Source organism: Neoarius graeffei, chromosome 26 (assembly GCF_027579695.1).
Source record: "Neoarius graeffei isolate fNeoGra1 chromosome 26, fNeoGra1.pri, whole genome shotgun sequence".
NCBI lineage: Eukaryota > Metazoa > Chordata > Actinopteri > Siluriformes > Ariidae > Neoarius > Neoarius graeffei.
This window is the reverse complement of record NC_083594.1, coordinates 3,183,465-3,255,553: the sequence shown is the minus strand read 5'-3', so window position 1 is coordinate 3,255,553 and position 72,089 is coordinate 3,183,465. Positions and strand designations below refer to the sequence as shown.

General features: G+C 42.0%; 2 protein-coding genes and 1 pseudogene across 2 annotated transcripts in view; 2 read left to right on the top strand and 1 right to left on the bottom strand.

Moving 5' to 3' along the window:
- The window catches only part of errfi1a (ERBB receptor feedback inhibitor 1a), a 9,174-nt gene extending 4,172 nt beyond the window's left edge, over positions 1-5,002 (top strand). The window contains exons 2-5 of the mRNA XM_060909932.1: positions 206-411; positions 583-662; positions 760-1,881; positions 2,262-5,002. Of these exons, the coding sequence (XP_060765915.1) occupies positions 260-411; positions 583-662; positions 760-1,880 (1,353 nt within the window). The 5' untranslated portion in view covers positions 206-259 and the 3' untranslated portion in view covers position 1,881; positions 2,262-5,002. The remainder of the gene's footprint in view (positions 1-205; positions 412-582; positions 663-759; positions 1,882-2,261) is intronic.
- Positions 5,003-19,838: 14,836 nt separating this feature from the next.
- On the bottom strand, positions 19,839-58,569 carry LOC132873923 (mucin-3B-like). The gene is made up of 24 exons (XM_060909746.1): positions 57,275-58,569; positions 55,274-56,908; positions 53,276-54,907; positions 51,278-52,909; positions 49,283-50,911; positions 47,282-48,916; positions 43,955-46,915; positions 41,288-43,588; positions 39,290-40,921; positions 37,292-38,923; positions 35,294-36,925; positions 33,296-34,927; positions 31,298-32,929; positions 30,305-30,931; positions 27,292-29,602; positions 26,603-26,928; positions 25,542-26,353; positions 25,264-25,385; positions 25,120-25,184; positions 22,164-22,366; positions 21,873-22,038; positions 21,585-21,752; positions 19,991-20,076; positions 19,839-19,903 (listed from the first exon to the last, which is right to left on the bottom strand). The coding sequence occupies exons 1-24, from the start codon at positions 58,567-58,569 to the stop codon at positions 19,839-19,841; spliced, it is 27,831 nt and encodes a 9,276-aa protein (XP_060765729.1).
- Positions 58,570-65,991: 7,422 nt separating this feature from the next.
- LOC132873922 (uncharacterized protein K02A2.6-like) lies at positions 65,992-70,014 on the top strand (annotated as a pseudogene).
- The last annotated feature ends 2,075 nt before the right edge of the window (positions 70,015-72,089 follow it).

Here is a 72,089-nt window from a genome sequence, read left to right as displayed (position 1 = left end):
CATTATTTTTTTCTTAAGAATTTGTTGGAATCCTCTACAATTCACAAAAGATCTCCAATAACAGGAAATGAAAAGGATCCATTAGCCGATCCTTTCAAACTGTACTGATTTAGATCTGAGTTAAAAGCTTAATTCTCTGAGGTGGCCTCTTAAAGATTCATCTCCAAAATGAGTCACGCTCTTTCTTCCATGGCTGTGTTTTCAGGAACAGCGTAGCAGCTTGGTGGCTCACGACTTTAGTGAGTGTTTCCTGGCTTGAATGCGACTCGATTGCAGCTGGAGCATGTCCATTGCAGGCTTGACTGCCCAGGAGATTTATTTACCCCCGCAAAGCCTCTTCCTGCATAGCAGTCAATGCCATAGCATGTCCAGAGCCAAGCCCTCCTGGAAATATGACCATGATCTTGACAAGTGAGTGTTACAATTGGCCATTGACATGTTGCTATTGTAAGGTGAGAACCTTGAAGATGGATTAGTTTTGTTTGGCTCTGAACTTTCTCTGATAACCTCAGAGAAACAACAATGGTTGTTTCAAACAACTGGGTGAAAAAGTGAAATGTCCTTCCATTTTTCACCTTTCAGCTTCTACTTCAGTGTCGATGCCCCTGTAAATTGTCATGTCGAATCCAGGCAGCAGGTGCCATCGTTCTTAACCGGAGACAGTAAGCCAAACTTCTCTACCTGTGCAATTCAAGTATAAAGACAGACAGGGTTTTTTTTAATGTTCTTACCTGCTGTTTTCTTTTTTTCTTTGTACAGAACACAGAGTCCATTCCTATTCCCTGCAGAGTCCTGGAGCCCAACCGTTGCCTCCCCGACCCACACAGCTGTGCATCTCCTCCACGTTTGTCCCTAACACCACCAGCCCTGTTGAAGATGACCAGGTGGTCCCTGGCTTGCAACGTCTCTCTGTATCTGACCATATCTCCCCTCCTCAGACACCTAGCCGGGCAGCGAAACCTCTTCCCCCAATTCCTTCCTCTGTGGACTTCTCCCCTGACCAGACTGTGGACAATGATGTTGAGTTCTTTACTGGAGATGACAGTTGTTGTTTGGTATCCGATTCTAGTCCGAAACCTTCTCACTTCCGGTATGGTATGCAAAGCCGACGGAGTTTTAGGGACAGTGGACAAATCAATTATGCCTATTTTGAAGGGCCAGTACCCCATCAAAGGAAGCAACAGCAGCAGTCAAAGAAAAAGCACGAACATGAGTCTCAGGAAAGCCTTCTTCCACAGCAAAGGGAACCGGATCAGCATCAGCAGAAAGCGACACGGCTGCAGCAGCAGGATCGGACCCAACCCAAGCTACGACGCTCCCACTCAGGTCCTGCAGGCTCCTACAATAAACCAGCCATCCTGCGGCTGTCCTATCATCACCAGAACACCCAAGACCTGGACAAACCTGAAGTCCCTCCTCGTGTCCCTATTCCCCCCAGGCCCATCAAGACAGGCGACTACCGTCGCTGGTCAGCAGAGGTCACCTCTGGGACATGCAGCGATGATGACCGACCTCCTAAAGTACCCCCTAGAGAACCTTTGTCCAGCAACATGCCCTGTGCACTGAGCCCCAAGAGCCTCCCTATTTACCTCAACGGGATCATGCCGCCTACCCAGAGCTTTGCCCCGGACCCCAAATATGTGAGCCGAGGTCTGCAGAGGCAGAACAGCGAGGGTTCCCCGTGCATTTTACCCATCATGGAAAACGGCAGGAAGGCCAGCTCTACGCACTACTTCCTGCTCCCGCAGCGTCCTGCCTATCTCGACAAACACGAAAAGTACTTTGTGGACAGTGCTGCAAGTCAAAGGACTGAGGTGTTGCGCTCCAGTCCGGACTGGTCATGTGACAGCAAGAAGAAAACGCACTCAGATCTTGTTTAAGGTGAAGTTTATAGGACTTCGTTGTGTGAGAACCAAGAGGACTCTTCCACTGTTCCTAAGCAGTTGTTATCGTTGTTATAGATTTACTCTAGCTTTTGGAAAAAAAAAAGAAAAAGTAGGGTAAGTTCCAAACAACATGCAGTTACTGATAATGATGATGTTGTTGGAGGCACAACGATGGTAAAAGTGCTGCTGCGAAGGCATTGGTTATACAATAACATCCCAGAATGATTATTTTTTTTTATACATGTTAGTAGCTCATGGCTCTTTATGTGAAACCCAAGTGTTTAAAATGCAGATTATGGTGCAGTCGGTTGGTATGAGCTGGTCTGGTACCTCATTTTATTCAGTGTTTTTTTTTCTTCTTTCTTTATCTTACAGACTATGTTGCTAGTAGTCAGGTATTGCTTTGAAGATTGCTGCTTCTGTGGTCGGCGGCAAGCCGCAGAGCGTCGCAGGTGAAACTGTGGAGGGACGTTGAGTCAGTAGAGCATCTGTTCAGTTCGTGTTGAACATTAAATATGAAGTACACTGAGGCCGAGTTATTTTATGGCCGGATTGAAGGATATTCCATATGAAACCTGACTGTTCCTTTGGGAATAAATAGGCATGAAGTTGGAAATGTATGCCGTTTAGACTTCTGGATCACTATTGCTCTTAGCTGTTGTATGAAAACGTGTGTGTGTGTGTGTGTGTGTGTGTGTGTGTGTGTGTGCATACAGATGGCCTGTCTTTGCGGCTTACCTTCTGTCAATTTTGATTGTAAAATCTACAGTGTGTATGTTACATAGGAAAGGCTTAAATGTAGCATTTGTCTTAATCATTGTGCATGGACAATATTTGCAATTTCGCAGTGCTTCACATTCAGGAAAAGCAGCCACCCCTTTTTTTTTTTTTTTGTCTGAAAACAGGCATCACACAAACTTTTAAAGGTAGACTGGCTTTCAGATTTTTCAAGTGTAGGTCATTAAAAGAATTTTCCTGACACCCAATTATTTTTGTTTAGTGGACCGAAAGCTACTGAATTTGAATCACAGACTTCCAATTTTATTACGTTTTTTAAAAATGGAACAATTAATGAGTTTAGATCCACATTGTCCGCTGTTTTTTTCCTGCTTCACCATGACCCAATTCAAGATACTATGCCATACATCACGTGGTGGGCTTTCCCCGTTCACGCAAGGCATTGTGGGATACAAATTTGAAACAGGAGAGAAAAATGGAGGACGTGAGTGTGCGAATGAAACGTGAAAGACCGACTACAGTAACGGAAAGAAAGCGAGAAGAAGAAAAGACGTTATGCTATATACGAAGGAAAGGAAACGCAGGACCAAACTAATAAATATGGGCGCTCAGCGAGCACCTCGGTGTGATCAGCTGTTCGTTTAGCGACAGAATGATGGAACTGTCAGTGCACGCTCAAAGGGAAACCTGTAGATGGCAGTAATGCAACACTGTGGATGCCAGCTGCTGTAAAACCCAAAAGAAGAAGGTAAACCTGCGCATGCGCACACGGACTTCCTCTGTCTGCTTGACTGCGCAAAGCGAGCGATTTCATGCATATTATTTGCTTCAATCCCCTTAAATTAAATAACTTCCCAGCCACAGAATGGCCTGATATTTTGTGAGATATTACAGAAATAAACATATTTCAGAGGGAACTAAATTTCACCGATTTTATGAAATCGAAAGGCCGTCTAGCTTTAATGTTGCTGATTAACTGCAGTTGCTGCTGCGAGTTTCTTTGATAGAATATGCAAACACTATTAGATCTGATGGTTCCTTGTAAACGCAGGCTGGCAGTGATAACATACAAACCTGGCTTGTATAAACAGGAGCTCCTCCCTCGTGTTCCTGTTTTTAAATTGCAAAACTACCTCTAATGTGACTTTTGAAACTTTGGGGGGCAATTAAAATCTGATCTGTTGCTCATTACAGAGTGATTATTTTTGAGTAAAAGACAAAATCTAACCTCTAAACTTCACCCCATTTAAAATGAATAAATAAATTAAAAAGTTCCAGGTGTAGAATTTCCCATGAACGAAATGAGTTTGTCTCTTTCTGAAACTCAGTCCTGCGTATTTACGTATTGCACAAAAAAAATCTGGCTGTTTTTTAAACCCGGTCTTGCTGTCTCGCCGTTGTCTTTGAATAGCTCCAAAACAAGCTTTGAGTCAGAGTTGTGAATAGACCTATCCTACCTCCCAGACTGGGAATTAAAAATTATTCTCTTCATTATTGATATCCCACTGATATCTTATTATTGATATCCCTCTTGGAACGATAATGAATTCTGCACAGACACTGTAGACAAACTCGGCTTTTGCTATCTGAAGCCGTTTCCTCTTCAGTGTACTTCCAAGAAAAGCATTAGCAGTTACCTTCCTGATTACACAGTGACCACGCATAAACCTTGTCTCCAATTAGGAACCTTTCCAAAAGCTGGATTTTAAACCTGTGTACTTGGCTCTGTCCACGTCTAGTACAATTGGCCATCTCAAAAGAAAAAAAAAAAGACAGACTTTCCTGTTCCGTGTACTTGCATACCTATCAGGCATGATTGCTGTGGGTGTGTGCCTCGGAGACTTTGGCTGCTGGCAGCGGGTAAATGAGATTTTATTGTTATATCATTATATGATGGTTATACACCATTGTGATTACTCAGAAAATGTAGCAGGTGCATCATGGTTACCTTGAAAATAATGATTTAAAAAAAAAAACAAGCTCTGAGGTCAATCATCTACACAGAGATCGGAACGATATAACTGATGCCACTTTTTTGAAATTTTGTATTGTCTCTTGTTTGGTTTTTTTTTTTTAAACAAAATTCATTTATCAGAAAATGTTTACATTGTACTATTTAATCTTTGACCTGTTTCCTGTGTCTTATCTAAAAGAAATGAAGGCAAGTTCAAGAAGAAATGATTGATGTTCTCTGCTGTCATGTGAAACAAGTGAAAAAATATGCACAGAGAGAGAGAGAGAGAGAGAGCGAGAGAGCAGTACAGTATATTGTGATGTGTAAAAGTATTTAACACAGTCCTCCTAGCTACACTGAATAGTGCTGTGTGTAGTATAGCTCCTAAAGGGGAAAAAAGAGAATAAACACTTTTATTTATGAACTGTGTTTGGTCTTAAATCCTTAAGTCCTGTTGTATCTCACTTTGCGAAAGATGGCTGGAACAAAAAGATATTGCTGTTTTGCCTGTTTTATCGCCCACGCCCTCGTGCTCTGCCTCATTACTATTGGCCTTGTTCCAGGCAGGAGGAAGGTGAATTACAGCGTCGCCAAACTGCTGATCTCAAATCAGCTTTTTATTTTCTTACGTACTGATTTAGGATCTGATTACAGATAGGGATGTTAAGGACATACAGTGTTACAGGACAACTTGAGCCAAAAGTGTCACACACATACACTGCATTAGGTTAATTCCCTGCATTACTTCCTGTCATATTTCTCCCATTCAAGGATTTTTTTTCATGAATGAGCCGAATACGCAGTCAACAAGGTTTTGAGGATATAATGAACGTTAATTACACTTTATGCAGTGTGAGATAAGAACATCTGCTTTTATTGTATAATGACTTTATAATTTTGCAACGTTGTTTCCATTAGTGGAAAAAAACAGATGGTGGTTAATTTTCCAAAACATTATTTCAAACGGAAACTGACTGATATTGACTGTTACCATGGCAAATTTTATTATTACTATTCATAATATGATAATTTTCAAATGTTACCATGACTACTAAAAATCAGGTCTCGTATTTTAAACATTACCAAACCATACACTTCAGTGTTAATACAAGTAATGCGAATAACAATGTTATATTAACTAACAAATTAATGTTTATTATATATTAATAAGCCAACAAACCCACACGCGCATGAAACAATATTTATTCTGCTTATGAGTAATAAGTCCTCAGTGACCATCAGATAATGCTTTAATCAGTGTGTTTGTGGAGGAGAATTTGACAAATGAGGAGGTGAGTGCCAATATGTATAGACAAGTTCAACACGGTTAACATGTAGTACCAGTCAAAAGTTTGTACACCCCTACTCAACTCATTCATAGGAGTTTTTGTATTGTGACTATTCTCTACAATACCAAAGACATCAAAGCTATGCAATAACATGTTGACCACATCTGGAATTATGTAGTAAACAAAAACTTGTTTGATATTTTAGATTCTTCAGCGTATCCAGTGTTTCCCTTGATGATGCTTTGCACACTATTTGCCATTATCTTAACCAGCTTCATGAGGAAGTCACCTGGAATGCTTTTCAATTAATAGGTGTGCCTCGTAAAAAGGTAATTAGTGGACGAGTTTCTTGCCTTCTTAATGTGTTTGAGATCAAACAGTAAATAATAATAAATACAAATAATAAAATAGCCCTATTCCACAGCTATAGCAATCCATATTATTCTATCCACCTTCACTGGATATGAGCAATTGTGCACTCTGATTGGCTACTTTACTACTAGGATATCAGCTCATATACCGTGAGTAGAGAAAAACAAAATGGTGGAGCGTGTTGCTGAACCAACCAAGGACGAAATAAAAACTCTACTCGAAAACAAAACCCCAAAAATTATCAAGTACTTAAAAGTAACAGAAATAGCTCAAAGAATATAGTCCCCCCCCCCCCCCCCCCCCCCCCCCCCCCCGTATCTCATGTTCCACACTCTAGCCCAGTCGGTGGCGGTAATGCACCTTTAAGTTCGTTTGCCAACTGTCAAAAAAACCTAAAGAAGAAGAACTGCCCCCCCCCCAAATAAAATAAATAAATTAATTAAAAAGCAACAAAATATGGAATGAAAGTATTTGATGGTAAGAACATATCTTTTTTTATTTTTCAAGAATTATTATTATTGCATTTTTCACAAATTGCTCCTGTCATTTCACCGGTTTGTTTACATTCTAAGCGGAAATTATTTTGTCAGGCGTTTCATATAAAGTTTTTATTTATCGGATTTGCTAAAAATAAAAATGCTCTGTTTCTCAAAATCCAGTGAATGTGGATAGAATAAAACAGTTATTCCACTCAGTCTCGTCGTACATGGATTATAGACAACTCGGTGCTATGCGCCTCGTCGTCTATCAGCTCATGTACGACTCGATTTCATGGAATAACTGTTCAATATATCAAGAACCACTCAACTAAGTAAAGAGAAACAACATCCGTCATTACTTTAAGACAGGAAGTGACTTACAATTAATATCAATAAAGAAAAAACACTGAATTAGAAGGTGTGTCCAAACTTTAGACCTGTCCTGTAATTCATGTTAATTTGTGTGGAATATTTTGAATTTTGAATGGACGCATTAACTTTGTCCATTTCACTTACAATGCTGATGGTTTGTTAATGTTACCTGATGCAGCAAATAAGTAGCAAATAATGTCTGAAAGTTTTATTTCTCTTAGACTGCAATAATTTGTCAACAATTACAAATTTATTTGCAAAAAAACATATCAAATGATCTGTTTATAGTTACATGTAATGTAGTGGATCATCCATATCACAAGATTGTTCTTGTTCTCTCAGGTTATAGCAGCTATACATATCTCATCTCATCTCATTATCTGTAGCCGCTTTATCCTGTTCTACAGGGTCGCAGGCAAGCTGGAGCCTATCCCAGCTGACTACGGGCGAAAGGCGGGGTTCACCCTGGACAAGTCGCCAGGTCATCACAGGGCTGACACATAGACACAGACAACCATTCACACTCACATTCACACCTACGCTCAATTTAGAGTCACCAGTTAACCTAACCTGCATGTCTTTGGACTGTGGGGGAAACCGGAGCACCCGGAGGAAACCCACGCGGACACGGGGAGAACATGCAAACTCCGCACAGAAAGGCCCTCGCCGGCCACGGGGCTCGAACCCGGACCTTCTTGCTGTGAGGCGACAGCGCTAACCACTACACCACCGTGCCGCCCCAGCTATACATATATTCCTGCAATTTCTTAGTAAATTAGACAAAATAAATAAATAAATCCACAGCTTGACATGTGACTCCTGAAGATGTTATAAAATAAAGCTACAGCTTTAACACTGACTCACAAAGCATTGAGACTGGAGACTCCTTTTACTGATGTCCAATTGTATGTGAATTTGTACAATTGTGTATGTTGTTGCTCAAAGCATTGAGTCCTCTTCTTCTTCTTCTGGCTGTTCCCATTAGGGCTCACCACAGCGGATGATGTCCATCCATCTCCTCTTGTCCTCTGTATCTTCTTCTGTCCCACCAACCGTCCTCATGTTCTCCTTCACCACATCCATAAATCTCATCTTTGGTCTTCCTCTTTTCCTTCTACCTGGCAAGATGTCTGTGAAGATTCTCAATCATCCAGGTCATAGTAAACTGTGGGTGGTAGAAATGGGCAACTGGACTTGCTTGAAGATTCTTGAAAACGTTTCACCTCTCGTCCAGAACTGAGGAAGCCTTTTGGATGAGAGGTGAAACGTTTTCAAGAATCTTCAAGCAAGTCCAGTTGCCCATTTCTACCACCCACATTCTACCTGGCAACTCCATCTCCAGTGTTCTTCTCCCAGTATACCCCATACGTATCTCTCCTCTGTACGTGTCCAAACCGTCTCAATCACGCCTCTCTCACTTTGTTTCCAAGCCGTCCTACATGTCCTGTCCCTCTAATATACTCGTTTCTAATCCTGTCCAACTTCATCACGCCCAATGAATATCTCAACATCTTCGACTCCGCTAGCTCTGGCTCAGCCTCCTGTCTTTTTGTCTCCAAACTGTGCAACATTGCTGCTCTTACAAAGCATTGAGTCCAAGAAACTTAAATCTTTTCTTAAATCAACATCTTCCAGAAAACTTCAGCATTTGAACATTATACATATTTCTTTGTAAACATAACACAGAAATGCAACCATTAAACTGCATTGCATTAATGGCATTAAGCAGACACGCTTATCCAGAGCGACATACAACATACCCAGGGCAGCCGGGGGAGCAGTTGGGGGTTAGGTGCCTTGCTCAAGGGTACTTCAGTCATTCCTGTTGGTCCAGGGAATCAAACCAGTAACCTTTTGGTCCCAAAGCTGCTTCTCTAACCCATCTTTTAATCTGTTTATTATTAAACTTAGAGTATGTCTATTGTCCTCAGACCCAACAATGTTAGCTTGGAAACACCGGGACTTGAGCTCACAACCTCCTGTAACTTTCAGTAGGCCAAAGCTTGAGCTACTGAGCCACCACTGACGATGACCCAAATTACAAAACCCTCAGAAAAATTCTCAGAGTGTACTTGTGACAAATAATCAGACCGCCCTCGTGAGATGGTTACGAAATCGACATTTGAAGTTATGAAATCTCACATGAAGGTGGTTTACTGTTGCTGTGTGTAATATGGCTGTCAGTGTGACACTGTGTTCGGAGTCACACACCTCGCTGCAGCTCTTTCGTCTTTCTATGGTTCATTAACCTCACCAGTTCCACAGGCACAATGACCCAAATTCATACCCAGTCCCGCTTTAGGCGTTAGTGAGCACTCTGCTGGTGGTAGACCACAATTTATTACAGTTTAATCATTTAGCCAATTATTCGACCATGAAGCGACTCTTCCCTCTGAAACGTACTGAATATTATTGAACAATGCCCAAAGGCAAGAGCATTAATATTGTAATGTTTGACTGTAACTTACTATGACGGATCAGAGATGCGTAAAGGGTATTTCACTGCACGAATAAACAGATAGACAGATGACAAATTAAAGGAAAAAACAAAACAAAACACCAGTGTGGTTTGGCTCCACTTGTCCCCTTATTATGAGGCATCAGTACAAATCCATCCCAAGTTCTACAGACTGATTATTATCTTTATACTGATTTATAATGATGGGTGTGGTCACTTCCAGGATGACCCCGCCCCCATCGATAGGGTGCAAAGGCTCACTGTATGGTTTTGATGAGAGTGAAAATGATGTAAAACATCATGAAATGCTCTAGTCTTCACACTCACTGGGTCTCAACCCAATAAAAAACAATGGGAGATTTTAGAGGGATGCGTTCCACAGCCTTGTCCACCTCCATCATCAAAAACATCAGCTGAGAGAACGTCTTATGGAAGAACGGTGTTCATCACTCCAGTGCAGTTCCAGAGACTAGAGCAATGAAGCAATGAAGATGCATTTAATTTATTTCTTAAAGGATGTGTCACGTGGTCATGGGTGTGATTCACCAGTGAAGCATACCAGCAATCAACTGCCTGGATACATAAACAGCACAGGACTTATCAGTTTATTTATCAGTTATTTTAAGTTTGTTGTCCATGCAATAACAAGCAAACACCAGCCAGGAGGTTATCCTGTGTATTTATGATTGTAATTATATAGTGTGGATAAATCTACAACCCCGATTTCAAAAAAGTTGGGATAAAAGTACAAATTGTAAATAAAAACGGAATGCAATGATGTGGAAGTTTCAAAATTCCATATTTTATTCAGAATAGAACATAGATGACATATCAAATGTTTAAACTGAGAAAATGTATCATTTAAAGAGAAAAATTAGGTGATTTTAAATTTCATGACAACAACACATCTCAAAAAAGTTGGGACAAGGCCATGTTTCCCACTGTGAGACATCCCCTTTTCTCTTTACAACAGTCTGTAAACGTCTGGGGACTGAGGAGACAAGTTGCTCAAGTTTAGGGATAGGAATGTTAACCCATTCTTGTCTAATGTAGGATTCTAGTTGCTCAACTGTCTTAGGTCTTTTTTGTCGTATCTTCCGTTTTATGATGCACCAAATGTTTTCTATGGGTGAAAGATCTGGACTGCAGGCTGGCCAGTTCAGTACCCGGACCCTTCTTCTACGCAGCCATGATGCTGTAATTGATGCAGTGTGTGGTTTGGCATTGTCATGTTGGAAAATGCAAGGTCTTCCCTGAAAGAGACGTCGTCTGGATGGGAGCATATGTTGCTCTAGAACCTGGCTATACCTTTCAGCATTGATGGTGTCTTTCCAGATGTGTAAGCTGCCCATGCCACACACACTAATGCAACCCCATACCATCAGAGATGCAGGCTTCTGAACTGAGCGCTGATAACAACTTGGGTCGTCCTTCTCCTCTTTAGTCCGAATGACACGGCGTCCCTGATTTTCATGAAGAACTTCAAATTTTGATTCGTCTGACCACAGAACAGTTTTCCACTTTGCCACAGTCCATTTTAAATGAGCCTTGGCCCAGAGAAGACGTCTGCGCTTCTGGATCATGTTTAGATACGGCTTCTTCTTTGAACTATAGAGTTTTAGCTGGCAACGGCGGATGGCACGGTGAATTGTGTTCACAGATAATGTTCTCTGGAAATATTCCTGAGCCCATTTTGTGATTTCCAATACAGAAGCATGCCTGTATGTGATGCAGTGCCGTCTAAGGGCCCAAAGATCACAGGCACCCAGTATGGTTCTCCGGCCTTGACCCTTACGCACAGAGATTCTTCCAGATTCTCTGAATCTTTTGATGATATTATGCACTGTAGATGATGATATGTTCAAACTCTTTGCAATTTTACACTGCCGAACTCCTTCTGATATTGCTCCACTATTTGTTGGCGCAGAATTAGGGGGATTGGTGATCCTCTTCCCATCTTTACTTCTGAGAGCTGCTGCCACTCCAAGATGCTCTTTTTATACCCAGTCATGTTAATGACCTATTGCCAATTGACCTAATGAGTTGCAATTTGGTCCTCCAGCTGTTCCTTTTTTGTACCTTTAACTTTTCCAGCCTCTTATTGCCCCTGTCCCAACTTTTTTGAGATGTGTTGCTGTCATGAAATTTCAAATGAGCCAATATTTGGCATGAAATTTCAAAAAGTCTCACTTTCGACATTTGATATGTTGTCTATGTTCTATTGTGAATACAATATCAGTTTTTGAGATTTGTAAATTATTCCATTCCATTTTTATTTACAATTTGTACTTTGTCCCAACTTTTTTGGAATCGGGGTCGTATATACTGTATAAGGAATATTTCATAAACATACAGATCTGAGGACAAAGTCCAACATTTCTTGGGAGAATGTGACACTAAAGCATGTCATAAAATATTTTAAGATCAATCATGACATTAAAGACAGCTGATCATGTAAAATAATTGCTGTTGTTTTAGTTTTATTAAGGGTGCATTCATTAACCTCTACTGCCCTCTAGTGAAAACTATATCAACAGCAGGTGGTGTGAGACTTTGTTTTCCAAAAACACCAAATCCAGAAGTGTTTTATTCCCTTTTATACCCGTGTTTACATCGTTTTATCAGTTCATCTGACCATAAGGCCATCGTCCACAATTCAGTTAAATCGTATCTCCTCCATCAGTTCTCCACGGATTTCTGTTCCGATTGTTTTATTTGAAAGAACTCATCGCTCCACAAAAAACTTGGTCGTTGTTTTATCAATTTTTTTTGGTAACGAGTTACTAATTAGGCCAAATTAACGAATTTCTAGGCCTGTCATTAAAATTGTGAGAGTCTCCTTTCTCATTTGATTTAAGTTCTGATCGATGTTTTGGGTCGATCTTCCCTCAGGAAACAAAACTTGGTTGCTGTATTGTCAAATTTTTTGCTAACAAACTGCTCATTTGGTCTCCTTAATGAGTTTTGGGACTTCTCATCTCATTATCTCTAGCCGCTTTATCCTTCTACAGGGTCGCAGGCGAGCTGGAGCCTATCCCAGCTGACTACGGGCGAAAGGCGGGGTTCACCCTGGACAAGTCGCCAGGTCATCACAGGGCTGACACATAGACACAGACAACCATTCACACTCACATTCACACCTACGCTCAATTTAGAGTCACCAGTTAACCTAACCTGCATGTCTTTGGACTGTGGGGGAAACCGGAGCACCCGGAGGAAACCCACGCGGACACGGGGAGAACATGCAAACTCCGCACAGAAAGGCCCTCGCCGGCCCCGGGGCTCGAACCCGGACCTTCTTGCTGTGAGGCAACAGCGCTAACCACTACACCACCATGCTGTGTTTTGGGATTTCTCATTATAATTTTATGTCCTCTCTCATTTCTCATCAGATTCCAGTTCTGATCGATGTTTTGGGTAGATCTTCCCTCGGGGAACAAAACTTAGTTGTTTGTTTGTTGATTTTCCTGTTGTAAACACTTTGTTTGCAACTTTATTTTCAGTTAAATCATGTCTCCTCCCTCAGTTCTCAATGGATTTCAGTTCTGATTGTTTTATTTGAAAGAACTTGACCTTCTGCACAACACTCGGTCATTGTATTGTCAATTTTTTGCTAGCAAATTAGTCATTAGGTCAACTTAATTTTCTCGAATTTTCTTCTGACTAGAACCATATCTCCTCTCATTTATCATGTGAATTCAGTTCTGATCAATGTTTTGGGTCGATCTTCCCTCAGGGAGCAAAATTTAGTCCTTTGTTGATTTTCCTGTTGTAAACAGTTTGTCGTGGAGGTTGGTCCTTTCTCACATTGTTTGATGTTTTAGTAGCCATGGTTGTTTTGATGGCAGGCCAGATGAGCTACTATGGCCTTGACATTCTGGTTTGTAAAAGTCATACTTTCACGTCATACTTTTTGATGTGAAAACCAAAACTTTTTCCAGTTTTGTGGGACTTTCAGGAGAAAAAGTAAGTTCATGTCCTTCCTTCTGTTAGAGCAGCTATAAACAGCTGTTCGCTCACCTACCTCAGTTTTTCTTCCTCTCTTTAAGTTAATAAACTTCAAGTTTTATGAAGTTTACTGAAGTCACTAAAGTTCAAGTAAACTCCTCCATGCTATAAATGCCAGAAAACCCAAAGGCACAGCTTTACCTCTGACTGTTACAACACACTGACACTAAATATTCCATAAATGTTAAAATAAATGTCTCGTTACAAAAAATGTCACCATACCGATGAGTACATACTTATCTTTGTTAAATAACATATTTAAAAATGCTAACATATTAGAACAAGCACGTTTATAATATGTATAGATATAGATATAGATGTCGCTGCCTAAAAGCGAAGCTCCTGATGAGTTTATGAGCAAAATATTCACAAGAGCACAAAATCACCCTGAATAGGGTAATAATATTACAGCTCCATGAATGAACCATTGAATTGTGTCTTGTTGTGTTTTTCACCTCAATAAATCACTGTGACAGTGAGACCAATAATGATATACACATCGCAGTCACGATATATTTATTCCTTTCTTTGGTGCCAGATGCCATGCGCCAGAAACAACACCAGCACATTTATTATGGTGTGACTCTGCTGAGTGCCTGGGGGACAGCAGTGAACCAGTGCTTTCACGTTACAGCACTACTGTAGAGTTACCATCCAATCACTGGCGGCTCGTTAATAGGGGCGATTTGGGCGACGCACTCCCAAACAGGGAGGGAGATTTTTTTTTTTATCTACTCCTACTACCACGGCAACAGTAATGTCATTGTCCAATCAGGCTAAGGTCGCGCCTGGTGTAGCCACGCCCTTTTGGGGCGATTTCTGTCAGGTTCAGATTTGCCCCAAAATCTCCCATTGACACTAATGGTATGTACGTTTTTTTCGAAAATCATGCTCCCAATGCATTTTCTATTAGGTTTTATGTGCTCGCACAAGCAGCGTGCTTACGTCATACGCCTGTTGCGCCGCGCAAGTGTTGCCAGATTGGTGGGTTTTAAGTGCATTTTAGCGGGCTTTGAACATAATTTTGGGCTGGAAAATGCAACTTGCGCGGGAAATGTGTGAACATTCTATGAAGAAGATGGCGAGTGTTGAGTGCAAAAATACGATAGCGTCTCTGAAAGAAGTTCCCTTTAGTCGTCGTACCATCTCATCTCATCTCATCTCATTATCTCTAGCCGCTTTATCCCTCTACAGGGTCGCAGGCAAGCCGGAGCCTATCCCAGCTGACTACGGGCGAAAGGCGGGGTTCACCCTGGACAAGTCGCCAGGTCATCACAGGGCTGACACATAGACACAGACAACCATTCACACTCACATTCACACCTACGGTCAATTTAGAGTCACCAGTTAACCTAACCTGCATGTCTTTGGACTGTGGGGGAAACCGGAGCACCCGGAGGAAACCCACGCGGACACGGGGAGAACATGCAAACTCCACACAGAAAGGCCCTCGCCGGCCCCGGGGCTCGAACCCAGGACCTTCTTGCTGTGAGGTGACAGGGCTAACCACTACACCACCGTGCCGCCCATCGTCGTACCAATGAGGAGAAAACGGCAATCAAACAGCTAGGACCTCCTAGACCGAATTTAAACATCAAGCAAGTGTCTACGAAAGGGGAGAAGACCTACTCAAGAGGTTTTAACAAGAACTGGTACCACCGGAAAACTTGGCTAGCTGGCTGTGATGTAGTCAGTGCTCTTTTTTGCTACCCTTGCGTTCTTTTCCACCCTGGAAGTAGCACAGCAGACGGTACAGTGATATCTGATATTTGAATTTACTAGGCAAAAGTTGTTTTTGTGTGTGTGTGTGTGTGTGTGTTTTACCAATGGCAGTTTAACATTGCCATGCTTGGAATATTTCAGTAGCCTCAAGTTCTCTCTGACTTGGTGTAAATTAAGCATATTTTCAGTTTTTATATATTGTACAGTATGTGTTCATGGGAGCCAGCAGCACCTTACCTTTTTTCCAACTTGTCAAGCCAAGTTGCACTGACTACAAAACCTTGTATAACCTTGTGTGTATATAGCTAAATAACTAAAGCCTTTTGTGTTCATTGACATGCTTGTAATACTTTAAATTTCCTTTTAAGGCATGGCTTTCTGGAGGAATTCTTGGGAAAAAAAACTGCAGAATTTATTTAGAATTATTATTTGTTGTTAAAATGGTGCAATTCCATATAAAAAAACACATAATTAAGCTGCACATGTTTGTTTGATGGTTATGCTTTTCTTCATCTTTTTCAAAACTTAAATAAACACTTGTTTTGGATTTATATCCTGCCACTTTAATTGCATTCTTTAGAATGAAGAAATTAGAATATGTTTATAATTAAGAATTTGTGTCTACTTATAGAATACTGGAAAAATATGAGAAAATAAATGAGTAATGCAATATTAATTGATTGTGATGCCAAATGTTTTGCTTTGAAGGCTTCACAATGAATCTTCCTTAGTTTTAGCCTGGCAAGCCAGACTAAATGTGAATATTTGCCACTCGTAGGCAAAAATATTTTTGGCCGCTAGGCGGGTGGGTCTAGTTTACTAGGCAACCTTAGTTTGCCACCTTTAACTTGTTTAGTGTTGCCACCTAGTGGAGAGAAGATATTGTCTATATTGATATCTGAATTTACCAGGCAAAAACAAGTTCGGCCAATTGATTTGCTACCTAGGTCAATTTACTTCAGTCCTGTGGACATTTACGGTCTGTGTAGACATAACGGGGGAAAATTGCCCCCCCTGAAAAAAAATTCAGGAGCCGCCACTGCATCCAATATCGCACTCCATACATCAAACAGCTCTCTGGTTACATTAGGACTAATCCCCATGCACCTGTTCCTGATTAGAGCTCAATCACAGCGTAGACATTTATGTAAGGACTCTGAATAACACACAGACTTTGTGAAAACCTTGAATTTTGTGTTGCTTTTCTAGTTTTGACCCTGTTTGTGTTTTTGGACTGTGCACTGTAAAAAATGTCCGTAGAATTAACAGGGAATTTATGTAAAATCATGACATAAAAAAACTGTAAATACAAAAACAATGAAGCAGTGTGTAATTTACATCAATATACTGTAAAACTCCTCACCAAATACCACTGTTAATTTAACAGTAAGAATATGTTGAATTGATCATATTTTTTTGTAGAATTTACAAATTGTTGTAGTTTAAACACAGACAAACTGTAATACTAAAACAGAATGTGATAGTTAAAATTACATAATTGCCCTGTTAAAAAAAATACAAAAACGGCCACTGTCGTGGCTCAGTCGACTAAGGCGCCATACCGTGAATCTGGGGACCCGGGTTCGATTCTGACCCAAGGTCATTTCCCAGTCTCTCTCTAGCTCATTTTCTGTCTCTACACTGTCCTATTCAATAAAGGTGAAAAAAGCCCCCCCCCAAAAAAATATCTGTCTAGTAGATCATTGAAACCAGCATACAAAAATCCTGTTGTTCTTACGGAAAAAAACTGGCAGCTGGAGTCACCAGAAAAAATCCGTAAAATATACAGCAAAACGGTAATTGCTTTTACGGTACAGCTTGTACATTTTACAGTTAAATCCAGCATATAAAACACTGGACTTCTGTTATATTTGCTACTTTAAACTGTAAAATGTACATGCTGTGCTGTAAAAGCAATTACCGTTTTGCTGTATATTTTACGGATTTTTTCTGGTGACTCCAGCTGCCAGTTTTTTTCCGTAAAAACAACGGGATTTTTTTTACAGTGTGAGTATTGTATTCCCTCTGATATCCTGTCTGTGCCTCACTCCACCACTGCTTGGTTTTCCACTTGGTCTTTGTCTCTGTTTTGCGTGTTTTTAATAAAACTCTTTGTGCGATTACATCCATGTATCGCCCTTACATGACAGAAACTGTTGCCTGTCCAACAAGCGAGTGGACTAATAAAACTATTTTAACTAATTTTATATGAAACTGTCCTGAATATTTTCCAGAAAACGTGTTAGTAAAGATCATAATCCCACATTATTTTAAAAAAAAAAGCAAGTTAAAAATAAGTGATGGATAAAAAAAACACCTATCTTATGGAAATAAAGATACACATTTCATTGTCCGGTGGTCAAGTGTTTATGAGACTCATTGCCTTGCACTTATGTTCAGGTTCCCTGTAGTGGTACATGTTCATTGTTCATTGTTCGTACGTATGTACGGACATCAGATGGTCAAAAGCCATCAAAAATCAGGTTGATGTATCACCATATTCTCTTAAGCTTTGACCTCTGCTATAAAAATGTGATTTGGAGCTGCACTATTGTCAGAGCTGCTACAATCAAGAATTAATCAACAACTTCTGACCAATCAGAATCCAACTGTTATAAAATGAACTCAAATTTCAGATAGCTAGGACAATTAATATTATATGGCAAGCAGTTATGATATTAAACCTTTTAAAGTGGCTGCTGTAACCCCAAATAAAATATTCTGAGCATTAAGATAATTATTTAGCTGCTTTTTTATCCACAGTTTCTCCAGGACTTGATGGAAGCAGGATAAAACCTTTAATATCAGGACTGTAATGGCTGCTTTCCAGTCAGTTTGTATGTGAGCAGTACTGATTAATACATTAAAAACACCTAAGATATGAGCTAATTAGAGCTGCAGGATTCTGCTCAAGTCTTCTGAGAGTGCTAGAAGGATAAAAAAAGGAAAAGAAAAACACATGGAGCAGCAATGGAAGCAAGTTTATATTCATAACATACATTGAAGTAACTGTCAAGTACATGCCATAATTTAATTTTATATAAACAAACAAATAAATAAATAAATAAATGTGTGTAGGCTAGTGTAATAATTTATTAGCTATAATTTATTTGTTCTGTAGAAGTTTTGCATTAAAACAGTCTAACCACAAATCTATCATCGTAGCCCTAATCACTGCATATGACAGAATATAATCATTAATTTAGAGATAAATATAATAGTCTTTGTTCACAATTAATGATATAAAAGTCAGTGAAGCTTGAAGATCTCCAGAAAGACTCGAAAAAGGTGTTCATTATGGCTCCATTTCTGTTACTGTGTCTTCAGCTAGAAGAGGTTAAACCAAAAGGAAAAGAAAGAGTATTACTCACTATATATATCTCCACATTTACTGGATATGAGCAATCATGCGCTCTGATTGGCTACTCTATTACTAGGATATCAGCTTGAAAACAAAACCCCAAGAAATTAAAAAAAGCAACAAAATATGGAATAAAAATATTTGATGGTAAGAACGTCTCATCTCATCTCATTATCTCTAGCCGCTTTATCCTTCTACAGGGTCGCAGGCAAGCTGGAGCCTATCCCAGCTGACTACGGGCGAAAGGCGGGGTTCACCCTGGACAAGTCGCCAGGTCATCACAGGGCTGACACATAGACACAGACAACCATTCACATTCACACCTACGCTCAATTTAGAGTCACCAGTTAACCTAACCTGCATGTCTTTGGACTGTGGGGGAAACCGGAGCACCCGGAGGAAACCCACGCGGACACGGGGAGAACATGCAAACTCCACACAGAAAGGCCCTCGCCGGCCACGGGGCTCGAACCCGGACCTTCTTGCTGTGAGGCGACAGCGCTAACCACTACACCACCGTGCCGCCTGATAAGAACGTATCTTTTTTTATTTTTCAAGAATTATTATTATTATAGCATTTTTCACAAATTGCTACTATGCATGTATGCAATTTGTCACATGTCCGCTAAGTGGAAATAATTTTGTCAGACGTTTTGTATAAAGATTTTATTTATCAGATTTGCAAAAAGTAAAAATAAAAATGCTCTGTTTCTCAAAATTCAGTGAATGTGGATAGAATAAAACAGTTATTCCACTCAATCTCATCGTACATGGCTTATAGGCAACTCAGTGCTATGCGCCTCGTCGGCTGTCAGCTCATGTATGACTTGATTTCTTAGAATAACTGTTAATTATTCTAATATGAGATGCAAAAACTAAATCTAGATGAAAGTGAGACATCTTTTTGGCTTATCTCATTTCAGGGCTTTCTCTCAATTGAAAGTCAACATTTTCAAGGATTTTAAAAATGTAATCAACAATACTTACTTCCCAAGGATTACTCTTACAGTTATTCAGCCTTAATCTTACTTTCTATATACTGTAATGTTACTATAACTTTTACTTGGTTAAATAAATAGCACAAAACATTGACTTATGCATCTATTATGTACGACACATAGCAAAAAAAAAAAGTGATATCATCTATAAAGTACTGTATACTTACATTCAAAGTTGTATCAGCATTCTGAAGATGTGACCTAAAGATGTGTCCCGACCTCTGCGTCTTGGAGGCTTTCATGTAAAGTATACTTCTGAAATTGACGTTCAACTGAGTAGTCAAATCAAATAACACATTTGATTATTTATAATGAACTGACAATTGAAATGAGAATGAAATAAAACAAGTTAAAATCTTGACCTTGGCCAGAGAAGTCAAAGAAGTAGTCACCAAACAAGTCCAACTTGCTCGACCCACAGCTGCTGCTGCTTGGGGACCTATAAGAACAAGGAATTATTATTAAACACACTTGTTATAATTTATTCCAAAGCGCTGATGAATTCTGGATTGTGATTGGTCAGAAGGTGGTGATTAATTTTCTAGAACAGCAGCTCTGACAGTTACACAGCTGCAAATCACAGCCCTCATTCTAGTATGCTGTCGTTTTTATAGTGACAGCTCATTCATGTGGACTTGCTCAGCTGACGTGTCACATAGACAAAATAAAAACGTGTGCAATCGAGGGTAATAATGTGGTGAAGTTTTCTGTAAAGAGAAGTTTATGTAACTTTTATGGAAGGAGTCTCCAGTGTCAGTGCTCTGTAACAGTCAGAGGTAAAGGTGACATCTTCAGGATGGAGGAGTTTACAGATTATTGGTAACAAGCTGCATTTTTTCTGTCTTTTTGATGAGAAAGTGAAGGAATGACTGTTTATAGCTGCTAGAATGGGAATGAACTTGAACTTTTATGGATTTTCATCAACATTAAATGTAATTATAAGCAGATGAAGTGTAAAGTTTAATTCTTGAATAAAGAAGACTATTTAAGTGTTGGCAAAGTGCTGTACAAGCTGAATAAATAAACACTGTGCCATTGTAGGGAAAGTATTAAACTTAACACTAACTCTTATTTATTACACTACGCTTTCACTGATTATTTTCCTATAACAATATACCTAGTCATGTTATATTCCTTACTTGTTATTCCTTAAAGCTAGACGGCCTTTCGATTTCATAAAATCGGTGAAATTTAGTTCCCTCTGAAATGTGGTCATTGTGATATGCAGGTATGTTTATTTCTGTAATATCTCACAAAATATGAGGCCATTCAGTGGCTGGGAAGTTATTTAAATTGAGGGGATTAAAGCAAATAATGTGCATGAAATCACTCGCTTTGTGCAGTCAAGCAGACAGAGGAAGTCCATGTGCACATGCGCAGGTTTACTTTTGAGCGTGCACTGACAGTTCCATCATTCTGTTGCTAAACGAACAGCTGATCACACCGAGGTGCTCGCTGAGCGCCCATATTTATTAGTTTGGTCCTGCGTTTCCTTTCCTTCGTATATAACATAACGTCTTTTCTTCTCACTTTCCGTTACTGTAGTCAGTCTTTCACATTTCATTTACACACTCACATCCTCCATTTTTCTCTCCTGTTTCAAATTAATATCCCACAATGCCTTGCGTGAACGGGGAAAGCCCACCACGTGATGCATGATGTAGTATCTTGAATTGGGTCATGGTGAAGCAGAAAAAAATAGCAGAGAATTTAGGGCCACATGGCTCTAAATTCATTAATTGTTCTATTTTTAAAAAAACTAATAACATTGGAAGTCTGTGATTCGAATTCAGTAGCTTAATTAGGTGTCGGGGGGGGGGGTCTTTGTATGACCTACATGTGAAAAATCTGAAAGGCGGTCTACCTTTAATAGTCTGTCTGTTTAAATGTGACAAAATTATACACTTTTATCAATAAGTAGTCAACATTTGTGAAACGAATACCTACCAGCATCTCTTGTGCCTCAATCGTACAACTACAATCACGATTATCACAATGATGAAAAGAAGAAGAAGAGCTCCTAAACTCCCGAAGAGCGCAGCATAAAACCCTGCACCTCTGCGGAAAAGTTCGCACTGTGATCCATGATATTCTTCAAAGGAATTCTTGTAGCATCTTATTGAGTTAGAAAGCACAGAAAAAGGTTTGTCACTTTCCTGTAAAATGGTACAAGTATGAATGGTACATTTTTAAAAGATGTGCTCAATGACAGATTGGATGTATAAAACCTCTTACAAGCACATTGGGCCGGTTTTCACGTTCACACAATCCCCATGATTGTTGCAGTAGCTGGGGTTCTTTTTGCATGGCCCCTCACACACCCAGGCACCTTCCACAATATTCAGTGTGTAGTTGGCAAAATCTGACTTACAACTCATGTACGGTTTCAGGTCTGTAATGTCTGATTTAGGGGGGAAAATTAATTAGTCTTGAAATGTTAAACCATTGAGAAACAAAATCCTTGTTTAAAGAAGCAAATGGGAATAATATTTGTCTGTTTTTGTGAAACTGGGAAGTATTACTTACTTGCTATTTCAGTTGGCTGCATTAGAACTTCTGGATCCTGAACAGAAACATTTCCAAGTGCTTCACTTAAACGGTTCAGCAAATCAGAATCATTAAACAACTTTGTTAAAGAGAGTTTGAGATCCTTGTTGAGGAACTCTATCTGTGATTGGTTGTTGGGATAGTTGTACTGTGCGATGCTTTTGACAATGATGCTTCCAGGTCTGTGGAAAAATATAATGTTTGGATTAAATAGGTCGCAACAGAGATTTGCAATAAACATAAGAAAAAAAAGGGAAGGTTGTGCAGTCTGACAGGGCAGTTTCCTTCTGAAGTAGTTGAGTATTCATGTTCTGTTTGCTTTTTTATTTGTCAAGGACTGATAGCGAAGTCATTGTGACCGTGACACTTAAAATATAAAAGGTCCCCGCTGGATCACACTCATCCTCTGGCCATTCTTATTAACCCAAGTGACTCAGGTGGCCTGGTGGTACTTCATCCAGTGATAGACACAGAGTAAATAATTCAACTTCCTTTCTAACTAATGAGGCTCTACATCCACAAGTCATCATAAACAAATACCTCAGGAAAAGGTTTGTCAACTTCGTAGAAGTCCATGGAAGGAACACTCAGCATGTGAACACAAATATTATCCTGCGGCGTTTTCAGTCACTCTTTCAGTGATAAAATGTTCAAGTTCAGTGCTGCAAAACTGTGGAACTCACTTCCTCTGGAAGTAAAACAATGCAAATCTCTCGCGGCATTCACAAATGCCGTCAGGACTGTTTTTTCCATGAAAACTATGCATCAATGTAAATAATTTGGAAATCATTTTTGTTCAATTTTATTACAGATTTTTTTCTTCCAATTACTATTGTAATTTATTTCTTTTTCGTTAAAGCGAGACAGCCTTTCGATTTCATAAAATCAGTGAAATTTAGTTCCCTCTGAAATGTGGTGATTGTGATATGTTTATTTCTGTAATATCTCACAAAATATCAGGCCATTCTGTGGCTGGGAAGTTATTTCATTTGAGGGGATTAAAGCAAATAATGTGCATGAAATCGCTCGCTTTGCACAGTCAAGCAGACAGAGGAAGTCCGTGTGCGCATGCGCAGGTCTCCCTTTGAGCGTGCACTGACAGTTCCATCATTCTGTCACTAAATGAACAGCTGATCACACCGAGGTGCTCGCTGAGCACCCATATTTATTAGTTTGGTCCTGCGTTTCCTTTCCTTCGTATAGAACATAACGTCTTTTCTTCTCGCTTTCTGTTACTGTAGTCGGTCTTTCACGTTTCATTCGCACACTCACGTCCTCCATTTTTCTCTCCTGTTTCAAATTTGTATCCCACAATGCCTGTAACAGAGTTTCCTAAGCCATTTGATTTCTGTTTGATTGTTTTGTTTTTTGCCTTTGTTTTGTTTTCCCACCTTGTGTTGCCTTTGATATCCTGTTTGCTGACCGCCCGACCTGTGTACGTTTTATGACCACGCCTCTCCCTACTAATTTGGCTCTGTTTTGAATGCCTTTTAATAAATATAATTAAACTACACTTTCATCCGTCTCCACTTCCCAATGCCAACATTGTGTATATGTTAGAGGTCAGAATCGTAGGTCAGGTGGACTTTTTCAATCTAGGTTAGAATTTTTAACCCAGTTCATAATTTGCTACTGGTATTAGGGAGATTTATTATATCTAAGGCTAGGTTTAGGGTTAGGATTTGGGAAGACTTTGTATTTTAAAGCACTTGATGACTTAATAAGACTGGACTCATTAATAAATTCAAAATATATATCGCTCCTTCCATTACAATTGTTGTTGGTCTAGTAGTTAAGGGGTTGGGTTAAGAGTCAGAAGGATTGGAGTTTGAATCCTGGTTAAGTAGGAAAAAACATTTTTTAAAAATGCTAATTAGGTAGATAGGGATAGGTAGACAGACAAGAGGAAATACTCAGTAGGTGTGCTTAGACAGAGAGGAAGTGGATGGAAGAAAGAAAGACAAAATAAATGACGGAAATCCCTTTTAGGAATCTTTAGGAAGTTATGAACTAGGTTAAAAAAAATCATCTAGATTTAAATTTTTTGACCTGTAACATATAAGTCCTAACATACATATTATCTATCCATCCATCCATTACCGCTTATCCTGTGCAGGGTCGCGGGCAAACTGAAGCCTATCCCAGCTGACTATGTGTGAGAGGCAGGGTACACCCTGGACAAGTCGCCAGGTCACTTACACACTAGACTTAGAATTATATTTGGACTTTACAGCACAATTTAAACAGTTTAAGGATTAAAAATATACAACATGAATGAAATTCTTATGTTACAGAGCTCCAAGAACAAAGCAGACAATGAAAATGGTTAAAAAGCAGCTCTAGGAAAACAAAGAACAAGCTATAACATAGGCTACAATATTTGTACATACATATATGTAGATATAATGAAGAAGGCATATATAATCTCATCTCATCTCATTATCTGTAGCCGCTTGATCCTGTTCTACAGGGTCGCAAGCAACCTGGAGCCTATCCCAGCTGACTACGGGTGAAAGGCGGGGTACACCCTGGACAAGTCGCCAGGTCATCACAGGGCGGCATATATAATAAATATGCTTTATACTACTATAACAGTGGTAGAAGCAAATGTAAACCTTAATTCTTAAGTGTTGAATGAAGTCTGTACAAGAGATAACATGTGATGCAATTAATGTCCAGTGATGGCCCTGTACCGATGTTCAATAATCTGATATTGTAGATTTAACAATAAAAATTTGCGGCACATAAATATTTAGAGCACTTTACTCAGCATCTTGAATCTGGGAAGAGCATGATGTCACAGGGAGTTTTTATTGGTGACCCACATGGGGTCATGGTCGCAAAGTGACAACATTACTATTCATATTTGGCAAGGAATTCAGTAAAAGGGAATACTGCACTATGTCTGAAGGAAATCTCCCTGAGGAGAACTTACAATAGTCTGATGATCTTTATATCTCTGAAGTTTTGTGGATCTGCTCTTCTGCAAATATCCGAAAGCTGCAATAACAATAAAGACCAGTTATAGGGAAAAATGGTCTGACTTGTGGATATTTAAAAGAGAAACTAACCTACACACCTCACGTGATAAGACAGAAATCAAGTCTTTGGATGCCTCCGAGTTCAAATCCTCAAAGTCAGGAGTGTATTTCTTCATAATTCTCAAAGAAATGTTTGACTTTCTTGTCAGTCTCTCCGCAGCTGGAATTAATGTTTATACTTGTGTTTGTTATTTGAATTCAATTATTTGATGTATTTCAATTATTGATTCACACATAAAAGATAAAAAGCCAATTAAATGAAACTAATTATCATAACTCAAAACAAACAACTATTATTAAATTAAAGTATACTTACATACTATAACAGGTCTTGTATCAGTTGCAAAACTACATGAATCACCATAAGTGGAATCGGTGCAGTTGCATTCACACAACCCAGAATTTACGTTAAAAAAACACGGTGCACCATTACACTGGCAATCTGTACAGTTTTTGACGGTGACAGCAGTGACAGTTGATAGAGAAGATAAGTGTTTTGGGGTTGACGAAGATAAAGTTGTATGGGTTGGACCTAATGTTGATGTTTTTGGGGTTGTGGAGCTGAAACTGACTGGTGGCAAAGGCGTTTCTTTTGATGTGTATACAGGACTGGGAACAACAGTTGATATGATTGATTCAGAAGTTGAAGGTAACAGATCTTTGGAAGTGAAGTGGGTGGGCTGTGTGGAAACTGAAACATTATTTGTGTTTGTAATAGGAAATGATATCGTTGAACTTCCTGTGGAGGTTGGTAGTATAGTTGTGGCACTATCTGTGCTTGATTGCAGATTTGGTTGACCTGGTGTTGTTGAAGATACAGAAGTTTGTCCAGTTATTTTACTTGATGTGTACTCTGTTGAGGTTGTTGCTGTCGGTTCAGAACTGACTGATGGATGCGTTGTTAAGGGTATGGGTGTTGAGTAGTTGAATGGCGTTGAAAGGATATCTTCAGTTGAAGAAGACACAGTGGGACTTGCTGATTCCTCTGATGTAGGCATTATTGGGCTTGTCTGGATTGTGCCTTCTGTTGCCATTGTCACTAGCGTTGTGGAGCTGAATTCTGTTGTTCCTGTTGTTGGAAATGAAGGACCTGTTCCATGTGTGGAGGATGACACTGGGGTTTGTTGACTTGTTTTCCCTGACACTTCTGCAGTTTGACTGGATTGTTCAGTCATGCCCACTGATGTGTATTCATTAGTGCTTGAAGTGGCAGTCACTGCGGAGTCCGAAATTATACTGCTTGGAGATGTGCCAGTTGTTGCCAAATGGGGAGTTGATGGTGAATGTATGCCTTCAGTAGAGGATAAAGATGGCATTTCTGTGGATAGTTCTGTGGTGAGAAGAGTTTGATTTGCACTTGTTGTGAATGATGGCGACATCGTTGTGGAATTATATTCAACTGTTGAAAATGATGCCCCGTGGTCATCTGTGGTTGGAAATGTTGACGATTGCTGGCTTGTTTGGTCTGGTGCTGGTGAAGATTCAGAAGTTTTTCCAGTTATTTTACTTGATGTGTACTCTGTTGAGGTTGTTTCAGTCGGTTCAGAACTGACTGATGGATGTGTTGTTAAGGGTATGGGTGTTGAGTACGTGAATGGTGTTGAAAGGACATCTTCAGTTGAGGAAGACAAAGTGGGATATGTTGATTCCTCTGATGTAGGCACTATTGGGCTTGTCTGGATTATGCCTTCTGTTACAATGGGCTCTACCGTTGTGGAGATGAATTCTGTTGTTCCTGTTGTTGGAAATGAAGGACCTGTTCCATGTGTTGAGGATGAGACTGGGGTTTGTTGACTTGTTTTCCCTGACACTTCTGCAGTTTGACTGGATTGTTCAGTCATGTCCACTGATGTGTATTCATTAGTGCTTGAAGTGGCAGTCACTGCCGAGTCTGAAATTATACTGCTTGGAGATGTGCCAGTTGTTGCCAAATGGGGAGTTGATGGTGAATGTATTCCTACAGTAGAGGATAAAGATGGCATTTCTGTGGATACGTGTGTGGTAAGAAGGGTTTGATTTGCACTTGTTGTGAATGATGGCGACATCGTTGTGGAATTATATTCAACTGTTAAAAATGATGCCCCGTGGTCATCTGTGGTTGGAAATGTTGACGATTGCTGGCTTGTTTGCTCTGGTGGTGGTGAAGGTTCAGAAGTTTGTCCAGTTATTTTACTTGATGTGTACTCTGTTGAGCTTCTTTCAGTCGGTTCAGAACTAATTGATGGATGCGTTGTTAAGGGTATGGGTGTTGAGTAGGTGAAAGGTGTTGAAAGGACATCTACAGTTGAGGAAGACAAAGTGGGAAATGTTGATTCCTCTGATGTAGGGGCTATTGGACTTGTCTGGATTATGCCTTCTGTTACAATGGTCTCTACCATTGTGGAGCTGAATTCTGTTGTTGCTGTAGTTGGAAATGAAGGACCTGTTCCATGTGTGGAGGATGACACTGGGGTTTGTTCACTTGTTTTCCCTGACACTTCTGCAGTTTGACTGGATTGTTCAGTCATGTCCACTGATGTGTATTCATTCGTGCTTGAAGTGGCAGTCACTGCCGAGTCCGAAATTATACTGCTTGGAGATGTGCCAGTTGTTGCCAAATGGGGAGTTGATGGTGAATGTATGCCTTCAGTAGAGGATAAAGATGGCATTTCTGTGGATATGGGTGTGGTAAGAAGGGTTTGATTTGCAGTTGTTGTGAATGATGGCGACATCGTTGTGGAATTATATTCAACTGTTGAAAATGATGCCCTGTGGTCATCTGTGGTTGGAAATGTTGACGATTGCTGGCTTGTTTGGTCTGGTGCTGGTGAAGATTCAGAAGTTTGTCCAGTTAATTTACTTGATGTGTACTCTGTTGAGGTTGATGCTGTCGGTTCAGAACTGACAAATGGATGCGTTGTTAAGGGTATGGGTGTTGAGTAGTTGAATGGCGTTGAAAGGCTATCTTCAGTTGAAGAAGACACAGTGGGACTTGCTGATTCCTCTGATGTAGGCACTATTGGGCTTGTCTGTTTTGTGCCTTCTGTTGCCATTGTCACTAGCGTTGTGGAGCTGAATTCTGTGGTTCCTGTGGTGGGAAATGAAGGACCCGTTCCATGTGTGGAGGATGACACTGGGGTTTGTTGACTTGTTTTCCCTGACACTTCTGCAGTTTGACTGGATTGTTCAGTCATGTCCACTGATGTGTATTCATTAGTGCTTGAAGTGGCAGTCACTGCCGAGTCCGAAATTATACTGCTTGGAGATGTGCCAGTTGTTGCCAAGTGGGGAGTTGATGGTGAATGTATGCCTTCAGTAGAGGATAAAGATGGCATTTCTGTGGATAGTTCTGTGGTGAGAAGAGTTTGATTTGCACTTGTTGTGAATGATGGCAACATCGTTGTGGAATTATATTCAACTGTTGAAAATGATGCCCCGTGGTCATCTGTGGTTGGAAATGTTGACGATTGCTGGCTTGTTTGGTCTGGTGCTGGTGAAGATTCAGAAGTTTGTCCAGTTATTTTACTTGATGTGTACTCTGTTGAGGTTGTTGCTGTCGGTTCAGAACTGACTGATGGATGCGTTGTTAAGGGTATGGGTGTTGAGTAGTTGAATGGCGTTGAAAGGATATCTTCAGTTGAAGAAGACACAGTGGGACTTGCTGATTCCTCTGATGTAGGCACTATTGGGCTTGTCTGGATTGTGCCTTCTGTTGCCATTGACACTAGCGTTGTGGAGCTGAATTCTGTGGTTCCTGTTGTTGGAAATGAAGGACCCGATCCATGTGTGGAGGATGACACTGGGGTTTGTTCACTTGTTTTCCCTGACACTTCTGCAGTTTGACTGGATTGTTCAGTCATGTCCACTGATGTGTATTCATTAGTGCTTGAAGTGGCAGTCACTGCTGAGTCCGAAATTATACTGCTTGGAGATGTGCCAGTTGTTGCCAAGTGGGGAGTTGATGGTGAATGTATGCCTTCAGTAGAGGATAAAGATGGCATTTCTGTGGATAGTTCTGTGGTGAGAAGAGTTTGATTTGCAGTTGTTGTGAATGATGGCGACATCGTTGTGGAATTATATTCAACTGTTGAAAATGATGCCCCGTGGTCATCTGTGGTTGGAAATGTTGACGATTGCTGGCTTGTTTGGTCTGGTGCTGGTGAAGATTCAGAAGTTTGTCCAGTTATTTTACTTGATGTGTACTCTGTTGAGGTTGTTGCTGTCGGTTCAGAACTGACTGATGGATGCGTTGTTAAGGGTATGGGTGTTGAGTAGTTGAATGGCGTTGAAAGGCTATCTTCAGTTGAAGAAGACACAGTGGGACTTGCTGATTCCTCTGATGTAGGCACTATTGGGCTTGTCTGGATTGTGCCTTCTGTTGCCATTGTCACTAGCGTTGTGGAGCTGAATTCTGTGGTTCCTGTTGTTGGAAATGAAGGACCTGTTCCATGTGTGGAGGATGACACTGGGGTTTGTTCACTTGTTTTCCCTGACACTTCTGCAGTTTGACTGGATTGTTCAGTCATGTCGACTGATGTGTATTCATTCGTGCTTGAAGTGGTAGTCACTGCCGAGTCCGAAATTATACTGCTTGGAGATGTGCCAGTTGTTGCCAAATGGGGAGTTGATGGTGAATGTATGCCTTCAGTAGAGGATAAAGATGGCATTTCTGTGGATAGTTCTGTGGTGAGAAGAGTTTGATTTGCACTTGTTGTGAATGATGGCGACATCGTTGTGGAATTATATTCAACTGTTGAAAATGATGCCCCGTGGTCATCTGTGGTTGGAAATGTTGACGATTGCTGGCTTGTTTGCTCTGGTGGTGGTGAAGGTTCAGAAGTTTGTCCAGTTATTTTACTTGATGTGTACTCTGTTGAGCTTCTTTCAGTCGGTTCAGAACTAATTGATGGATGCGTTGTTAAGGGTATGGGTGTTGAGTAGGTGAAAGGTGTTGAAAGGACATCTACAGTTGAGGAAGACAAAGTGGGAAATGTTGATTCCTCTGATGTAGGGGCTATTGGACTTGTCTGGATTATGACTTCTGTTACAATGGTCTCTCCCATTGTGGAGCTGAATTCTGTTGTTGCTGTTGTTGGAAATGAAGGACCTGTTCCATGTGTGGAGGATGACACTGGGGTTTGTTCACTTGTTTTCCCTGACACTTCTGCAGTTTGACTGGATTGTTCAGTCATGTCCACTGATGTGTATTCATTAGTGCTTGAAGTGGCAGTCACTGCCGAGTCCGAAATTATACTGCTTGGAGATGTGCCAGTTGTTGCCAAGTGGGGAGTTGATGGTGAATGTATGCCTTCAGTAGAGGATAAAGATGGCATTTCTGTGGATATGGGTGTGGTGAGAAGAGTTTGATTTGCAGTTGTTGTGAATGATGGCGACATCGTTGTGGAATTATATTCAACTGTTGAAAATGATGCCCCGTGGTCATCTGTGGTTGGAAATGTTGACGATTGCTGGCTTGTTTGGTCTGGTGCTGGTGAAGATTCAGAAGTTTGTCCAGTTATTTTACTTGATGTGTACTCTGTTGAGGTTGTTGCTGTCGGTTCAGAACTGACTGATGGATGCGTTGTTAAGGGTATGGGTGTTGAGTAGTTGAATGGCGTTGAAAGGCTATCTTCAGTTGAAGAAGACACAGTGGGACTTGCTGATTCCTCTGATGTAGGCACTATTGGGCTTGTCTGTTTTGTGCCTTCTGTTGCCATTGTCACTAGCGTTGTGGAGCTGAATTCTGTTGTTCCTGTTGTTGGAAATGAAGGACCCGTTCCATGTGTGGAGGATGACACTGGGGTTTGTTCACTTGTTTTCCCTGACACTTCTGCAGTTTGACTGGATTGTTCAGTCATGTCGACTGATGTGTATTCATTCGTGCTTGAAGTGGCAGTCACTGCCGAGTCCGAAATTATACTGCTTGGAGATGTGCCAGTTGTTGCCAAATGGGGAGTTGATGGTGAATGTATGCCTTCAGTAGAGGATAAAGATGGCATTTCTGTGGATAGTTCTGTGGTGAGAAGAGTTTGATTTGCACTTGTTGTGAATGATGGCGACATCGTTGTGGAATTATATTCAACTGTTGAAAATGATGCCCCGTGGTCATCTGTGGTTGGAAATGTTGACGATTGCTGGCTTGTTTGGTCTGGTGCTGGTGAAGATTCAGAAGTTTTTCCAGTAATTTTACTTGATGTGTACTCTGTTGAGGTTGTTGCTGTCGGTTCAGAACTGACTGATGGATGCGTTGTTAAGGGTATGGGTGTTGAGTAGTTGAATGGCGTTGAAAGGATATCTTCAGTTGAAGAAGACACAGTGGGACTTGCTGATTCCTCTGATGTAGGCACTATTGGGCTTGTCTGGATTGTGCCTTCTGTTGCCATTGTCACTAGCGTTGTGGAGCTGAATTCTGTGGTTCCTGTTGTTGGAAATGAAGGACCCGTTCCATGTGTGGAGGATGACACTGGGGTTTGTTCACTTGTTTTCCCTGACACTTCTGCAGTTTGACTGGATTGTTCAGTCATGTCCACTGATGTGTATTCATTAGTGCTTGAAGTGGCAGTCACTGCCGAGTCCGAAATTATACTGCTTGGAGATGTGCCAGTTATTGCCAAGTGGGGAGTTGATGGTGAATGTATGCCTTCAGTAGAGGATAAAGATGGCATTTCTGTGGATAGTTCTGTGGTGAGAAGAGTTTGATTTGCAGTTGTTGTGAATGATGGCGACATCGTTGTGGAATTATATTCAACTGTTGAAAATGATGCCCCGTGGTCATCTGTGGTTGGAAATGTTGACGATTGCTGGCTTGTTTGGTCTGGTGCTGGTGAAGATTCAGAAGTTTGTCCAGTTATTTTACTTGATGTGTACTCTGTTGAGGTTGTTGCTGTCGGTTCAGAACTGACTGATGGATGCGTTGTTAAGGGTATGGGTGTTGAGTAGTTGAATGGCGTTGAAAGGCTATCTTCAGTTGAAGAAGACACAGTGGGACTTGCTGATTCCTCTGATGTAGGCACTATTGGGCTTGTCTGTTTTGTTCCTTCTGTTGCCATTGTCAATAGCGTTGTGGAGCTGAATTCTGTTGTTCCTGTTGTTGGAAATGAAGGACCTGTTCCATGTGTGGAGGATGACACTGGGGTTTGTTCACTTGTTTTCCCTGACACTTCTGCAGTTTGACTGGATTGTTCAGTCATGTCAACTGATGTGTATTCATTCGTGCTTGAAGTGGCAGTCACTGCCGAGTCCGAAATTATACTGCTTGGAGATGTGCCAGTTGTTGCCAAATGGGGAGTTGATGGTGAATGTATGCCTTCAGTAGAGGATAAAGATGGCATTTCTGTGGATAGTTCTGTGGTGAGAAGAGTTTGATTTGCAGTTGTTGTGAATGATGGCGACATCGTTGTGGAATTATATTCAACTGTTGAAAATGATGCCCCGTGGTCATCTGTGGTTGGAAATGTTGACGATTGCTGGCTTGTTTGGTCTGGTGCTGGTGAAGATTCAGAAGTTTGTCCAGTTATTTTACTTGATGTGTACTCTGTTGAGGTTGTTGCTGTCGGTTCAGAACTGACTGATGGATGCGTTGTTAAGGGTATGGGTGTTGAGTAGTTGAATGGCGTTGAAAGGCTATCTTCAGTTGAAGAAGACACAGTGGGACTTGCTGATTCCTCTGATGTAGGCACTATTGGGCTTGTCTGGATTGTGCCTTCTGTTGCCATTGTCACTAGCGTTGTGGAGCTGAATTCTGTTGTTCCTGTTGTTGGAAATGAAGGACCTGTTCCATGTGTGGAAGATGACACTGGGGTTTGTTCACTTGTTTTCCCTGACACTTCTGCAGTTTGACTGGATTGTTCAGTCATGTCGACTGATGTGTATTCATTCGTGCTTGAAGTGGCAGTCACTGCCGAGTCCGAAATTATACTGCTTGGAGATGTGCCAGTTGTTGCCAAATGGGGAGTTGATGGTGAATGTATGCCTTCAGTAGAGGATAAAGATGGCATTTCTGTGGATAGTTCTGTGGTGAGAAGAGTGTGATTTGCACTTGTTGTGAGTGATGGCGACATCGTTGTGGAATTATATTCAACTGTTGAAAATGATGCCCCGTGGTCATCTGTGGTTGGAAATGTTGACGATTGCTGGCTTGTTTGCTCTGGTGGTGGTGAAGGTTCAGAAGTTTGTCCAGTTATTTTACTTGATGTGTACTCTGTTGAGCTTGTTTCAGTCGGTTCAGCACTAATTGATGGATGCGTTGTTAAGGGTATGGGTGTTGAGTAGGTGAAAGGTGTTGAAAGGACATCTACAGTTGAGGAAGACAAAGTGGGAAATGTTGATTCCTCTGATGTAGGGGCTGTTGGACTTGTCTGGATTATGCCTTCTGTTACAATGGTCTCTCCCATTGTGGAGCTGAAATCTGTTGTTGCTGTTGTTGGAAATGAAGGACCTGTTCCATGTGTGGAGGATGACACTGGGGTTTGTTCACTTGTTTTCCCTGACACTTCTGCAGTTTGACTGGATTGTTCAGTCATGTCCACTGATGTGTATTCATTAGTGCTTGAAGTGGCAGTCACTGCCGAGTCCGAAATTATACTGCTTGGAGATGTGCCAGTTGTTGCCAAGTGGGGAGTTGATGGTGAATGTATGCCTTCAGTAGAGGATAAAGATGGCATTTCTGTGGATAGTTCTGTGGTGAGAAGAGTTTGATTTGCACTTGTTGTGAATGATGGCGACATCGTTGTGGAATTATATTCAACTGTTGAAAATGATGCCCCGTGGTCATCTGTGGTTGGAAATGTTGACGATTGCTGGCTTGTTTGGTCTGGTGCTGGTGAAGATTCAGAAGTTTGTCCAGTTATTTTACTTGATGTGTACTCTGTTGAGGTTGTTGCTGTCGGTTCAGAACTGACTGATGGATGCGTTGTTAAGGGTATGGGTGTTGAGTAGTTGAATGGCGTTGAAAGGATGTCTTCAGTTGAAGAAGACACAGTGGGACTTGCTGATTCCTCTGATGTAGGCACTATTGGGCTTGTCTGTTTTGTGCCTTCTGTTGCCATTGTCACTAGCGTTGTGGAGCTGAATTCTGTTGTTCCTGTTGTTGGAAATGAAGGACCTGTTCCATGTGTGGAGGATGACACTGGGGTTTGTTCACTTGTTTTCCCTGACACTTCTGCAGTTTGACTGGATTGTTCAGTCATGTCGACTGATGTGTATTCATTCGTGCTTGAAGTGGCAGTCACTGCCGAGTCCGAAATTATACTGCTTGGAGATGTGCCAGTTGTTGCCAAATGGGGAGTTGATGGTGAATGTATGCCTTCAGTAGAGGATAAAGATGGCATTTCTGTGGATATGGGTGTGGTGAGAAGAGTTTGATTTGCAGTTGTTGTGAATGATGGCGACATCGTTGTGGAATTATATTCAACTGTTGAAAATGATGCCCCGTGGTCATCTGTGGTTGGAAATGTTGACGATTGCTGGCTTGTTTGGTCTGGTGCTGGTGAAGATTCAGAAGTTTGTCCAGTTATTTTACTTGATGTGTACTCTGTTGAGGTTGTTGCTGTCGGTTCAGAACTGACTGATGGATGCGTTGTTAAGGGTATGGGTGTTGAGTAGTTGAATGGCGTTGAAAGGATGTCTTCAGTTGAAGAAGACACAGTGGGACTTGCTGATTCCTCTGATGTAGGCACTATTGGGCTTGTCTGTTTTGTGCCTTCTGTTGCCATTGTCACTAGCGTTGTGGAGCTGAATTCTGTTGTTCCTGTTGTTGGAAATGAAGGACCTGTTCCATGTGTGGAGGATGACACTGGGGTTTGTTCACTTGTTTTCCCTGACACTTCTGCAGTTTGACTGGATTGTTCAGTCATGTCGACTGATGTGTATTCATTCGTGCTTGAAGTGGCAGTCACTGCCGAGTCCGAAATTATACTGCTTGGAGATGTGCCAGTTGTTGCCAAATGGGGAGTTGATGGTGAATGTATGCCTTCAGTAGAGGATAAAGATGGCATTTCTGTGGATATGGGTGTGGTGAGAAGAGTTTGATTTGCAGTTGTTGTGAATGATGGCGACATCGTTGTGGAATTATATTCAACTGTTGAAAATGATGCCCCGTGGTCATCTGTGGTTGGAAATGTTGACGATTGCTGGCTTGTTTGGTCTGGTGCTGGTGAAGATTCAGAAGTTTGTCCAGTTATTTTACTTGATGTGTACTCTGTTGAGGTTGTTGCTGTCGGTTCAGAACTGACTGATGGATGCGTTGTTAAGGGTATGGGTGTTGAGTAGTTGAATGGCGTTGAAAGGCTATCTTCAGTTGAAGAAGACACAGTGGGACTTGCTGATTCCTCTGATGTAGGCACTATTGGGCTTGTCTGGATTGTGCCTTCTGTTGCCATTGTCACTAGCGTTGTGGAGCTGAATTCTGTTGTTCCTGTTGTTGGAAATGAAGGACCTGTTCCATGTGTGGAGGATGACACTGGGGTTTGTTCACTTGTTTTCCCTGACACTTCTGCAGTTTCACTGGATTGTTCAGTCATGTCGACTGATGTGTATTCATTCGTGCTTGAAGTGGCAGTCACTGCCGAGTCCGAAATTATACTGCTTGGAGATGTGCCAGTTGTTGCCAAATGGGGAGTTGATGGTGAATGTATGCCTTCAGTAGAGGATAAAGATGGCATTTCTGTGGATAGTTCTGTGGTGAGAAGAGTTTGATTTGCACTTGTTGTGTATGATGGCGACATCGTTGTGGAATTATATTCAACTGTTGAAAATGATGCCCCGTGGTCATCTGTGGTTGGAAATGTTGACGATTGCTGGCTTGTTTGCTCTGGTGGTGGTGAAGGTTCAGAAGTTTGTCCAGTTATTTTACTTGATGTGTACTCTGTTGAGCTTGTTTCAGTCGGTTCAGAACTAATTGATGGATGCGTTGTTAAGGGTATGGGTGTTGAGTAGGTGAAAGGTGTTGAAAGGACATCTACAGTTGAGGAAGACAAAGTGGGAAATGTTGATTCCTCTGATGTAGGGGCTATTGGACTTGTCTGGATTATGCCTTCTGTTACAATGGTCTCTCCCATTGTGGAGCTGAATTCTGTTGTTCCTGTTGTTGGAAATGAAGGACCTGTTCCATGTGTGGAGGATGACACTGGGGTTTGTTCACTTGTTTTCCCTGACACTTCTGCAGTTTGACTGGATTGTTCAGTCATGTTGACTGATGTGTATTCATTCGTGCTTGAAGTGGCAGTCACTGCCGAGTCCGAAATTATACTGCTTGGAGATGTGCCAGTTGTTGCCAAATGGGGAGTTGATGGTGAATGTATGCCTTCAGTAGAGGATAAAGATGGCATTTCTGTGGATAGTTCTGTGGTGAGAAGAGTTTGATTTGCACTTGTTGTGAATGATGGCGACATCGTTGTGGAATTATATTCAACTGTTGAAAATGATGCCCCGTGGTCATCTGTGGTTGGAAATGTTGATGATTTCTGGCTTGTTTGGTCTGGTGCTGGTGAAGATTCAGAAGTTTTTCCAGTAATTTTACTTGATGTGTACTCTGTTGAGGTTGTTGCTGTCGGTTCAGAACTGACTGATGGATGCGTTGTTAAGGGTATGGGTGTTGAGTAGTTGAATGGCGTTGAAAGGATATCTTCAGTTGCAGAAGACACAGTGGGACTTGCTGATTCCTCTGATGTAGGCACTATTGGGCTTGTCTGGATTGTGCCTTCTGTTGCCATTGTCACTAGCGTTGTGGAGCTGAATTCTGTGGTTCCTGTTGTTGGAAATGAAGGACCCGTTCCATGTGTGGAGGATGACACTGGGGTTTGTTCACTTGTTTTCCCTGACACTTCTGCAGTTTGACTGGATTGTTCAGTCATGTCCACTGATGTGTATTCATTAGTGCTTGAAGTGGCAGTCACTGCCGAGTCCGAAATTATACTGCTTGGAGATGTGCCAGTTGTTGCCAAGTGGGGAGTTGATGGTGAATGTATGCCTTCAGTAGAGGATAAAGATGGCATTTCTGTGGATAGTTCTGTGGTGAGAAGAGTTTGATTTGCACTTGTTGTGAATGATGGCGACATCGTTGTGGAATTATATTCAACTGTTGAAAATGATGCCCCGTGGTCATCTGTGGTTGGAAATGTTGACGATTGCTGGCTTGTTTGGTCTGGTGCTGGTGAAGATTCAGAAGTTTGTCCAGTTATTTTACTTGATGTGTACTCTGTTGAGGTTGTTGCTGTCGGTTCAGAACTAATTGATGGATGCGTTGTTAAGGGTATGGGTGTTGAGTAGGTGAAAGGTGTTGAAAGGACATCTACAGTTGAGGAAGACAAAGTGGGAAATGTTGATTCCTCTGATGTAGGGGCTATTGGACTTGTCTGGATTATGCCTTCTGTTACAATGGTCTCTCCCATTGTGGAGCTGAATTCTGTTGTTCCTGTTGTTGGAAATGAAGGACCTGTTCCATGTGTGGAGGATGACACTGGGGTTTGTTCACTTGTTTTCCCTGACACTTCTGCAGTTTGACTGGATTGTTCAGTCATGTTGACTGATGTGTATTCATTCGTGCTTGAAGTGGCAGTCACTGCCGAGTCCGAAATTATACTGCTTGGAGATGTGCCAGTTGTTGCCAAATGGGGAGTTGATGGTGAATGTATGCCTTCAGTAGAGGATAAAGATGGCATTTCTGTGGATAGTTCTGTGGTGAGAAGAGTTTGATTTGCACTTGTTGTGAATGATGGCGACATCGTTGTGGAATTATATTCAACTGTTGAAAATGATGCCCCGTGGTCATCTGTGGTTGGAAATGTTGATGATTTCTGGCTTGTTTGGTCTGGTGCTGGTGAAGATTCAGAAGTTTTTCCAGTAATTTTACTTGATGTGTACTCTGTTGAGGTTGTTGCTGTCGGTTCAGAACTGACTGATGGATGCGTTGTTAAGGGTATGGGTGTTGAGTAGTTGAATGGCGTTGAAAGGATATCTTCAGTTGAAGAAGACACAGTGGGACTTGCTGATTCCTCTGATGTAGGCACTATTGGGCTTGTCTGGATTGTGCCTTCTGTTGCCATTGTCACTAGCGTTGTGGAGCTGAATTCTGTGGTTCCTGTTGTTGGAAATGAAGGACCCGTTCCATGTGTGGAGGATGACACTGGGGTTTGTTCACTTGTTTTCCCTGACACTTCTGCAGTTTGACTGGATTGTTCAGTCATGTCCACTGATGTGTATTCATTAGTGCTTGAAGTGGCAGTCACTGCCGAGTCCGAAATTATACTGCTTGGAGATGTGCCAGTTGTTGCCAAGTGGGGAGTTGATGGTGAATGTATGCCTTCAGTAGAGGATAAAGATGGCATTTCTGTGGATAGTTCTGTGGTGAGAAGAGTTTGATTTGCACTTGTTGTGAATGATGGCGACATCGTTGTGGAATTATATTCAACTGTTGAAAATGATGCCCCGTGGTCATCTGTGGTTGGAAATGTTGACGATTGCTGGCTTGTTTGGTCTGGTGCTGGTGAAGATTCAGAAGTTTGTCCAGTTATTTTACTTGATGTGTACTCTGTTGAGGGTGTTGCTGTCGGTTCAGAACTGACTGATGGATGCGTTGTTAAGGGTATGGGTGTTGAGTAGTTGAATGGCGTTGAAAGGATATCTTCAGTTGAAGAAGACACAGTGGGACTTGCTGATTCCTCTGATGTAGGCACTATTGGGCTTGTCTGTTTTGTGCCTTCTGTTGCCATTGTCACTAGCGTTGTGGAGCTGAATTCTGTTGTTCCTGTTGTTGGAAATGAAGGACCTGTTCCATGTGTGGAGGATGACACTGGGGTTTGTTCACTTGTTTTCCCTGACACTTCTGCAGTTTGACTGGATTGTTCAGTCATGTCGACTGATGTGTATTCATTCGTGCTTGAAGTGGCAGTCACTGCCGAGTCCGAAATTATACTGCTTGGAGATGTGCCAGTTGTTGCCAAATGGGGAGTTGATGGTGAATGTATGCCTTCAGTAGAGGATAAAGATGGCATTTCTGTGGATAGTTCTGTGGTGAGAAGAGTTTGATTTGCACTTGTTGTGAATGATGGCGACATCGTTGTGGAATTATATTCAACTGTTGAAAATGATGCCCCGTGGTCATCTGTGGTTGGAAATGTTGAGGATTGCTGGCTTGTTTGCTCTGGTGGTGGTGAAGGTTCAGAAGTTTGTCCAGTTATTTTACTTGATGTGTACTCTGTTGAGGTTGTTGCTGTCGGTTCAGAACTGACTGATGGATGCGTTGTTAAGGGTATGGGTGTTGAGTTGTTGAATGGCGTTGAAAGGATATCTTCAGTTGAAGAAGACACAGTGGGACTTGCTGATTCCTCTGATGTAGGCACTATTGGGCTTGTCTGGATTGTGCCTTCTGTTGCCATTGTCACTAGCATTGGGGAGCTGAATTCTGTGGTTCCTGTTGTTGGAAATGAAGGACCTGTTCCATGTGTGGAGGATGACACTGGGGTTTGTTCACTTGTTTTCCCTGACACTTCTGCAGTTTGACTGGATTGTTCAGTCATGTCAACTGATGTGTATTCATTCGTGCTTGAAGTGGCAGTCACTGCCGAGTCCGAAATTATACTGCTTGGAGATGTGCCAGTTGTTGCCAAATGGGGAGTTGATGGTGAATGTATGCCTTCAGTAGAGGATAAAGATGGCATTTCTGTGGATAGTTCTGTGGTGAGAAGAGTTTGATTTGCACTTGTTGTGAATGATGGCGACATCGTTGTGGAATTATATTCAACTGTTGAAAATGATGCCCCGTGGTCATCTGTGGTTGGAAATGTTGACGATTTCTGGCTTGTTTGGTCTGGTGCTGGTGAAGATTCAGAAGTTTTTCCAGTTATTTTACTTGATGTGTACTCTGTTGAGGTTGTTGCTGTCGGTTCAGAACTGACTGATGGATGCGTTGTTAAGGGTATGGGTGTTGAGTTGTTGAATGGCGTTGAAAGGATATCTTCAGTTGAAGAAGACACAGTGGGACTTGCTGATTCCTCTGATGTAGGCACTATTGGGCTTGTCTGGATTGTGCCTTCTGTTGCCATTGTCACTAGCGTTGTGGAGCTGAATTCTGTGGTTCCTGTTGTTGGAAATGAAGGACCCGTTCCATGTGTGGAGGATGACACTGGGGTTTGTTCACTTGTTTTCCCTGACACTTCTGCAGTTTGACTGGATTGTTCAGTCATGTCCACTGATGTGTATTCATTAGTGCTTGAAGTGGCAGTCACTGCCGAGTCCGAAATTATACTGCTTGGAGATGTGCCAGTTGTTGCCAAGTGGGGAGTTGATGGTGAATGTATGCCTTCAGTAGAGGATAAAGATGGCATTTCTGTGGATATGGGTGTGGTGAGAAGAGTTTGATTTGCAGTTGTTGTGAATGATGGCGACATCGTTGTGGAATTATATTCAACTGTTGAAAATGATGCCCCGTGGTCATCTGTGGTTGGAAATGTTGACGATTGCTGGCTTGTTTGGTCTGGTGCTGGTGAAGATTCAGAAGTTTGTCCAGTTATTTTACTTGATGTGTACTCTGTTGAGGTTGTTGCTGTCGGTTCAGAACTGACTGATGGATGCGTTGTTAAGGGTATGGGTGTTGAGTAGTTGAATGGCGTTGAAAGGCTATCTTCAGTTGAAGAAGACACAGTGGGACTTGCTGATTCCTCTGATGTAGGCACTATTGGGCTTGTCTGGATTGTGCCTTCTGTTGCCATTGTCACTAGCGTTGTGGAGCTGAATTCTGTTGTTCCTGTTGTTGGAAATGAAGGACCTGTTCCATGTGTGGAGGATGACACTGGGGTTTGTTCACTTGTTTTCCCTGACACTTCTGCAGTTTGACTGGATTGTTCAGTCATGTCCACTGATGTGTATTCATTAGTGCTTGAAGTGGCAGTCACTGCCGAGTCCGAAATTATACTGCTTGGAGATGTGCCAGTTGTTGCCAAGTGGGGAGTTGATGGTGAATGTATGCCTTCAGTAGAGGATAAAGATGGCATTTCTGTGGATAGTTCTGTGGTGAGAAGAGTTTGATTTGCACTTGTTGTGAATGATGGCGACATCGTTGTGGAATTATATTCAACTGTTGAAAATGATGCCCCGTGGTCATCTGTGGTTGGAAATGTTGACGATTGCTGGCTTGTTTGGTCTGGTGCTGGTGAAGATTCAGAAGTTTGTCCAGTTATTTTACTTGATGTGTACTCTGTTGAGGTTGTTGCTGTCGGTTCAGAACTGACTGATGGATGCGTTGTTAAGGGTATGGGTGTTGAGTAGTTGAATGGCGTTGAAAGGATATCTTCAGTTGAAGAAGACACAGTGGGACTTGCTGATTCCTCTGATGTAGGCACTATTGGGCTTGTCTGTTTTGTGCCTTCTGTTGCCATTGTCACTAGCGTTGTGGAGCTGAATTCTGTTGTTCCTGTTGTTGGAAATGAAGGACCTGTTCCATGTGTGGAGGATGACACTGGGGTTTGTTCACTTGTTTTCCCTGACACTTCTGCAGTTTGACTGGATTGTTCAGTCATGTCGACTGATGTGTATTCATTCGTGCTTGGAGTGGCAGTCACTGCCGAGTCCGAAATTATACTGCTCGGAGATGTGCCAGTTGTTGCCAAATGGGGAGTTGATGGTGAATGTATGCCTTCAGTAGAGGATAAAGATGGCATTTCTGTGGATATGGGTGTGGTGAGAAGAGTTTGATTTGCAGTTGTTGTGAATGATGGCGACATAGTTGTGGAATTATATTCAACTGTTGAAAATGATGCCCCGTGGTCATCTGTGGTTGGAAATGTTGACGATTGCTGGCTTGTTTGGTCTGGTGCTGGTGAAGATTCAGAAGTTTGTCCAGTTATTTTACTTGATGTGTACTCTGTTGAGGTTGTTGCTGTCGGTTCAGAACTGACTGATGGATGCGTTGTTAAGGGTATGGGTGTTGAGTAGTTGAATGGCGTTGAAAGGCTATCTTCAGTTGAAGAAGACACAGTGGGACTTGCTGATTCCTCTGATGTAGGCACTATTGGGCTTGTCTGGATTGTGCCTTCTGTTGCCATTGTCACTAGCGTTGTGGAGCTGAATTCTGTTGTTCCTGTTGTTGGAAATGAAGGACCTGTTCCATGTGTGGAGGATGACACTGGGGTTTGTTCACTTGTTTTCCCTGACACTTCTGCAGTTTGACTGGATTGTTCAGTCATGTCGACTGATGTGTATTCATTCGTGCTTGAAGTGGCAGTCACTGCGGAGTCCGAAATTATACTGCTTGGAGATCTGCCAGTTGTTGCCAAATGGGGAGTTGATGGTGAATGTATGCCTTCAGTAGAGGATAAAGATGGCATTTCTGTGGATAGTTCTGTGGTGAGAAGACTTTGATTTTCACTTGTTGTGAATGATGGCGACATCGTTGTGGAATTATATTCAACTGTTGAAAATGATGCCCCGTGGTCATCTGTGGTTGGAAATGTTGACGATTGCTGGCTTGTTTGCTCTGGTGGTGGTGAAGGTTCAGAAGTTTGTCCAGTTATTTTACTTGATGTGTACTCTGTTGAGCTTGTTTCAGTCGGTTCAGAACTAATTGATGGATGCGTTGTTAAGGGTATGGGTGTTGAGTAGGTGAAAGGTGTTGAAAGGACATCTACAGTTGAGGAAGACAAAGTGGGAAATGTTGATTCCTCTGATGTAGGGGCTATTGGACTTGTCTGGATTATGCCTTCTGTTACAATGGTCTCTCCCATTGTGGAGCTGAATTCTGTTGTTGCTGTTGTTGGAAATGAAGGACCTGTTCCATGTGTGGAGGATGACACTGGGGTTTGTTCACTTGTTTTCCCTGACACTTCTGCAGTTTGACTGGATTGTTCAGTCATGTCGACTGATGTGTATTCATTCGTGCTTGAAGTGGCAGTCACTGCCGAGTCCGAAATTATACTGCTTGGAGATGTGCCAGTTGTTGCCAAATGGGGAGTTGATGGTGAATGTATGCCTTCAGTAGAGGATAAAGATGGCATTTCTGTGGATAGATCTGTGGTGAGAAGACTTTGATTTTCACTTGTTGTGAATGATGGCGACATCGTTGTGGAATTATATTCAACTGTTGAAAATGATGCCCCGTGGTCATCTGTGGTTGGAAATGTTGACGACTGCTGGCTTGTTTGGTCTGGTGCTGGTGAAGATTCAGAAGTTTTTCCAGTTATTTTACTTGATGTGTACTCTGTTGAGGTTGTTGCTGTCGGTTCAGAACTGACTGATGGATGCGTTGTTAAGGGTATGGGTGTTGAGTTGTTGAATGGCGTTGAAAGGATATCTTCAGTTGAAGAAGACACAGTGGGACTTGCTGATTCCTCTGATGTAGGCACTATTGGGCTTGTCTGGATTGTGCCTTCTGTTGCCATTGTCACTAGCATTGTGGAGCTGAATTCTGTGGTTCCTGTTGTTGGAAATGAAGGACCCGTTCCATGTGTGGAGGATGACACTGGGGTTTGTTCACTTGTTTTCCCTGACACTTCTGCAGTTTGACTGGATTGTTCAGTCATGTCCACTGATGTGTATTCATTAGTGCTTGAAGTGGCAGTCACTGCCGAGTCCGAAATTATACTGCTTGGAGATGTGCCAGTTGTTGCCAAGTGGGGAGTTGATGGTGAATGTATGCCTTCAGTAGAGGATAAAGATGGCATTTCTGTGGATAGTTCTGTGGTGAGAAGAGTTTGATTTGCACTTGTTGTGAATGATGGCGACATCGTTGTGGAATTATATTCAACTGTTGAAAATGATGCCCCGTGGTCATCTGTGGTTGGAAATGTTGACGATTGCTGGCTTGTTTGGTCTGGTGCTGGTGAAGATTCAGAAGTTTGTCCAGTTATTTTACTTAATGTGTACTCTGTTGAGGTTGTTGCTGTCGGTTCAGAACTGACTGATGGATGCGTTGTTAAGGGTATGGGTGTTGAGTTGTTGAATGGCGTTGAAAGGCTATCTTCAGTTGACGAAGAGACAGTGGGACTTGCTGATTCCTCTGATGTAGGCACTATTGGGCTTGTCTGGATTGTGCCTTCTGTTGCCATTGTCACTAGCGTTGTGGAGCTGAATTCTGTTGTTCCTGTTGTTGGAAATGAAGGACCTGTTCCATGTGTGGAGGATGACACTGGGGTTTGTTCACTTGTTTTCCCTGACACTTCTGCAGTTTGACTGGATTGTTCAGTCATGTCGACTGATGTGTATTCATTCGTGCTTGGAGTGGCAGTCACTGCCGAGTCCGAAATTATACTGCTCGGAGATGTGCCAGTTGTTGCCAAATGGGGAGTTGATGGTGAATGTATGCCTTCAGTAGAGGATAAAGATGGCATTTCTGTGGATATGGGTGTGGTGAGAAGAGTTTGATTTGCAGTTGTTGTGAATGATGGCGACATCGTTGTGGAATTATATTCAACTGTTGAAAATGATGCCCCGTGGTCATCTGTGGTTGGAAATGTTGACGATTGCTGGCTTGTTTGGTCTGGTGCTGGTGAAGATTCAGAAGTTTGTCCAGTTATTTTACTTGATGTGTACTCTGTTGAGGTTGTTGCTGTCGGTTCAGAACTGACTGATGGATGCGTTGTTAAGGGTATGGGTGTTGAGTAGTTGAATGGCGTTGAAAGGCTATCTTCAGTTGAAGAAGACACAGTGGGACTTGCTGATTCCTCTGATGTAGGCACTATTGGGCTTGTCTGGATTGTGCCTTCTGTTGCCATTGTCACTAGCGTTGTGGAGCTGAATTCTGTTGTTCCTGTTGTTGGAAATGAAGGACCTGTTCCATGTGTGGAGGATGACACTGGGGTTTGTTCACTTGTTTTCCCTGACACTTCTGCAGTTTGACTGGATTGTTCAGTCATGTCGACTGATGTGTATTCATTCGTGCTTGAAGTGGCAGTCACTGCGGAGTCCGAAATTATACTGCTTGGAGATCTGCCAGTTGTTGCCAAATGGGGAGTTGATGGTGAATGTATGCCTTCAGTAGAGGATAAAGATGGCATTTCTGTGGATAGTTCTGTGGTGAGAAGACTTTGATTTTCACTTGTTGTGAATGATGGCGACATCGTTGTGGAATTATATTCAACTGTTGAAAATGATGCCCCGTGGTCATCTGTGGTTGGAAATGTTGACGATTGCTGGCTTGTTTGCTCTGGTGGTGGTGAAGGTTCAGAAGTTTGTCCAGTTATTTTACTTGATGTGTACTCTGTTGAGCTTGTTTCAGTCGGTTCAGAACTAATTGATGGATGCGTTGTTAAGGGTATGGGTGTTGAGTAGGTGAAAGGTGTTGAAAGGACATCTACAGTTGAGGAAGACAAAGTGGGAAATGTTGATTCCTCTGATGTAGGGGCTATTGGACTTGTCTGGATTATGCCTTCTGTTACAATGGTCTCTCCCATTGTGGAGCTGAATTCTGTTGTTGCTGTTGTTGGAAATGAAGGACCTGTTCCATGTGTGGAGGATGACACTGGGGTTTGTTCACTTGTTTTCCCTGACACTTCTGCAGTTTGACTGGATTGTTCAGTCATGTCGACTGATGTGTATTCATTCGTGCTTGAAGTGGCAGTCACTGCCGAGTCCGAAATTATACTGCTTGGAGATGTGCCAGTTGTTGCCAAATGGGGAGTTGATGGTGAATGTATGCCTTCAGTAGAGGATAAAGATGGCATTTCTGTGGATAGTTCTGTGGTGAGAAGACTTTGATTTTCACTTGTTGTGAATGATGGCGACATCGTTGTGGAATTATATTCAACTGTTGAAAATGATGCCCCGTGGTCATCTGTGGTTGGAAATGTTGACGACTGCTGGCTTGTTTGGTCTGGTGCTGGTGAAGATTCAGAAGTTTTTCCAGTTATTTTACTTGATGTGTACTCTGTTGAGGTTGTTGCTGTCGGTTCAGAACTGACTGATGGATGCGTTGTTAAGGGTATGGGTGTTGAGTTGTTGAATGGCGTTGAAAGGATATCTTCAGTTGAAGAAGACACAGTGGGACTTGCTGATTCCTCTGATGTAGGCACTATTGGGCTTGTCTGGATTGTGCCTTCTGTTGCCATTGTCACTAGCATTGTGGAGCTGAATTCTGTGGTTCCTGTTGTTGGAAATGAAGGACCCGTTCCATGTGTGGAGGATGACAGTGGGGTTTGTTCACTTGTTTTCCCTGACACTTCTGCAGTTTGACTGGATTGTTCAGTCATGTCCACTGATGTGTATTCATTAGTGCTTGAAGTGGCAGTCACTGCCGAGTCCGAAATTATACTGCTTGGAGATGTGCCAGTTGTTGCCAAGTGGGGAGTTGATGGTGAATGTATGCCTTCAGTAGAGGATAAAGATGGCATTTCTGTGGATAGTTCTGTGGTGAGAAGAGTTTGATTTGCACTTGTTGTGAATGATGGCGACATCGTTGTGGAATTATATTCAACTGTTGAAAATGATGCCCCGTGGTCATCTGTGGTTGGAAATGTTGACGATTGCTGGCTTGTTTGGTCTGGTGCTGGTGAAGATTCAGAAGTTTGTCCAGTTATTTTACTTGATGTGTACTCTGTTGAGGTTGTTGCTGTCGGTTCAGAACTGACTGATGGATGCGTTGTTAAGGGTATGGGTGTTGAGTTGTTGAATGGCGTTGAAAGGCTATCTTCAGTTGACGAAGAGACAGTGGGACTTGCTGATTCCTCTGATGTAGGCACTATTGGGCTTGTCTGGATTGTGCCTTCTGTTGCCATTGTCACTAGCGTTGTGGAGCTGAATTCTGTGGTTCCTGTTGTTGGAAATGAAGGACCCGTTCCATGTGTGGAGGATGACACTGGGGTTTGTTCACTTGTTTTCCCTGACACTTCTGCAGTTTGACTGGATTGTTCAGTCATGTCCACTGATGTGTATTCATTAGTGCTTGAAGTGGCAGTCACTGCCGAGTCCGAAATTATACTGCTTGGAGATGTGCCAGTTGTTGCCAAGTGGGGAGTTGATGGTGAATGTATGCCTTCAGTAGAGGATAAAGATGGCATTTCTGTGGATATGGGTGTGGTGAGAAGAGTTTGATTTGCAGTTGTTGTGAATGATGGCGACATCGTTGTGGAATTATATTCAACTGTTGAAAATGATGCCCCGTGGTCATCTGTGGTTGGAAATGTTGACGATTGCTGGCTTGTTTGGTCTGGTGCTGGTGAAGATTCAGAAGTTTGTCCAGTTATTTTACTTGATGTGTACTCTGTTGAGGTTGTTGCTGTCGGTTCAGAACTGACTGATGGATGCGTTGTTAAGGGTATGGGTGTTGAGTAGTTGAATGGCGTTGAAAGGCTATCTTCAGTTGAAGAAGACACAGTGGGACTTGCTGATTCCTCTGATGTAGGCACTATTGGGCTTGTCTGGATTGTGCCTTCTGTTGCCATTGTCACTAGCGTTGTGGAGCTGAATTCTGTTGTTCCTGTTGTTGGAAATGAAGGACCTGTTCCATGTGTGGAGGATGACACTGGGGTTTGTTCACTTGTTTTCCCTGACACTTCTGCAGTTTGACTGGATTGTTCAGTCATGTCCACTGATGTGTATTCATTAGTGCTTGAAGTGGCAGTCACTGCCGAGTCCGAAATTATACTGCTTGGAGATGTGCCAGTTGTTGCCAAGTGGGGAGTTGATGGTGAATGTATGCCTTCAGTAGAGGATAAAGATGGCATTTCTGTGGATAGTTCTGTGGTGAGAAGAGTTTGATTTGCACTTGTTGTGAATGATGGCGACATCGTTGTGGAATTATATTCAACTGTTGAAAATGATGCCCCGTGGTCATCTGTGGTTGGAAATGTTGACGATTGCTGGCTTGTTTGGTCTGGTGCTGGTGAAGATTCAGAAGTTTGTCCAGTTATTTTACTTGATGTGTACTCTGTTGAGGTTGTTGCTGTCGGTTCAGAACTGACTGATGGATGCGTTGTTAAGGGTATGGGTGTTGAGTAGTTGAATGGCGTTGAAAGGATATCTTCAGTTGAAGAAGACACAGTGGGACTTGCTGATTCCTCTGATGTAGGCACTATTGGGCTTGTCTGTTTTGTGCCTTCTGTTGCCATTGTCACTAGCGTTGTGGAGCTGAATTCTGTTGTTCCTGTTGTTGGAAATGAAGGACCTGTTCCATGTGTGGAGGATGACACTGGGGTTTGTTCACTTGTTTTCCCTGACACTTCTGCAGTTTGACTGGATTGTTCAGTCATGTCGACTGATGTGTATTCATTCGTGCTTGGAGTGGCAGTCACTGCCGAGTCCGAAATTATACTGCTCGGAGATGTGCCAGTTGTTGCCAAATGGGGAGTTGATGGTGAATGTATGCCTTCAGTAGAGGATAAAGATGGCATTTCTGTGGATATGGGTGTGGTGAGAAGAGTTTGATTTGCAGTTGTTGTGAATGATGGCGACATCGTTGTGGAATTATATTCAACTGTTGAAAATGATGCCCCGTGGTCATCTGTGGTTGGAAATGTTGACGATTGCTGGCTTGTTTGGTCTGGTGCTGGTGAAGATTCAGAAGTTTGTCCAGTTATTTTACTTGATGTGTACTCTGTTGAGGTTGTTGCTGTCGGTTCAGAACTGACTGATGGATGCGTTGTTAAGGGTATGGGTGTTGAGTAGTTGAATGGCGTTGAAAGGCTATCTTCAGTTGAAGAAGACACAGTGGGACTTGCTGATTCCTCTGATGTAGGCACTATTGGGCTTGTCTGGATTGTGCCTTCTGTTGCCATTGTCACTAGCATTGTGGAGCTGAATTCTGTTGTTCCTGTTGTTGGAAATGAAGGACCTGTTCCATGTGTGGAGGATGACACTGGGGTTTGTTCACTTGTTTTCCCTGACACTTCTGCAGTTTGACTGGATTGTTCAGTCATGTCGACTGATGTGTATTCATTCGTGCTTGAAGTGGCAGTCACTGCCGAGTCCGAAATTATACTGCTTGGAGATGTGCCAGTTGTTGCCAAATGGGGAGTTGATGGTGAATGTATGCCTTCAGTAGAGGATAAAGATGGCATTTCTGTGGATAGTTCTGTGGTGAGAAGACTTTGATTTTCACTTGTTGTGAATGATGGCGACATCGTTGTGGAATTATATTCAACTGTTGAAAATGATGCCCCGTGGTCATCTGTGGTTGGAAATGTTGACGATTGCTGGCTTGTTTGCTCTGGTGGTGGTGAAGGTTCAGAAGTTTGTCCAGTTATTTTAATTGATGTGTACTCTGTTGAGCTTGTTTCAGTCGGTTCAGAACTAATTGATGGATGCGTTGTTAAGGGTATGGGTGTTGAGTAGGTGAAAGGTGTTGAAAGGACATCTACAGTTGAGGAAGACAAAGTGGGAAATGTTGATTCCTCTGATGTAGGGGCTATTGGACTTGTCTGGATTATGCCTTCTGTTACAATGGTCTCTCCCATTGTGGAGCTGAATTCTGTTGTTGCTGTTGTTGGAAATGAAGGACCTGTTCCATGTGTGGAGGATGACACTGGGGTTTGTTCACTTGTTTTCCCTGACACTTCTGCAGTTTGACTGGATTGTTCAGTCATGTCGACTGATGTGTATTCATTCGTGCTTGAAGTGGCAGTCACTGCCGAGTCTGAAATTATACTGCTTGGAGATGTGCCAGTTGTTGCCAAATGGGGAGTTGATGGTGAATGTATGCCTTCAGTAGAGGATAAAGATGGCATTTCTGTGGATAGTTCTGTGGTGAGAAGACTTTGATTTTCACTTGTTGTGAATGATGGCGACATCGTTGTGGAATTATATTCAACTGTTGAAAATGATGCCCCGTGGTCATCTGTGGTTGGAAATGTTGACGACTGCTGGCTTGTTTGGTCTGGTGCTGGTGAAGATTCAGAAGTTTTTCCAGTTATTTTACTTGATGTGTACTCTGTTGAGGTTGTTGCTGTCGGTTCAGAACTGACTGATGGATGCGTTGTTAAGGGTATGGGTGTTGAGTTGTTGAATGGCGTTGAAAGGATATCTTCAGTTGAAGAAGACACAGTGGGACTTGCTGATTCCTCTGATGTAGGCACTATTGGGCTTGTCTGGATTGTGCCTTCTGTTGCCATTGTCACTAGCATTGTGGAGCTGAATTCTGTGGTTCCTGTTGTTGGAAATGAAGGACCCGTTCCATGTGTGGAGGATGACACTGGGGTTTGTTCACTTGTTTTCCCTGACACTTCTGCAGTTTGACTGGATTGTTCAGTCATGTCCACTGATGTGTATTCATTAGTGCTTGAAGTGGCAGTCACTGCCGAGTCCGAAATTATACTGCTTGGAGATGTGCCAGTTGTTGCCAAGTGGGGAGTTGATGGTGAATGTATGCCTTCAGTAGAGGATAAAGATGGCATTTCTGTGGATAGTTCTGTGGTGAGAAGAGTTTGATTTGCACTTGTTGTGAATGATGGCGACATCGTTGTGGAATTATATTCAACTGTTGAAAATGATGCCCCGTGGTCATCTGTGGTTGGAAATGTTGACGATTGCTGGCTTGTTTGGTCTGGTGCTGGTGAAGATTCAGAAGTTTGTCCAGTTATTTTACTTGATGTGTACTCTGTTGAGGTTGTTGCTGTCGGTTCAGAACTGACTGATGGATGCGTTGTTAAGGGTATGGGTGTTGAGTTGTTGAATGGCGTTGAAAGGCTATCTTCAGTTGACGAAGAGACAGTGGGACTTGCTGATTCCTCTGATGTAGGCACTATTGGGCTTGTCTGGATTGTGCCTTCTGTTGCCATTGTCACTAGCGTTGTGGAGCTGAATTCTGTTGTTCCTGTTGTTGGAAATGAAGGACCTGTTCCATGTGTGGAGGATGACACTGGGGTTTGTTCACTTGTTTTCCCTGACACTTCTGCAGTTTGACTGGATTGTTCAGTCATGTCGACTGATGTGTATTCATTCGTGCTTGAAGTGGCAGTCACTGCCGAGTCCGAAATTATACTGCTTGGAGATGTGCCAGTTGTTGCCAAATGGGGAGTTGATGGTGAATGTATGCCTTCAGTAGAGGATAAAGATGGCATTTCTGTGGATAGTTCTGTGGTGAGAAGACTTTGATTTTCACTTGTTGTGAATGATGGCGACATCGTTGTGGAATTATATTCAACTGTTGAAAATGATGCCCCGTGGTCATCTGTGGTTGGAAATGTTGACGATTGCTGGCTTGTTTGCTCTGGTGGTGGTGAAGGTTCAGAAGTTTGTCCAGTTATTTTACTTGATGTGTACTCTGTTGAGCTTGTTTCAGTCGGTTCAGAACTAATTGATGGATGCGTTGTTAAGGGTATGGGTGTTGAGTAGGTGAAAGGTGTTGAAAGGACATCTACAGTTGAGGAAGACAAAGTGGGAAATGTTGATTCCTCTGATGTAGGGGCTATTGGACTTGTCTGGATTATGCCTTCTGTTACAATGGTCTCTCCCATTGTGGAGCTGAATTCTGTTGTTGCTGTTGTTGGAAATGAAGGACCTGTTCCATGTGTGGAGGATGACACTGGGGTTTGTTCACTTGTTTTCCCTGACACTTCTGCAGTTTGACTGGATTGTTCAGTCATGTCGACTGATGTGTATTCATTCGTGCTTGAAGTGGCAGTCACTGCCGAGTCCGAAATTATACTGCTTGGAGATGTGCCAGTTGTTGCCAAATGGGGAGTTGATGGTGAATGTATGCCTTCAGTAGAGGATAAAGATGGCATTTCTGTGGATAGTTCTGTGGTGAGAAGACTTTGATTTTCACTTGTTGTGAATGATGGCGACATCGTTGTGGAATTATATTCAACTGTTGAAAATGATGCCCCGTGGTCATCTGTGGTTGGAAATGTTGACGACTGCTGGCTTGTTTGGTCTGGTGCTGGTGAAGATTCAGAAGTTTTTCCAGTTATTTTACTTGATGTGTACTCTGTTGAGGTTGTTGCTGTCGGTTCAGAACTGACTGATGGATGCGTTGTTAAGGGTATGGGTGTTGAGTTGTTGAATGGCGTTGAAAGGATATCTTCAGTTGAAGAAGACACAGTGGGACTTGCTGATTCCTCTGATGTAGGCACTATTGGGCTTGTCTGGATTGTGCCTTCTGTTGCCATTGTCACTAGCATTGTGGAGCTGAATTCTGTGGTTCCTGTTGTTGGAAATGAAGGACCCGTTCCATGTGTGGAGGATGACACTGGGGTTTGTTCACTTGTTTTCCCTGACACTTCTGCAGTTTGACTGGATTGTTCAGTCATGTCCACTGATGTGTATTCATTAGTGCTTGAAGTGGCAGTCACTGCCGAGTCCGAAATTATACTGCTTGGAGATGTGCCAGTTGTTGCCAAGTGGGGAGTTGATGGTGAATGTATGCCTTCAGTAGAGGATAAAGATGGCATTTCTGTGGATAGTTCTGTGGTGAGAAGAGTTTGATTTGCACTTGTTGTGAATGATGGCGACATCGTTGTGGAATTATATTCAACTGTTGAAAATGATGCCCCGTGGTCATCTGTGGTTGGAAATGTTGACGATTGCTGGCTTGTTTGGTCTGGTGCTGGTGAAGATTCAGAAGTTTGTCCAGTTATTTTACTTGATGTGTACTCTGTTGAGGTTGTTGCTGTCGGTTCAGAACTGACTGATGGATGCGTTGTTAAGGGTATGGGTGTTGAGTTGTTGAATGGCGTTGAAAGGCTATCTTCAGTTGACGAAGAGACAGTGGGACTTGCTGATTCCTCTGATGTAGGCACTATTGGGCTTGTCTGGATTGTGCCTTCTGTTGCCATTGTCACTAGCGTTGTGGAGCTGAATTCTGTTGTTCCTGTTGTTGGAAATGAAGGACCTGTTCCATGTGTGGAGGATGACACTGGGGTTTGTTCACTTGTTTTCCCTGACACTTCTGCAGTTTGACTGGATTGTTCAGTCATGTCGACTGATGTGTATTCATTCGTGCTTGAAGTGGCAGTCACTGCCGAGTCCGAAATTATACTGCTTGGAGATGTGCCAGTTGTTGCCAAATGGGGAGTTGATGGTGAATGTATGCCTTCAGTAGAGGATAAAGATGGCATTTCTGTGGATAGTTCTGTGGTGAGAAGACTTTGATTTTCACTTGTTGTGAATGATGGCGACATCGTTGTGGAATTATATTCAACTGTTGAAAATGATGCCCCGTGGTCATCTGTGGTTGGAAATGTTGACGATTGCTGGCTTGTTTGCTCTGGTGGTGGTGAAGGTTCAGAAGTTTGTCCAGTTATTTTACTTGATGTGTACTCTGTTGAGCTTGTTTCAGTCGGTTCAGAACTAATTGATGGATGCGTTGTTAAGGGTATGGGTGTTGAGTAGGTGAAAGGTGTTGAAAGGACATCTACAGTTGAGGAAGACAAAGTGGGAAATGTTGATTCCTCTGATGTAGGGGCTATTGGACTTGTCTGGATTATGCCTTCTGTTACAATGGTCTCTCCCATTGTGGAGCTGAATTCTGTTGTTGCTGTTGTTGGAAATGAAGGACCTGTTCCATGTGTGGAGGATGACACTGGGGTTTGTTCACTTGTTTTCCCTGACACTTCTGCAGTTTGACTGGATTGTTCAGTCATGTCGACTGATGTGTATTCATTCGTGCTTGAAGTGGCAGTCACTGCCGAGTCCGAAATTATACTGCTTGGAGATGTGCCAGTTGTTGCCAAATGGGGAGTTGATGGTGAATGTATGCCTTCAGTAGAGGATAAAGATGGCATTTCTGTGGATAGTTCTGTGGTGAGAAGACTTTGATTTTCACTTGTTGTGAATGATGGCGACATCGTTGTGGAATTATATTCAACTGTTGAAAATGATGCCCCGTGGTCATCTGTGGTTGGAAATGTTGACGACTGCTGGCTTGTTTGGTCTGGTGCTGGTGAAGATTCAGAAGTTTTTCCAGTTATTTTACTTGATGTGTACTCTGTTGAGGTTGTTGCTGTCGGTTCAGAACTGACTGATGGATGCGTTGTTAAGGGTATGGGTGTTGAGTTGTTGAATGGCGTTGAAAGGATATCTTCAGTTGAAGAAGACACAGTGGGACTTGCTGATTCCTCTGATGTAGGCACTATTGGGCTTGTCTGGATTGTGCCTTCTGTTGCCATTGTCACTAGCATTGTGGAGCTGAATTCTGTGGTTCCTGTTGTTGGAAATGAAGGACCCGTTCCATGTGTGGAGGATGACACTGGGGTTTGTTCACTTGTTTTCCCTGACACTTCTGCAGTTTGACTGGATTGTTCAGTCATGTCCACTGATGTGTATTCATTAGTGCTTGAAGTGGCAGTCACTGCCGAGTCCGAAATTATACTGCTTGGAGATGTGCCAGTTGTTGCCAAGTGGGGAGTTGATGGTGAATGTATGCCTTCAGTAGAGGATAAAGATGGCATTTCTGTGGATAGTTCTGTGGTGAGAAGAGTTTGATTTGCACTTGTTGTGAATGATGGCGACATCGTTGTGGAATTATATTCAACTGTTGAAAATGATGCCCCGTGGTCATCTGTGGTTGGAAATGTTGACGATTGCTGGCTTGTTTGGTCTGGTGCTGGTGAAGATTCAGAAGTTTGTCCAGTTATTTTACTTGATGTGTACTCTGTTGAGGTTGTTGCTGTCGGTTCAGAACTGACTGATGGATGCGTTGTTAAGGGTATGGGTGTTGAGTTGTTGAATGGCGTTGAAAGGCTATCTTCAGTTGACGAAGAGACAGTGGGACTTGCTGATTCCTCTGATGTAGGCACTATTGGGCTTGTCTGGATTGTGCCTTCTGTTGCCATTGTCACTAGCGTTGTGGAGCTGAATTCTGTTGTTCCTGTTGTTGGAAATGAAGGACCTGTTCCATGTGTGGAGGATGACACTGGGGTTTGTTCACTTGTTTTCCCTGACACTTCTGCAGTTTGACTGGATTGTTCAGTCATGTCGACTGATGTGTATTCATTCGTGCTTGAAGTGGCAGTCACTGCCGAGTCCGAAATTATACTGCTTGGAGATGTGCCAGTTGTTGCCAAATGGGGAGTTGATGGTGAATGTATGCCTTCAGTAGAGGATAAAGATGGCATTTCTGTGGATAGTTCTGTGGTGAGAAGAGTTTGATTTGCACTTGTTGTGAATGATGGTGACATCGTTGTGGAATTATATTCAACTGTTGAAAATGATGCCCCGTGGTCATCTGTGGTTGGAAATGTTGACGATTGCTGGCTTGTTTGCTCTGGTGGTGGTGAAGGTTCAGAAGTTTGTCCAGTTATTTTACTTGATGTGTACTCTGTTGAGCTTGTTTCAGTCGATTCAGAACTAATTGATGGATGCGTTGTTAAGGGTATGGGTGTTGAGTAGGTGAAAGGTGTTGAAAGGACATCTACAGTTGAGGAAGACAAAGTGGGAAATGTTGATTCCTCTGATGTAGGGGCTTTTGGACTTGTCTGGAATATGCCTTCTGTTACAATGGTCTCTCCCATTGTGGAGCTGAAATCTGTTGTTGCTGTTGTTGGAAATGAAGGACCTGTTCCATGTGTGGAGGATGACACTGGGGTTTGTTCACTTGTTTTCCCTGACACTTCTGCAGTTTGACTGGATTGTTCAGTCATGTCCACTGATGTGTATTCATTAGTGCTTGAAGTGGCAGTCACTGCCGAGTCTGAAATTATACTGCTCGGAGATGTGCCAGTTGTTGCCAAGTGGGGAGTTGATGGTGAATGTATGCCTTCAGTAGAGGATAAAGATGGCATTTCTGTGGATATGGGTGTGGTGAGAAGAGTTTGATTTGCAGTTGTTGTGAATGATGGCGACATCGTTGTGGAATTATATTCAACTGTTGAAAATGATGCCCCGTGGTCATCTGTGGTTGGAAATGTTGACGATTGCTGGCTTGTTTGGTCTGGTGCTGGTGAAGATTCAGAAGTTTGTCCAGTTATTTTACTTGATGTGTACTCTGTTGAGGTTGTTGCTGTCGGTTCAGAACTGACTGATGGATGCGTTGTTAAGGGTATGGGTGTCGAGTAGTTGAATGGCGTTGAAAGGCTATCTCCAGTTGAAGAAGACACAGTGGGACTTGCTGATTCCTCTGATGTAGGCACTATTGGGCTTGTCTGTTTTGTGCCTTCTGTTGCCATTGTCACTAGCGTTGTGGAGCTGAATTCTGTTGTTCCTGTTGTTGGAAATGAAGGACCTGTTCCATGTGTGGAGGATGACACTGGGGTTTGTTCACTTGTTTTCCCTGACACTTCTGCAGTTTGACTGGATTGTTCAGTCATGTCGACTGATGTGTATTCATTCGTGCTTGAAGTGGCAGTCACTGCCGAGTCCGAAATTATACTGCTTGGAGATGTGCCAGTTGTTGCCAAATGGGGAGTTGATGGTGAATGTATGCCTTCAGTAGAGGATAAAGATGGCATTTCTGTGGATAGTTCTGTGGTGAGAAGAGTTTGATTTGCACTTGTTGTGAATGATGGCGACATCGTTGTGGAATTATATTCAGCTGTTGAAAATGATGCCCCGTGTTCATCTGTGGTTGGAAATGTTGAAGATTGCTGGCTTGTTTGGTCTGGTGCTGGTGAAGATTCAGAAGTTTGTCCAGTTATTTTACTTGATGTGTACTCTGTTGAGGTTGTTGCTGTCGGTTCAGAACTGACTGATGGATGCGTTGTTAAGGGTATGGGTGTTGAGTAGTTGAATGGCGTTGAAAGGCTATCTTCAGTTGAAGAAGACACAGTGGGACTTGCTGATTCCTCTGATGTAGGCACTATTGGGCTTGTCTGGATTGTGCCTTCTGTTGCCATTGTCACTAGCATTGTGGAGCTGAATTCTGTTGTTCCTGTTGTTGGAAATGAAGGACCTGTTCCATGTGTGGAGGATGACACTGGGGTTTGTTCACTTGTTTTCCCTGACACTTCTGCAGTTTGACTGGATTGTTCAGTCATGTCGACTGATGTGTATTCATTCGTGCTTGAAGTGGCAGTCACTGCCGAGTCCGAAATTATACTGCTTGGAGATGTGCCAGTTGTTGCCAAGTGGGGAGTTGATAGTGAATGTATGCCTTCAGTAGAGGATAAAGATGGCATTTTTGTGGATAGTTCTGTGGTGAGAAGAGTTTGATTTGCACTTGTTGTGAATGATGGCGACATCGTTGTGGAATTATATTCAACTGTTGAAAATGATGCCCCGTGGTCATCTGTGGTTGGAAATGATGATTGCTGGCTTGTTTGGTCTGGTGCTGGTGAAGATTCAGAAGTTTGTCCAGTTATTTTACTTGATGTGTACTCTGTTGAGGTTGTTGCTGTCGGTTCAGAACTGACTGATGGATGCGTTGTTAAGGGTATGGGTGTTGAGTAGTTGAATGGCGTTGAAAGGCTATCTTCACTTGAAGAAGACACAGTGGGACTTGCTGATTCCACTGATGTAGGCACTATTGGGCTTGTCTGTATTGTGCCTTCTGTTGCCATTGTCACTAGCGTTGTGGAGCTGAATTCTGTGGTTCCTGTTGTTGGAAATGAAGGACCCGTTCCATGTGTGGAGGATGACACTGGGGTTTGTTCACTTGTTTTCCCTGACAGTTCTGCAGTTTTACTGGATTGTTCAGTCATGTCCACTGATGTGTATTCATTAGTGCTTGAAGTGGCAGTCACTGCCGAGTCCGAAATTATACTGCTTGGAGATGTGCCAGTTGTTGCCAAATGGGGAGTTGATGGTGAATGTATGCCTTCAGTAGAGGATAAAGATGGCATTTCTGTGGATAGTTCTGTGGTGAGAAGAGTTTGATTTGCAGTTGTTGTGAATGATGGCGACATCGTTGTGGAATTATATTCAACTGTTGAAAATGATGCCCCGTGGTCATCTGTGGTTGGAAATGTTGACGATTGCTGGCTTGTTTGGTCTGGTGCTGGTGAAGATTCAGAAGTTTGTCCAGTTATTTTACTTGATGTGTACTCTGTTGAGGTTGTTGCTGTCAGTTCAGAACTGACTGATGGATGCGTTGTTAAGGGTATGGGTGTTGAGTAGTTGAATGGCGTTGAAAGGATATCTTCAGTTGAAGAAGACACAGTGGGACTTGCTGATTCCTCTGATGTAGGCGCTTTTGGGCTTGTCTGGATTGTGCCTTCTGTTGCCATTGTCACTAGCGTTGTGGAGCTGAATTCTGTTGTTCCTGTTGTTGGAAATGAAGGACTTGTTCCATTTGTGGAGGATGTCACTGGGGTTTGTTCACTTGTTTTCCCTGACACTTCTGCAGTTTGACTGGATTGTTCAGTCATGTCGACTGATATGTATTCATTAGTGCTTGAAGTGGCAGTCACTGCCGAGTCCGAAATTATACTGCTTGGAGATGTGCCAGTTGTTGCCAAATGGGGAGTTGATGGTGAATGTATGCCTTCAGTAGAGGATAAAGATGGCATTTCTGTGGATAGTTCTGTGGTGAGAAGAGTTTGATTTGCAGTTGTTGTGAATGATGGCGACATCGTTGTGGAATTATATTCAACTGTTGAAAATGATGCCCCGTGGTCATCTGTGGTTGGAAATGTTGACGATTGCTGGCTTGTTTGGTCTGGTGCTGGTGAAGATTCAGAAGTTTGTCCAGTTATTTTACTTGATGTGTACTCTGTTGAGGTTGTTGCTGTCGGTTCAGAACTGACTGATGGATGCGTTGTTAAGGGTATGGGTGTTGAGTAGTTGAATGGCGTTGAAAGGCTATCATCAGTTGAAGAAGACACAGTGGGACTTGCTGATTCCTCTGATGTAGGCACTATTGGGCTTGTCTGGCTTGTTCCTTTTGTTGTCATTGTCACTAGCCTTGTGGAGCTGAATGCTGTTGTTCCTGTTGTTGTAAATGAAGGAAAAATTAAAATTACAATACTTTGCAGAGTGCTGATTTATAATCCAAATGCAAGATCTTATTTCAAGAAAGTTTCTTTGCAAAATACTTATTAAAAATAACAAGCATTTGTCAGGTATGAAGGCAACAGATGTTTCTAAAAGTAATCGTGATTTTATTGCACCAAAGCTGGCAGAAGTGTCCCAATTGGCAATTAAAGGCAGAGTTTTTAAACAGACAATGGTCAGGCAAGACACAAAGAAAATACTAAAAGCAATGACGTTAAGTAGTAATCAAAGTAGGAACTGGGTATATAGCCAAATAAACAGCAGGAATCAACAAATCAGTCAGGTATTAGAACACTGAGCTTTTACTTCCCAAAGTCCTTGTGTATTTAGAGTGCTTTTTCAGAGAGGTGATGAGGCTGTGATCAGGAACAGGGTGTGACAATCACTATTCTGGAGATTGAGAGTGATGAGGTTCAAGATGGTTGTCTTTGTCTGCAGCAGCCATGTTTGAAGGCCAATGCCAACTCAGAGCAGGCGTAGACATAAGAGATTATCTTTTATGGCTCAGCGTGATCACTTTTATTGCTCAAGCATAAAAATTTTATGGGCTTAAATATATATCAACAGCTTTCAATATCAACATGCCACTCCTAAAAATCATAGCAACCATACTATTCCTAAAAATTAAAAAGTAACTCACTTTTGTGTCTGTTTTTTTAAGCATTAAGGACTGAATAAAAATAGCCCTACTTCCTTTTTGTATTCCAAATATTTATTGTTGTATTTCATTACAGCCCAAATTTGAGCATCTTTGCTGTGAAGAAAAACATTTTTGATGACATTAAGTCAAGTCCGTTTATTTTTATGGCCCTTTTTAACATCAGACACTGTCGCAAAGCAGCTTTACAGAAAAATAAAGATTTTAAACATATGAACTAATTTTATCCCTAATAAATTTATTTATTACTAATGAGCAAGAGTAAGGTGCCGGTGGTGAGGAAAAATTCCCTCAAATGACAGGAGGAAGAAATCTCGATAGGAACCAGACTCAAAATGGAACCTATCCTTATCTGGATGATAACAGATAGCATGATTATAAATAACTTGTTTCTATAATTGTGTCCTATAGAGTCACAAAATATAATCATGTAATCAGGAAATTCATTATACTTTTAACATGAAGTCTATTTTGTTGAAGTTATCAACTGTTCATCAACTGATGGAGACTTGAGTGCAAAACTCTTCATGACAACTGCAGTCCTATTTGTAGTCCTCAACCATCAGAGCAAAACTGTAAGTGTCCAGAGTCATCTCTAAGTGTATTTTTCAACTGTCCATAATTTTCAGTTCAAATGAGACCCTTTTTCAAATAACTCCATGATCTAAAATCCACCATGTATCAGCTATTTAATTCACCTATCCATTATATGAATATCCAACCAAATATACAGTGAGACTGTCAATGATGGCATAGCTCACTCTGGTCCAGAAGGAATGATCTCGTTAGTACAGTGGACAGTATCTCCGCCTGACATGACATTTGTTTTGGGGCACCCAAAACGTCGGTGCCGTGTGGATGCCAGGCCGAAACGACAATTTTATCAGATTCACCTGAATCCGTTGCCGTGTGTACAGGGCCTGAATCTCAAGAGAAGGTGGGTCATGCAAGAAAGACAACGTCCCTAAGCACACAAGTCGTTCTACCAAAGAATGGTTAAAGAAGAATAAAGTTAATGTTTTGGAATGGCCAAGTCAAAGTCCTGACATTCATCCAATGGAAATGTTGTGGAAGGACCTGAAGCGAGCAGTTCATGTGAGGAAACCCACCAACATCCCAGAGTTGAAGCTGTTCTGTACGGAGGAACGGGCTAAAATTCCTCCAAGCCGGTGTGCAGGACTGATCAACAGTTACCGCAAACGTTTAGTTGCAGTTATTGCTGCACAAGGGGGTCACACCAGATACTGAAACAAAGGTTTACATACTTTTGCCACTCACAGATACTGTATATAATATTGGATCATTTTCCTCAATAAATAAATGACCAAGTATAATATTTTTGTCTCATTTGTTTAATTGGGTTCTCTTTATCTACTTTTAGGACTTGTGTGAAAATCTGATGATGTGTTAGGTCATATTTATGCAGAAATATAGAAAATTCTCAAGGGTTCACAAACTTTCAAGCACCACTGTATATAGAAGTGATATCCACCCTAGGAATACCGACTTATTTACCAGAAAGAATCCAAAACGGTGAGGAATTGACCGAGAAGAAGTGATTTTTGTTGAACTGCTCATTAAGGCTTAATTAGTTCATAACTTCATTAATAATTGTAATGAAGCAAATCTGGGTAGAAGTTACTGTATATGCACACTAGGTTCCCCTACCTTCATGCCAGAAAGAATCAAAATCAGTGAAGAATTGAGGGAGAATAAGTGATTTGTGTGGAAACTGCTCATTAGGGCTTAACTACTCCATATCTTCATTATTAATTGCAATTATGCAAATTTGAGTAGAAGCTATATGCACCCCAGGCACCTTCCTGCCAACAAGAATAAAAATCGGTGAAGAATTGAAAGAGAAGAAGTGATTTTCATGAAATGTGGACGACAGACAACACACGATGGCATAAACTCATCGCCTGCTAGCAGGATGAGCTAAAAAAAATAAATGTCAAACAGATTTTTATTTTCAATCTGATGTCGTTTGTCAGTCAGGACAAGCATTTACAAGCAAACATACAAGACATGAAATGCTGGCTTTCAGGATCGTTCATTTCTCCAGCTGGAATTGTGACTTCTTCCAACAATTATTATACTTCCTTTGCATTTTGAAGTGGACACGTTTTCCCTACATACCACTTTTGATAATGTTCACAGTACAAAAAATACACCAAAAATATATTAAACTACATATTCTTGTGCTAAAATCAGGTTAAACTTACCATTTAGGGTAACTGTTGGTATCAGAAGTATTACAGTCAACAGGACTGCAGGATGGCGTGGAGTTTTATTTCTCCAAATCACTCTTACAAAACTTCCCATTGTCATTCAATTGGCTTTTTTTGTGCTGATAAAATCAAATAGTTATCTCATTTCAGTGTTGTTTCTATTTTCTCCCTGTTTGTATCATCAGGCTTTGGAAGGAATGAAAGAAGGCTTCATATGTTTCCAGTCCAGCAGATAATGAAGTGATGAGTGCTGTGTGTTCTGTATGTCATTGAGAAAGGTAACTGTCACACCTTGAGTAAACCACTGTGATATGAATGAGTGCAGAGATCTCTCTCTCTCTCTCTCTCTCTCTCTCTCACACACACACACACACAGTGAAATTTAATGAACTCACTGAGTCAAAGAGTTAATAAATAAACCACTATAATAATCCAGCCCATTTTTTTTTATATAAGATGCTCTGAATCTAATCTCAAAACTATCTAGCTATTGATCTCATCTACTCATTCATGGGTGTTTCTCTATTTTGTATTTTCTACATTGTAGAACAAAACTGAAGACATTAAAACTATGAAATAACATCTGGAACAGATATGGAATTATGTGGTAAACAAAAAAGTGTTAAAAAACAAAAAACATTTCATATTTTAGATTATTTAGTTATCGACTGTTCATCAACTGATGGAGACTTGAGTGCAAAACTGTTCATGACAACTGCAGTCCTATTTGTAGTCCTCAACCATCAGAGCAAAACTGTAAGTGTCCAGAGTCATCTTCTAAGTGTATTTTTCAACTGTCCATAATTTTCAGTTCAAATGAGACCCTTTTTCAAATAACTCCATGATCTAAAATCCACCATGTATCAGCTATTTAATTCACCTATCCATTATATGAATATCCAACCAAATATACAACGAGACTGTCAATGATGGCGTAGCTCACTCCGGCCCCATCTGGTCCAGAAGGAATGATCTTGTTAGTATAGTGGACAGTATCTCTGCCTGACATGTGGAAGACCGGTGTTCAATTCCCCGATGGGGAGACTTTAAAAATTTCTTAATTTCCCTGAGGGAAGCTGCCCAAAGGGATCAATAAAGTTTTATCTAATCTAATCTAAAGTGGGCCACCTTGCACAATAAATGTTGCAAGCTATATACACTATATACAGGCTACAACCCTGATTACAAAAAAGTTGGGACAAAGTACAAATTGCAAATAAAAACGGAATGCAATAATTTACAAATCTCAAAAACTGATATTGTATTCACAATAGAACATAGACAACATATCAAATGTCGAAAGTGAGACATTTTGAAATTTCATGCCAAATATTGGCTCATTTGAAATTTCATGACAGCAACACATCTCAAAAAAGTTGGGACGGGGCAATAAGAGGCTGGGAAAGTTAAAGGTACAAAATAATCCAGCCCATTTTTTTTACATAAGATGCTCTGAATCTAATCTCAAAACTATCTAGCTATTGATCTCATCTACTCATTCATGGGTGTTTCTCTATTTTGTATTTTCTACATTGTAGAACAAAACTGAAGACATTAAAACTATGAAATAACATCTGGAACAGATATGGAATTATGTGGTAAACAAAAAAGTGTTAAAAAACAAAAAAACATTTCATATTTTAGATTCTTCAGCATATCCAGAGTTTACCTTGATGACGCTTTGCACACTGTTGGCGTTATCTTAATCAGTTTCATGAGGGAGTTACCTGGAATGGTTTCTGATTAACAGATGTTCCTCATCAAAAGGTCATCAGTGGACGAGTTTCTTGTCTTCTTAATGTGTTTGAGATCAAACAGTAAACAGTAAATAATAAAAATACAAATAATAAAATTCCACAACCATAGTAATCCATAAATATTATATCAAGAACTGAACAACTAAGTAAAGAGAAACAACATCCATCATTACTTTAAGACATGAAGTGACTTTTAATTATAATTAATTAAAATAAAGAACAAACACTGAATTAGAAGGTGTGTCCAAACTTTTGATTGGTACTGTATATTATGAATATATTTGATTTATTTATATATTTATTTATTCACCTTCAGTAAGAGCTCGGTCAGACACTCATTTTCAACAAGGGGCAGTTTCAGTGGCGGGTCCTGAAAATTTTCTCAGGAGGGGCAAATTATCCAATAATGTCATAATGTCATAAGGTGACTCATTCAACAGGTACATTATAGGTAGCCAGACATTATTGACTCTTTTTTGTTTTCTCTCTGCATATCACAGTTCCATGCCACTTCTGTCCAGATGGCAGCACATTACAGAAATCTTTTCCCTGTAGCTACCTAAGCTATAGGCTGTGGTGTAAAGTTGCAAACAACATTCACAATTGAAGAATAGTTTGGCTCCACAATGACCAATTCCAATTATGCCCTATTCACTATTCACATTATTTCAATATTATATGATGTGAATGATATCTTTATAAAAGATATGTCCAACAACTAAATAAGAAAGGAAACCATATTTTTAAAAAATAATACACATTTATTTGCCAATCTTGAAAGTACTGTTCTACAGAATGTTCTGTAAATAGATTTTGTACTTCAAACTCCATGACAAGCAAGAATTTTACAGACTGTGCAACTTAAGGACAACAGGAAAGTGCACTTACTGTAACAAAACAGTGTAAATAGTTGGGTAACATAGCATTAGCAGTTGAATAAATAGATGAGTGGATCTTTAGATCTTCCAATTACTGGTATTTACCAAGGATATTACCAAAGTGCTAACTCTCAGAGCAAAGTGTGGCAAATATAAAAATGCACATTGAAAACATCAAAAGTGAACTGATTCTGTGACTGTGTGTGTGTGAGTCACGAAGTCAACCAAACCCAGAAAAACACCACGGTGACTGGAGCCCTCAGTTTCGTCTTTGCCTCGTAGAGCTAACTCGAACACTCCACAAAATTTCACGCGTTGGATGAGCCGGTTTAATATGTACCTGTTCTTGCTCACCTCATCGTTGTGGCGGCGAACTGCTAGCCTGTAGCCCTCATCCAGCTGTGTAGCGATGTTCACTCTCCGAAAAGCCGAAAATTTCAGGCAACTGCCCATGTGAATCTTTGATAGCTCATGTTTTTTTATTTTCTCCGACAAATGATGCATGTCCAAAACTCCAGTGACAGTCCAAGCAGTGTTGTCCGTGGAGCCCCTCCAGGATGGAAAAGTAAGCAGGGGGAGCAGAAAAACGCTGAGGCGTCCTTGCAGCCAGCTCGCCAGGATTTGCGCTGGTACCATGTTGAAGTAAAACCACAAGTATATGATTTCCCCCCCCCTTGTCAAAATTTCTTTTATGTTTAGATTTGGTCGAGGGGGATCCAGCTTGTTTTGTTGCCAATTTAGCTCGATTTGATCACTGACTAAATGAAACTTCTTTTAAGGACCGCACTGAATTGCTTTCCGCATCCATCTCACCTCAGAAACTGAGAGGATCGAACGCCACTTTGCCACGCTTCGCAGTGACGAAAGCACGTTAGGGCACGTCCCCCCCCCCCCCGGAACCCATAGAGATTGCATTGATTGAAGTGTCAGTTAGGAGAAAAAAAAAATATTAACATGGGACTCTATCAGTGAACTCTTGGGCGATTTTCAATGTGACTGAAATCGCCCCAAAAGGGGCGGTACTCTAGAAGCAAGACCACCCTGATTGGACAATGATACCCAGAGACAGATTAAAACGGCCTAGAGCAGCACTAGTGAAAGTTTGTTTCGTTTTGTGTGGTAGACTGAATGTCATAGTCTAAACATTAATAGTAAATGCCTCTAGGGGGAGCTACCTTTCTAATATAGTGCTACACATATTGGGAACATAGAACAGAGAATAAGAGATCAAGCCACGAGCTAACAAAGTGTACATTAGTTGTGTGAGTGTTGGAGAATAAACGGCAAGAAGCCAAAGAAATACAACCCCAGTGTGATGATTGCTACCCAGTAGGATATCACACAATTGGCGACGAGGATTTAAATGGCAGTTTCCCGATGAGACACGGAGAAAATAGCAAGTGTGGCGAGCTCCAGTGAATCCAGCAGTTCCAGTTCAGAAGAGGAGAACAAAGTTTCCCCACCGCAGCAGGTAACGATGGCAGCGGTAATCGGCTCGGTAACCCCTTTTGATAATGCAACTCAGTCTTGGGAAGAATATAGTGAAATGTTGGACTTTTTCTTCGAAGCTAATGGTATTAAAGAGTCAGACAGACGGAAGGCTGTGCTTTTAAATGGAGTTGGTGCAACTACTTATAGCTTGTTGAGGAATTTAGTCAGTCCTGCATTGCCGAAGGAAAAAACGTACGACCAGCTTACCGCTGTGCTTCAGAAACACTTCAACCCCAAACCGAGTGAAATCGTGCAAAGATTTAAATTTAATTCACGCATACGGAAGAGCAGCGAGTCAATAGCTGAGTATGTGGCTGAATTGAGGAAATTAGCACTGCATTGTGATTACAAAGAGTCATTGTCAGAGATGTTAAGGGACAGACTGGTGTGTGGAGTGAATGATGACTGAATGCAACGGCGACTGTTATCTGAAACGAAACTAACTTTTGATAAGGCTTTGGAATTGTGCCAGGCTATGGAATCAACATCAAAGGATGTGAAGGAAATGCAAAGGAAGCTAGCCGAGGACACAGCACTGCATGCACATGTGCTAAAGTCTCAAGTAGGTGTCCACAAAGTATTTACTGACAAAACTCAGCGTAAATTTCCCTAGTTGTTATCGCTGCAAAGGCCAGCACACTGCCGCTGAATGCAAGTTTGCCACTGAGCTGTGTCATAATTGTGGCAAGCAAGGGCACATTAAGAAAGCATGTAGATCGAAGGCAGGTAATTCACATGTGCAGAAGGCATCGATTAAAGGGCAGAAGGGCGAAAGCAAGGGCCCAGGAAAAGAACAGCGAGCGAATCAACTTAGAGGGCAGGGAGAAAGGGATACAGAGGACATGAGTTTTCACACACTGTACAGCATGTCAGAAGAGCTGACCAAGGTGGCGCCCATCACACACACCATGAATGTCAATGGAATGAAAGTAACACTTGAAGTTGATACTGGCTGTGGGGTAACCATATTAAGCAAACAGCAATACACACAACTGTGGAAGAAAATGGACACAGCAGAATTAAAGCCCTGCTCACTAAAATTAAAAACATACACTGGAGAGAAGCTGGGAGTGCTGGGCATGGCACAAGTGAAGGTGCAACACGAAAACAAAGAAAAGAACTTACCTGTAGTAGTAGTTGGGGGCGAAGGACCAAACCTACTAGGGCGAAGTTGGCTACAAGAGCTGGCCATGATGGATCAGTTAGTGAACAAGGTGGAGTCACAGCCTAAGTTACAGCTGGAGGAGATCCTCGAAAGACACACTGAGGTGTTCAAAGAAGGGCTAGGACAGCTCAAAGGTGTCACGGCGAAGATTAATGTGGACAGGGAGGCCCAACCACGATTCTGCAAACCCCGACCGGTGCCCTATGCAGTCAAGCCACTGGTCGAAAGTGAGCTACAGAGGCTGCTGGACGACAAGATCATCGAACCAGTGCAGGTTGCAGAGTGGGCGGCGCCCATAGTCCCAGTGCGAAAACCGGATGGCTCCATTAGAATATGTGGAGATTACAAACTCACTGTCAATAGAGCATCGCAGGTGGATCAGTATCCAATTCCTAAAGTGGAGGACCTCTTTGCACAGTTGAATGGGGGGCAGCACTTCACGAAATTAGACATGAGTCACGCCTACCAACAGGTAGTCCTGGACGAAGAATCCAGAGGGTATGTAACCATCAATACACACAAAGGCTTATACTGTATACCTACACACGCTTACCGTTTGGAGTAGCTTCCAGTCCTGCTATATTCCAGAGAACTATGGAGGGCATCCTAGGGGGAATTCCGAATGTTGCCATTTATTTAAATGACATACTTTGTACAGGACCAAGTGAACAAGAACATCTGAAAACGCTGGAGGAAGTGCTTCAACGGTTGGAGAAAAGCGGCCTGAGGTTGAAAAGAAGCAAGTGTGCATTCATGGGAAAAGAGGTGATGTTCCTAGGCCACACGATCAACGCCAGTGGTCTACACCCTCTGACAGAGAAAGTGGAAGCCATCGTGGAGGCGCCTGAGCCACAAAATGTTCGTGAGTTAAAAGCTTACCTTGGCTTGTTGAACTACTACCATAGGTTCCTTCCGAAACTCTCCAAGCTGCTGGCACCGCTACATACCCTACTGAAGAAAGAAGAGAAATGGTCATGGGGGGCCAAGCAGAAGACCGCATTTGAAGAGTCCAAAGCGCTACTTCAGTCCTGTAGTGTGTTAGTACACTATGACTCAAACAAACCACTCATCTTAGCATGTGACGCATCACCCTACTGTGTGGGAGCCGTACTCTCTCATAGAATGGCAGATGGCTCAGAGAGACCCATAGGGTTCGTCTCAAGAACTCTTAGTGCAGCTGAGAAGAACTACTCCCAGTTGGACAAGGAAGGCCTTGCAGTAGTTTTCGGAGTGAAAAAGTTCCACAAATACCTGTATGGGAGGCAGTTCACGATAGTGACCGATCATAAGCCACTAATTTCACTGTTCAGTGAAATGAGAGCCATACCCCAGATGACATCTCCTAGGATACAGAGATGGGCAGTCACATTAGCAGCATATGAGTACACCATCGTCTACAAGGTCGGCCGGGACCATACGAATGCTGACGCGCTGAGTAGGCTACCCTTGGATGGGGGAAGAGAGAGCACGCCTGAGGAGGAGGAGAGAGTGCTGTTGTTTGAGGACATCAGTGTGCCACTGGTGAATGTACAGCAAATAAAGAAGTGGACGGACAAAGACCCTGTGCTAGCAAGAGTGCGCGAATACATCTTGCGAGGTTGGCCAAAGGTGAACAGCCCTGAGTTCATTCTGTATGCCCGACGACAGGATGAGCTCAGCACCCAGAAAGGATGTATCCTGTGGGGAGGACGAGTTGTGGTTCCACCGCCTGGTCGCAACGCCTTGCTGAAACAGTTACACCAAGCACACCCCGGCATCACCCGAATGAAAGGGTTGGTGAGAAGTTACATGTGGTGGCCTAACATGGAGGTGGAGGCCCTGGTCAAGGCGTGTGCAGCATGTCAGGAAAACAGAAGTAGTCCTCCAGTGGCCCCATTACATCCCTGGGAAGTTCCTGATAAACCATGGAGAAGAATCCACATCGATTATGCGGGTCCATGGATGGGAAGAATGTTCCTGATCCTAGTGGATGCGTACTCAAAGTGTATCAACGCATATTCAGTGAGTAGCTCTACATCTGCAGTTACCATTGAATGCCTTAGAAAGCGTTTCAGTCAACACGGCATACCTGAAATCATAGTGTCAGATAATGGTACCTGTTTTACCAGTGAACAGTTCCAAGAGTTTGCTGAAAAGAATGGCATACGTCACATCACGACAGCGCCATACCATCCTTCTTCTAATGGCTTAGCAGAGAGGGCCGTTCAGACATTCAAGTCATTCATGAAGAAGATGGCAGGAGACTCGATTGAAACTAGAATGTCCCGAGCTCTGTTTAGCTATCGCATAACACCCCAATCTACGACTGGGAAGTCACCAGCTGAGTTGTTGTGTGGTAGGAAGTTGAGGTCAATGCTTGACTTAATACATCCAGACTTCAGAAACAGAGTACATGACAAACAAGAGAAACAAAAAGGCTGTCATGACATGCATGCTCGAGTGAGAATACTAGGAGAGGGAGACTTGGTCTATACACGCAACTTTGGCTCAGGACCAGCCTGGGTACCAGGAGAAATAACAGAGAAGACCGGCCCTGTGTCATTCAAAGTTACGCTAGGTAATGGACAAGTTGTGAGACGACACATCAACCAAGTACGTGGTAGAAGCTCCATCCCACCGGCGATGACACCAGAGGTGTTGTCTGACACCTCGCCTGAGGAGGATGTCGATGAACCACCACTTCAGGTAGTACCTGAGGTGCCCGTCTCCGCTGATTCTACTGACAGCACTGCAGCAGAAGCAACCGTGGAGCAGCCTGAGTCTTCACCTGCAGTTGACCCACCAGCAGTGAGAAGATCTCAGCGAGCCAGGAAAGCTCCGGACTACTTGAAGGACTATACTTAGTTAGTAGTAAGTTCCCCAGCCACAGGACAAGAATGCGTCCTGGAACCTCACTGGGATGTGGTAGTCCACCCAAATCCCTAGTTAGAAATGTTATGTGTGTTATATGTATGAAAAAACAGAGAAAATATATGTATAGCACATGTGTTAACGAAGTTCTATTTAGTAACTGTTATAGTTAAGGGTTAATTGGGAGTTCCAGGATGTCTAGTGTAATTAAAGTAGTTTTATCTAGAGGGGAGGGATGTGGTAGACTGAATGTCATAGTCTAAACATTAATAGTAAATGCCTCTAGGAGGAGCTACCCTTCTAGTATAGTGCTACGCATATTAGGAACACAGAACAGAGAATAAGAGATCAGGCCATGGGCTAACGAAGTGTACATTAGTTGTGTGAGTGTTGGAGAATAAACGGCAAGAAGCCAAAGAAATACAACCCCAGTGTGATGATTGCTACCCGGTAGGATATCACATTTTGGCAGTGCGTCGCCCAATCGCCCTTATGCACCACCCGCCCTTGGGCAGTTTAAAGCTACATGTGAAGGAAACCAGAGAACCAGGAGGAAACTCAACAAACAGTAACCTGAGCTCAGGAGACCCAGGAGCTGTGAGGCAGCAATGCCACTAGAAATAAGTCCTTCGATGGCAGATAGAGGTGTATTTTGGAAATAATGCTGTACAAAGAGTTTGTGTATTGCCACTCCTTAAAGCTAGACGGCCTTTTGATTTCATAAAATCAGTGAAATTTAGTTCCCTCTGAAATGTGGTGATTGTGATATATGTTTATTTCTGTAATATCTAAAAATATCAGGACATTCTGTGGCTGGGAAGTTATATAATTTGAGGGGATTTAAGCAAATAATGTGCATGAAATCGCTCGCTTTGCGCAGTCAAGCAGACAGAGGAAGTCCGTGTGGGCATGCGCAGGTTTCCTTTTGAGCGTGCACTGACAGTTCTATCATTCTGTCGCTAAACGAACAGCTGATCACACCGAGGTGCTTGCTGAGCGCCAATATTTATTAGTTTGGTCCTGCATTTCCTTTCCTTCATATAGAACATAACGTCTTTTCTTCTCACTTTCTTTCCGTTACTGTAGTTGGTCTTTCATGTTTCATTCACACACTCACGTCCTCCATTTTTCTCTCCTGTTTCAAATTTGTATCCCACAATGCCTTGTGCAAACAGGGAAAGCCCACCACGTGATGCATGACGTAGTATCTTGAATTGGGTCAAGGTGAAGCAGGAAAAAATGGTGGAGAAGTTAGGGCCATGTGGCTCTAAATTAATTAATTGTTCTGTTTTAATAATAATAATAATAATAATAATAATAATAAACTTGGAAGTCTGTGATTCAAATGCAGTAGCTTTCGGTTCACTAAACAAAAATAATTGGGTGTCTGGAAAATTCTTTTTATGACCTACACTTGAAAAATCTGAAAGGCAGTCTACCTTTAAGTCCACTTGAAGTGATTTTTTTTTATATCGCCTTGGCTGTTTGGGTAAACTCATGTCAACAATCCTAGATGCTATAACACATGATATCTCAAGCTGTGAGCAGGGAACTGAAGAAACCTCGGACCACACGCACTATATTATCGATCTGAGGACTCATTAGAGCCAACTAATTGGATTCATCGCTTCACTGTATCATATATAATCTCTATAGAGTTGCAAAAAAATCTCCATTCTCAGTGTTATGGTCACATATCGAATCTTATTGTATCACATAAAAGCCTATGGTTTATAGTCCTGTTTAGTAGAGAAGTCCATTTATGACACAACTTCTGTTGAATAAATGGGCATGTACTCAGAACTCATAAATGACTGCATCTGGCAAACACCTAGAAGCAGTAAATGATAATATGATACCATACCTCTGTTTGCTAAATCTTAATTTTCCTAAGAACCCTCCCAAAGGGATCAATAAAGTTAAATCTAATCTAAGCTAATCTCATCTATTTATCTGAATATGCACCTTGCCTAAGATTAGGAAAATATTTCCTAGTAACCATTGTTTTATTTTTGTTGCTGCAAACTCTTTCATATCACCATCTCAGGACGTGAGCCCATAAACATGCC

Bases quoted from the DNA above. Each gene is read 5' to 3' on its own strand.
- LOC132873923 (XM_060909746.1), bottom strand. From the start codon at position 58,569: ATGTCGCCATCATTCACAACAACTGCAAATCAAACTCTTCTCACCACA. The intron at 52,910-53,275 runs ATTTTCAACAGT...CAGCTCCACAAC, and splicing joins ACAGATGACCACGGGGCATC to GCTAGTGACAATGGCAACAG. The intron at 50,912-51,277 runs ATTTTCAACAGT...CAGCTCCACAAC, and splicing joins ACAGATGACCACGGGGCATC to GCTAGTGACAATGGCAACAG.